Source organism: Triturus cristatus, chromosome 9 (genome assembly GCF_964204655.1).
Source record: "Triturus cristatus chromosome 9, aTriCri1.1, whole genome shotgun sequence".
In the NCBI taxonomy this organism is placed as follows: Eukaryota; Metazoa; Chordata; class Amphibia; order Caudata; family Salamandridae; genus Triturus; species Triturus cristatus.
This window is the reverse complement of record NC_140592.1, coordinates 186,414,877-186,486,965: the sequence shown is the minus strand read 5'-3', so window position 1 is coordinate 186,486,965 and position 72,089 is coordinate 186,414,877.

The following is a 72,089-nucleotide window of genomic DNA, read 5'->3' as shown; positions in this document are numbered from 1 at the left end:
TGGTGGGAGGCAGTCAAGTCACCCAATCCTGGATTCCCCTGGGTGTCTAGTTTTCAAAAATGTATAGGTTTGCTAGGTTTCCCAAGGTGCCCGCGGAGCTAGGGTTCAAAAATTACAGCTAGACATTTTGCCAAAAAAGGGTCATTTTTCACTGCGAAATTGAGGTGTGACCACGTTGCGTTTTGCGCCATTTCCTGCCGCGGGCACTAGGCCGACCCCCACAAGTGAGGTACCGTTTTTCTCGCAAGACTTTGGGAAACGCGAGGTGGGTGGAAATTTGTGGATCCACACAGATTCCGGAACTTTCCACCACAGAAATGTGAAGAAAATAGTTTTTTTTTTACAATTGTTTAGGTTTGCATGGGATTCTGGGTAACAGACCCTGGTGGGAGGCAGTCAAGTACCCCATCCTGGATTCCCCTGGGTGTCTAGTTTTCAAAAATGTATAGGTTTGCTATGTTTCCCAAGGTGCCCGCAGAGCTAGGGTTCAAAAACTACAGCTAGACATTTTGCCAAAAAAGGGTCATTTTTCACAGCGAAATTGATGTGTGACCACGTTGTGTTTTTCACCGTTTCCTGTCGCGGGCACTAGGCCGATCCACACAAGTGAGGTACCGTTTTTCTCGTAAGTCTTTGGGGAACGCGGGGTGGGTGGAAATTTGTGGATCCACGCAGATTCCGGAACATTCCAACACAGAAATGTGGGGAAAATGTGTTTTTTTTTTATAGTTTTTTAGGTTTGCAAGGGATTCTGGGTAACAGAACCTGGTGGGAGGCAGTCAAGTCACCCCATCCTGGATTCCCCTGGGTGTCTAGTTTTCAAAAATGTATAGGTTTGCTAGGTTTCCCAAGGTGCCCGTAGAGCTAGGGTTCAAAAACTAGAGCTAGGCACTTTGCCAAAAAAGGGTCATTTTTCACTGCGATATTGAGGTGTGACCACATTGTGTTTTGTGCCGTTTCCTGTCGCGGGCACTAGACCGACCCACACAAATGAGGTACCATTTTTCTCATAAGACTTTGGGGAATGCGGGGTGGATGGAAATTTGTGGCTCCACGCAGATTCCGGAACTTTCCACCACAGAAATGTGGAGAAAATATGTCTTTTTTGACATTTTGTTAGGTTTGCAAGGAATTCTGGGTAACAGACCCTGGTGGGAGGCAGTCAAGTCACCCCATCCAGGATTCCCCTGGGTGTCTAGTTTTCAAAAATGTATAGGTTTTCCAGGTTTCCCAAGGTGCCCGTAGAGCTAGGGTTCAAAAACTAGAGCTAGGCACTTTGCCAAAAAAGGGTAATTTTTTTCACTGCGATATTGAGGTGTGACCACGTTGCGTTTTGCGCCGTTTCCTGTCGCGGGCACTAGGCCGACCCACACAAATGAGGTACCATTTTTCTCCTAAGACTTTGGGGAACTCGGGGTGGATGGAAATTTGTGGATCCACACATATTCCGGAACTTTCCACCACAGAAATTTGGAGAAAATATGTTTTTTTGGACAATTTTTTAGGTTTGCAAGGGATTCTGGGTAACAGACCCTGGTGGGAGGCAGTCAAGTACCCCCATCCTGGATTCCCCTGGGTGTCTACTTTTAAAAAATGTATAGGGTTGCTAGGTTTCCCAAGGTGCCCGCAGAGCTAGGGTTCAAAAACTACAGCTAGACATTTTGCCAAAAAAGGGTCATTTTTCACTGCGAAATTGAGGTGTGGCCACGTTGCGTTTAACGCCGTTTCCTGTCGCGGGCACTAGGCCGACCCACACAAGTGAGGTACAGTTTTTCTCGTAAGACTTTGGGGAACGAGGGGTGGGTGGAAATTTGTGGATCCACGCAGATTCCGGAACTTTCCACCACAGAAATGTTGGGAAAATGTGTTTTTTTGACAATTTTTAAGGTTTGCAAGAGATTCTGGGTAACAGACCCTGGTGGGAGTTAGTCAAGTCACCCCATCCTGGGTTCCCCTGGGTGTCTAGTTTTTGAAAATGTATAGGTTTGCTAGGTTTCCCAAGGTGCCCACAGAGCTAGGGTTCAAAAACTAGAGCTAGGCACTTCGCCAAAAAAGGGTAATTTTTTACTGCGATATTGGGGTGTGACCACGTTGCATTTTGCGCCATTTCCTGTCGCGGGCACTTGGCCGACCCACACAAGTGAGGTACCGTTTTTCTCGTAAGACTTTGGGGGAAGCGGGGTGGGTGGAAATTTGTGGATCCACGCAGATTCCGGAACTTTCCACCACAGAAATGTGGAGAAAATATAGTTTTTTTGACAATTCTTTAGGTTTGCAAGGGATTCTGGTTAACAGACCCTAGAGGGAGGCAGTCAAGTCACCCCATCCTGGATTTGCCTGGGTGTCTAGTTTCCAAAAATATATAGGTTTGCTAGGTTTCCCAAAGTGCCCGCAGCGCTAGGGTTCAAAAACTAGAGCTAGGCACTTTGCCAAAAAAGGGTCATTTTTCACTGCGATATTGATGTGTGACCACGTTGCGTTTTGTGCCGTTTCCTCTCGCGGGCACTAGGCCGACCCACACAAATGAGGTACCATTTTTCTCGTAAGACTTTGGGGAACGCGGGGTGGATGGAAATTTGTGGCTCCACACAGATTCCGGAACTTTCCACCACAGAAATGTGGACAAAATATGTTTTTTTTGAGAATTTTTTAGGTTTGCAAGGAATTCTGGGTAACAGACCCTGGTGGGAGGCAGTCAAGTCACCCCATCCTGGATTTCCCTGGGTGTCTAGTTTTCAAACATGTATAGGTTTGCTAGGGTTCCCAAGGTGCCCGCAGAGCTAGGGTTCAAAAACTACAGCTAGACAATTTTCCAAAAAAGGGTCATTTTTAACTGCGAAATTGAGGTGTGACCACGTTGCGTTTTGCGCCGTTTCCTGTCACGGGCACTAGGCCGACCCACACAAGTGAGGTACTATTTTTCTCGTAAGACTTTGGGGAACGCGGGGTGGGTGGAAATTTGTGGATCCACGCAGATTCCGGAAATTTCCACCACAGAAATGTGGGGAAAATGTGGTTTTTTTTACAATTTTTTAGGTTTGCAAGGAATTCTGGTTAACAGACCGTGGTGGGAGGCAGTCAAGTCACCCCATCCTGGATTCTCCTGGGTGTCTAGTTTTGAAAAATGTATAGGTTTTCTAGGTTTCCCAAGGTGCCCGCAGAGCAAGGGTTAAAAAACTACAGCTAGACATTTTGCCAAAAAAGGGTAATTTTTCACTGCGAAATTGAGATGTGACCATGTTGCGTTTTGTGCTGTTTCCTGTCGCGGGCACTAGGCCGACCCACACAAGTGAGGTACCTTTTTTCTCGTAAGACTATGGGAAACGCGGGGTGGGTGGAAATTTGTGGATCCACGCAGATTCTGGAACTTTCCACCACAGAAATGTGGGGAAAATGTGTTTTTTGGACAATTTTTTAGGTTTGCAAGGGATTCTGGGTAACAGACCCTGGTAGGAGGCAGTCAAGTCACCCCATCCTGGATTCCGCTGGGTGTCTAGTTTTCAAAAATGTATAGGTTTGCTAGGTTTCCCAAGGTGCCCACAGAGCTAGGGTTCAAAAACTACAGCTAGACATTTTGCCAAAAAAAGGTCAGTTTTTCACTGCGAAATTGAGGTGTGACCACGTTGCGTTTTGTGCCGTTTCCTGCCGCGGGCACTAGACCGACCCACACAAATGAGGTACCATTCTTCTCATAAGACTTAGGGGAATGCAGGGTGGGTGGAAATTTGTTGATCCACTCAGATTCCGGAACTTTCCACCACAAAAATGTTGGGAAAATGTGGTTTTTTTGACAATTGTTTAGGTTTGCAAGGGATTCTGGGTAACAGACCCTGGTGGGAGGCAGTCAAGTCACCCAATCCTGGATTCCCCTGGGTGTCTAGTTTTCAAAAATGTGTAGGTTTGCTAGGTTTCCCAAGGTGCCCGCAGAGCTAGGGTTCAAAAACTACAGCTAGACATTTTGCCAAAAAAGGGTCAGTTTTTCACTGCGAAATTGAGGTGTGACCACGTTGCGTTTTGTGCCGTTTCCTGCCGCGGGCACTAGACCGACCCACACAAATGAGGTACCCTTCTTCTCATAAGACTTAGGGGAATGCGGGGTGGGTGGAAATTTGTGGATCCACGCAGATTCTGGAACTTTCCACCACAGAAATATGGGGAAAATGTGTTTTTTGGACAATGTTTTAGGTTTGCAAGGGATTCTGGGTAACAGACCCTGGTAGGAGGCAGTCAAGTCACCCCATCCTGGATTCCGCTGGGTGTCTAGTTTTCAAAAATGTATAGGTTTGCTAGGTTTCCCAAGGTGCCCACAGAGCTAGGGTTCAAAAACTACAGCTAGACATTTTGCCAAAAAAAGGTCAGTTTTTCACTGCGAAATTGAGGTGTGACCACGTTGCGTTTTGTGCCGTTTCCTGCCGCGGGCACTAGACCGACCCACACAAATGAGGTACCCTTCTTCTCATAAGACTTAGGGGAATGCGGGGTGGGTGGAAATTTGTGGATCCACGGAGATTCCGGAACATTCCACCACAGAAATGTGGGGAAAATGTGTTTTTTTGACAATTTTTAAGGTTTGCAAGGGATTCTGTGTAACAGACCCTGTGGGAAGCAGTCAAGTCACCCAATCCTGGATTCCCCTGGGTCAAAAATGTATAGGTTTGCTAGGTTTCCCAAGGTGCCCGCGGAGCTAGGGTTCAAAAATTACAGCTAGACATTTTGCGAAAAAAGGGTCATTTTTCACTGCAAAATTGAGGTGTGGCCACGTTGCGTTTGTCGCCGTTTCCTGTCGCGGTCACTAGGCCGACCCACACAAGTGAGGTACAGTTTTTCTCGTAAGACTTTGGGAAACGCGGGGTGGGTGGAAATTTGTGGATCCACACAGATTCCGGAACTTTCCACCACAGAAATGTGAAGAAAATAGGTTTTTTTTTACAATTGTTTAGGTTTGCAAGGGATTCTGGGTAACAGACCCTGGTGGGAGGCAGTCAATTCACCCCATCCTGGATTCCCCTGGGTGTCTAGTTTTCAAAAATGTCTAGGTTTGCTAGGTTTCCCAAGGTGCCCGCAGAGCTAGGTTCAAAAACTACAGCTAGAAATTTTGCCAAAAAAGGGTCATTTTTCACTGCGAAATTGATTTGTGACCACGTTGCGTTTTGCACCATTTCCTGTCGCGGGCACTAGGCCGATCCACACAAGTGAGGTACCGTTTTTCTCGTAAGTCTTTTGGGAACACGGGGTGGGTGGAAATTTGTGGATCCACGCAGATTCCGGAACATTCCACCACAGAAATGAGGGAAAATGTGTGTTTTTTTGACAGTTTTTTAGGTTTGCAAGGGATTCTGGGTAACAGAACCTCGTGGGAGGCAGTCAAGTCACCCCATCCTGGATTCCCCTGGGTGTCTAGTTTTCAAAAATGTATAGGTTTGCTAGGTTTCCCAAGGTGCCCGTAGAGCTAGGGTTCAAAAACTAGAGCTAGGCACTTTGCCAAAAAAGGGTCATTTTACACTGCGAAATTGATGTGTGACCATGTTGCGTTTTGCACCATTTCCTGTCGCGGGCACTAGGCCGATCCACACAAGTGAGGTACCGTTTTTCTCGTAAGTCTTTGGGGAACGCGGGGTGGGTATAAATTTGTGGATCCACGCAGATTCCGGAACATTCCACCACAGAAATGTGGGGAAAATGTGTGTTTTTTTGACAGTTTTTTAGGTTTGCAAGGGATTCTGGGTAACAGAACCTGGTGGGAGGCAGTCAAGTCACCCCATCCTGGATTCCCCTGGGTGTCTAGTTTTCAAAAATGTATAGGTTTGCTAGGTTTCCCAAGGTGCCCGTAGAGCTAGGGTCCAAAAACTAGAGCTAGGCACTTTGCCAAAAAAGGGTCATTTTTCACTGCGATATTGAGGTGTGACCACATTGCGTTTTGTGCCGTTTCCTGTCGCGGGCACTAGACCGACCCACACAAATGAGGTACAATTTTTCTCATAAGACGTTGGGGAATGCGGGGTGGATGGAAATTTGTGGCTCCACACAGATTCCGGAACTTTCCACCACAGAAATGTGGAGAAAATATGTCTTTTTTGACAATGTTTTAGGTTTGCAAGGAATTCTGGGTAACAGACCCTGGCGGGAGTCAGTCAAGTCACCCCATCCAGGATTCCCCTGGGTGTCTAGTTTTCAAAAATGTATAGGTTTTCTAGGTTTCCCAAGGTGCCTGTAGAGCTAGGGTTAAAAAACTAGAGCTAGGCACTTTGCCAAAAAAGGGTAATTTTTTTCACTGCTATATTGAGGTGTGACCACGTTGCGTTTTGCGCCGTTTCCTGTCGCGGGCACTAGGCCGACCCACACAAATGAGGTACCATTTTTCTCGTAAGACTTTGGGGAACGCGGGGTGGATGGAAATTTGTGGCTCCACGCAGATTCCGGAACTTTCCACCACAGAAATGTTGGGAAAATGTGTTTTTTTGACAATTTTTAAGGTTTGCAAGAGTCTCTGGGTAACAGACCCTGGTGGGAGTCAGTCAAGTCACCCCGTCCTGGGTTCCCCTGGGTGTCTAGTTTTCAAAAATGTATAGGTTTTCTAGGTTTCCCAAGGTGCCTGTAGAGCTAGGGTTAAAAAACTAGAGCTAGGCACTTTGCCAAAAAAGGGTAATTTTTTTCACTGCTATATTGAGGTGTGACCACGTTGCATTTTGCGCCATTTCCTGTCGCGGGCACTTGGCCGACCCACACAAGTGAGGTACCGTTTTTCTCGTAAGACTTTGGGGGACGCGGGGTGGGTGGAAATTTGTGGATCCACGCAGATTCCGGAACTTTCCACCACAGAAATGTGGAGAAAATATAGTTTTTTTGACAATTCTTTAGGTTTGCAAGGGATTCTGGGTAACAGACCCTAGTGGGAGGCAGTCAAGTCACCCCATCCTGGATTTCCCTGGGTGTCTAGTTTCCAAAAATATATAGGTTTGCTAGGTTTCCCAAAGTGCCCGCAGCGCTAGGGTTTAAAAACTAGAGCTAGGCACTTTGCCAAAAAAGGGTCATTTTTCACTGCGATATTGAGGTGTGACCACGTTGCGTTTTGCGCCGTTTCCTGTCGTGGGCACTAGGCCGACCCACACAAGTGAGGTACTATTTTTCTCGTAAGACTTTGGGGAACGCGGGGTGGGTGGAAATTTGTGGATCCACGCAGATTCCGGAAATTTCCACCACAGAAATGTGGGGAAAATTTGTTTTTTTTGACAATTTTTTAGGTTTGCAAGGGATTCTGGTTCACAGACCCTGGTGGGAGCCAGTCAAGTCACCCCATCCTGGATTCTCCAGGGTGTCTAGTTTTGAAAAATGTATAGGTTTTCTAGGTTTGCCAAGGTGCCCGCAGAGCAAGGGTTCAAAAACTACAGCTAGACATTTTGCCAAAAAAGGGTCATTTTTCACTGCGAAATTGAGGTGTGACCACGTTGTGTTTTGTGCTGTTTCCTGTCGCGGGCACTAGGCCGACCCACACAAGTGAGGTACCGTTTTTCTCGTAAGACTATGGGAAACGCGGGGTGGGTGGAAATTTGTGGATCCACGCAGATTCCGGAACTTTCCACCACAAAAATGTTGGGAAAATGTGGTTTTTTTGACAATTGTTTAGGTTTGCAAGGGATTCTGGGTAACAGACCCTGGTGGGAGGCAGTCAACTCACCCAATCCTGGATTCCCCTGGGTGTCTAGTTTTCAAAAATGTGTAGGTTTGCTAGGTTTCCCAAGGTGCCCGCGGAGCTAGGGTTCAAAAACTACAGCTAGACATTTTGCCAAAAAGGGTCATTTTTCACTGCGAAATTGAGGTGTAACCACGTTGTGTTTTGCGCCGTTTCCTGCCGTGGGCACTATGCCGACCCACATAAGTGAGGTACCGTTTTTCTCTTAAGACTTTGGGGAACGCGGGGTGGGTGGAAATTTGTGGATCCACGCAGATTCTGGAACTTTCCACCACAGAAATGTGGGGAAAATGTGTTTTTTGGACAGTTTTTTAGGTTTGCACGGGATTCTGGGAAACAGACCCTGGTGGGAGGCAGTCAAGTCACCCCATCCTGGATTCCGCTGGGTGTCTAGTTTTCAAAAATGTATAGGTTTGCTAGGTTTCCCAAGGTGACCACAGAGCTAGGGTTCAAAAACTACAGCTAGACATTTTGCCAAAAAAAGGTCAGTTTTTCACTGCGAAATTGAGTTGAGACCACGTTGCGTTTTGCGCCGTTTCCTGCCGCGGGCACTAGGCCGACTCACACAAGTGAGGTACCATTTTTCTCGTAAGACTTAGGGGAATGCGGGGTGGGTGGAAATTTGTGGATCCACAGAGATTCCGGAACTTTCCACCACAGAAATGTGAAGAAAATAGTTTTTTTTTTACAATTGTTTAGGTTTGCAAGGGATTCTGGGTAACAGACCCTGGTGGGAGGCAGTCAAGTACCCCATCCTGGATTCCCCTGGGTGTCTAGTTTTCAAAAATGTATAGGTTTGCTATGTTTCCCAAGGTGCCCGCAGAGCTAGGGTTCAAAAACTACAGCTAGACATTTTGCCAAAAAAGGGTCATTTTTCACAGCGAAATTGATGTGTGACCACGTTGTGTTTTTCACCGTTTCCTGTCGCGGGCACTAGGCCGATCCACACAAGTGAGGTACCGTTTTTCTCGTAAGTCTTTGGGGAACGTGGGGTGGGTGGAAATTTGTGGATCCACGCAGATTCCGGAACATTCCAACACAGAAATGTGGGGAAAATGTGTTTTTTTTTTATAGTTTTTTAGGTTTGCAAGGGATTCTGGGTAACAGAACCTGGTGGGAGGCAGTCAAGTCACCCCATCCTGGATTCCCCTGGGTGTCTAGTTTTCAAAAATGTATAGGTTTGCTAGGTTTCCCAAGGTGCCCGTAGAGCTAGGGTTCAAAAACTAGAGCTAGGCACTTTGCCAAAAAAGGGTCATTTTTCACTGCGATATTGAGGTGTGACCACATTGTGTTTTGTGCCGTTTCCTGTCGCGGGCACTAGACCGACCCACACAAATGAGGTACCATTTTTCTCATAAGACTTTGGGGAATGCGGGGTGGATGGAAATTTGTGGCTCCACGCAGATTCCGGAACTTTCCACCACAGAAATGTGGAGAAAATATGTCTTTTTTGACAATTTTTTAGGTTTGCAAGGAATTCTGGGTAACAGACCCTGGTGGGAGGCAGTCAAGTCACCCCATCCAGGATTCCCCTGGGTGTCTAGTTTTCAAAAATGTATAGGTTTTCCAGGTTTCCCAAGGTGCCCGTAGAGCTAGGGTTCAAAAACTAGAGCTAGGCACTTTGCCAAAAAAGGGTAATTTTTTTCACTGCGATATTGAGGTGTGACCACGTTGCGTTTTGCGCCGTTTCCTGTCGCGGGCACTAGGCCGACCCACACAAATGAGGTACCATTTTTCTCCTAAGACTTTGGGGAACTCGGGGTGGATGGAAATTTGTGGCTCCACGCAGATTCCGGAACTTTCCACCACAGAAATGTGGACAAAATATGTTTTTTTTGAGAATTTTTTACGTTTGCAAGGAATTCTGGGTAACAGACCCTGGTGGGAGGCAGTCAAGTCACCCCATCCTGGATTCCCCTGGGTCTCTAGTTTTCAAAATTGTATAGGTTTGCTAGGTTTCCCAAGGTGCCCGTAGAGCTAGGGTTCAAAAACTAGAGCTAGGCACTTTGCCAAAAAAGGGTAATTTTTTTCACTGCGATATTGAGGTGTGACCACGTTGCGTTTTGCGCCGTTTCCTGTCGCGGGCACTAGGCCGACCCACACAAATGAGGTACCATTTTTCTCATAAGACTTTGGGGAATGCGGGGTGGATGGAAATTTGTGGCTCCACGCAGATTCCGGAACTTTCCACCACAGAAATGTGGAGAAAATATGTCTTTTTTGACAATTTTTTAGGTTTGCAAGGAATTCTGGGTAACAGACCCTGGTGGGAGGCAGTCAAGTCACCCCATCCAGGATTCCCCTGGGTGTCTAGTTTTCAAAAATGTATAGGTTTTCCAGGTTTCCCAAGGTGCCCGTAGAGCTAGGGTTCAAAAACTAGAGCTAGGCACTTTGCCAAAAAAGGGTAATTTTTTTCACTGCGATATTGAGGTGTGACCACGTTGCGTTTTGCGCCGTTTCCTGTCGCGGGCACAAGGCCGACCCACACAAATGAGGTACCATTTTTCTCCTAAGACTTTGGGGAACTCGGGGTGGATGGAAATTTGTGGCTCCACGCAGATTCCGGAACTTTCCACCACAGAAATGTGGACAAAATATGTTTTTTTTGAGAATTTTTTAGGTTTGCAAGGAATTCTGGGTAACAGACCCTGGTGGGAGGCAGTCAAGTCACCCCATCCTGGATTCCCCTGGGTCTCTAGTTTTCAAAATTATATAGGTTTGCTAGGTTTCCCAAGGTGCCCGTAGAGCTAGGGTCAAAAAACTAGAGCTAGGCACTTTGCCAAAAAAGGGTCATTTTTCATTGCGATATTGAGGTGTGACCAAGTTGCGTTTTGTGCCGTTTCCTGTCGCGGGCACTAGACCGACCCACACAAATGAGGTACCATTTTTTTCCTAAGACTTTGGGGAATGCGGGGTGGATGGAAATGTGTGGCTCCAGGCAGATTCCGGAACTTTCCACCACAGAAATGTGGAGAAAATATGTCTTTTTTGACAATTTTTTAGGTTTGCAAGGAATTCTGGCTAACAGACCCTGGTGGGAGGCAGTCAAGTCACCCCATCCTGGATTCCCCTGAGTGTCTAGTTTTCAAAAATGTATAGGTTTGCTGGGTTTCCCAATGTGCCCGCAGAGCTAGGGTTCAAAAACTACAGCTAGGCACTTTTCCAAAAAAGGGCCATGTTTCACTGCGAAATTGAAGTGTGACCACGTTGTGTTTTGCGCCGTTTCCTGCCGTGGGCACTATGCCGACCCACATAAGTGAGGTACCGTTTTTCTCTTAAGACTTTGGGGAACGCGGGGTGGGTGGAAATTTGTGGATCCACGCAGATTCTGGAACTTTCCACCACAGAAATGTGGGGAAAATGTGTTTTTTGGACAGTTTTTTAGGTTTGCACGGGATTCTGGGAAACAGACCCTGGTGGGAGGCAGTCAAGTCACCCCATCCTGGATTCCGCTGGGTGTCTAGTTTTCAAAAATGTATAGGTTTGCTAGGTTTCCCAAGGTGACCACAGAGCTAGGGTTCAAAAACTACAGCTAGACATTTTGCCAAAAAAAGGTCAGTTTTTCACTGCGAAATTGAGTTGAGACCACGTTGCGTTTTGCGCCGTTTCCTGCCGCGGGCACTAGGCCGACTCACACAAGTGAGGTACCATTTTTCTCGTAAGACTTAGGGGAATGCGGGGTGGGTGGAAATTTGTGGATCCACAGAGATTCCGGAACTTTCCACCACAGAAATGTGAAGAAAATAGTTTTTTTTTTACAATTGTTTAGGTTTGCAAGGGATTCTGGGTAACAGACCCTGGTGGGAGGCAGTCAAGTACCCCATCCTGGATTCCCCTGGGTGTCTAGTTTTCAAAAATGTATAGGTTTGCTATGTTTCCCAAGGTGCCCGCAGAGCTAGGGTTCAAAAACTACAGCTAGACATTTTGCCAAAAAAGGGTCATTTTTCACAGCGAAATTGATGTGTGACCACGTTGTGTTTTTCACCGTTTCCTGTCGCGGGCACTAGGCCGATCCACACAAGTGAGGTACCGTTTTTCTCGTAAGTCTTTGGGGAACGTGGGGTGGGTGGAAATTTGTGGATCCACGCAGATTCCGGAACATTCCAACACAGAAATGTGGGGAAAATGTGTTTTTTTTTTATAGTTTTTTAGGTTTGCAAGGGATTCTGGGTAACAGAACCTGGTGGGAGGCAGTCAAGTCACCCCATCCTGGATTCCCCTGGGTGTCTAGTTTTCAAAAATGTATAGGTTTGCTAGGTTTCCCAAGGTGCCCGTAGAGCTAGGGTTCAAAAACTAGAGCTAGGCACTTTGCCAAAAAAGGGTCATTTTTCACTGCGATATTGAGGTGTGACCACATTGTGTTTTGTGCCGTTTCCTGTCGCGGGCACTAGACCGACCCACACAAATGAGGTACCATTTTTCTCATAAGACTTTGGGGAATGCGGGGTGGATGGAAATTTGTGGCTCCACGCAGATTCCGGAACTTTCCACCACAGAAATGTGGAGAAAATATGTCTTTTTTGACAATTTTTTAGGTTTGCAAGGAATTCTGGGTAACAGACCCTGGTGGGAGGCAGTCAAGTCACCCCATCCAGGATTCCCCTGGGTGTCTAGTTTTCAAAAATGTATAGGTTTTCCAGGTTTCCCAAGGTGCCCGTAGAGCTAGGGTTCAAAAACTAGAGCTAGGCACTTTGCCAAAAAAGGGTAATTTTTTTCACTGCGATATTGAGGTGTGACCACGTTGCGTTTTGCGCCGTTTCCTGTCGCGGGCACTAGGCCGACCCACACAAATGAGGTACCATTTTTCTCCTAAGACTTTGGGGAACTCGGGGTGGATGGAAATTTGTGGCTCCACGCAGATTCCGGAACTTTCCACCACAGAAATGTGGACAAAATATGTTTTTTTTGAGAATTTTTTAGGTTTGCAAGGAATTCTGGGTAACAGACCCTGGTGGGAGGCAGTCAAGTCACCCCATCCTGGATTCCCCTGGGTCTCTAGTTTTCAAAATTGTATAGGTTTGCTAGGTTTCCCAAGGTGCCCGTAGAGCTAGGGTTCAAAAACTAGAGCTAGGCACTTTGCCAAAAAAGGGTAATTTTTTTCACTGCGATATTGAGGTGTGACCACGTTGCGTTTTGCGCCGTTTCCTGTCGCGGGCACTAGGCCGACCCACACAAATGAGGTACCATTTTTCTCATAAGACTTTGGGGAATGCGGGGTGGATGGAAATTTGTGGCTCCACGCAGATTCCGGAACTTTCCACCACAGAAATGTGGAGAAAATATGTCTTTTTTGACAATTTTTTAGGTTTGCAAGGAATTCTGGGTAACAGACCCTGGTGGGAGGCAGTCAAGTCACCCCATCCAGGATTCCCCTGGGTGTCTAGTTTTCAAAAATGTATAGGTTTTCCAGGTTTCCCAAGGTGCCCGTAGAGCTAGGGTTCAAAAACTAGAGCTAGGCACTTTGCCAAAAAAGGGTAATTTTTTTCACTGCGATATTGAGGTGTGACCACGTTGCGTTTTGCGCCGTTTCCTGTCGCGGGCACAAGGCCGACCCACACAAATGAGGTACCATTTTTCTCCTAAGACTTTGGGGAACTCGGGGTGGATGGAAATTTGTGGCTCCACGCAGATTCCGGAACTTTCCACCACAGAAATGTGGACAAAATATGTTTTTTTTGAGAATTTTTTAGGTTTGCAAGGAATTCTGGGTAACAGACCCTGGTGGGAGGCAGTCAAGTCACCCCATCCTGGATTCCCCTGGGTCTCTAGTTTTCAAAATTATATAGGTTTGCTAGGTTTCCCAAGGTGCCCGTAGAGCTAGGGTCAAAAAACTAGAGCTAGGCACTTTGCCAAAAAAGGGTCATTTTTCATTGCGATATTGAGGTGTGACCACGTTGCGTTTTGTGCCGTTTCCTGTCGCGGGCACTAGACCGACCCACACAAATGAGGTACCATTTTTTTCCTAAGACTTTGGGGAATGCGGGGTGGATGGAAATGTGTGGCTCCAGGCAGATTCCGGAACTTTCCACCACAGAAATGTGGAGAAAATATGTCTTTTTTGACAATTTTTTAGGTTTGCAAGGAATTCTGGCTAACAGACCCTGGTGGGAGGCAGTCAAGTCACCCCATCCTGGATTCCCCTGAGTGTCTAGTTTTCAAAAATGTATAGGTTTGCTGGGTTTCCCAATGTGCCCGCAGAGCTAGGGTTCAAAAACTACAGCTAGGCACTTTTCCAAAAAAGGGCCATGTTTCACTGCGAAATTGAAGTGTGACCACGTTGTGTTTTGCACCGTTTCCTGTCACAAGCACTAGGCCGAGCCGCACAAATGGGGTACCGTTTTTCTTGTAAGACTTTGGGGGACGCGGGGTCGGTGGAAATTTGTGGATCCACGCAGATTCCGGAACTTTCCACCACAGAAATGTGGAGAAAATATGTTTTTTTTGACAATTTTTAGGTTTGCAAGGGATTCTGGGTAACAGACCCTGGTGGGAGGCAGTCAAGTAACCCCATCCTGGGTTCCCCTGGGTGTTTAGTTTTCACAAATGTATCGGTTTGCTAGGTTTCCCAAGGTGCCCGCAGAGCTAGGGTTAAAAAACTAGAGCTAGGCACTTTGCCAAAAAAGGGTCATTTTTCACTGCGATATTTTTTAGGATTGCAAGGGATTCTGGGTAACAGAACCTGGTGGGAGGCAGTCAAGTCACCCCATCCTGGATTCCCCTGGGTGTCTAGTTTAAAAAAATGTATAGGTTTGCAACATTTCACTAGGTGCCGTCAGAGCTAGTGTTCAAAAACTACAGCTAGACACTTCGCAAAAAAAGGGTACATTTTCATTGTGAACATGTGGTGTGTTCACGTTGGGTTTTGAGCCATTTCCTGTCGTGGGCACTATGCCTACCCACACAAGCGAGTTACCATTTTTATCGGGAGCCTTAGGGTAATTCAGATTTGTAAAGGAACTGTTATTACCTATTGACTTTCGATGCATTTCTGCCTTCCAAATAAAAGATATTGTGTAAAAAAGAGGTCATTCTTAAAAATGACTGATAATTCTCATGCTAGTATGAGTATTCCCAATTTCGGAAATGTGCAAATATCTACTGTTTCTAAACTCTATATTTTGTTTCCATTTCAGAAATACATAGATGTCTTTCATACCGATTTTTCCATGTACACATTTTTACAGAACAATTACTATAGTATATACCCGGTACATAATAAAAAACCATTGCAAGTTGCTGCTCAGTTTTTGGCTCTGGGTTCGTCGGGTTCTTGGTGAACCTACAAGTTCTATATATCCCCACAACCAGAAATGTCCAGCGGATGTAATGGTATATTGCTTTCAAAGAGCTGTCATAATTTGAAGAAGTTACAGGTGAAAACGTTGTCACAAAAGGCTTTTTTTTTCAACTAATTTTCAATTTATCCTATATTTAACTGTTAGTTTCTATAAAGACACCTTGATGGATCTACACAAATGACCCCTTGCTGAATTAAGAATTTTGTCTACTTCTCTAAAATGTATAGCTCTCCAGGATCCATTATTGCTGTTGTACCCATTTCTACCATTAACTGGAAGGAGCTCGAAAGCACAAAAAATAGCAAAAATAGGCTATGTCCCAGAAAAATGCAAAAACTGTGTAAAAAATGTTGGGTTTCTGACAAAAGTCTGGTATCCCCTCAAAGCTGGGAAACTGGTGATTTCAACCCCACAAACCCTTTTTTGATAACATTTGCAGGGAAAACCCCAGATGCTTTCCTTTGCAGCCCGTTTTTCCCATTTTTCCGAAAAAAACAAAATTTTGCTGTATTTTGGCTCATTTCTGTGACCCCTCCAGGGGAATCCACAAACCCTGAGTACCTTTAGAATCCCCATGATGTTGGAAGAAAAGGATGCCTTATGTGGTCAAAAAGTTACAGGGGCCTCATCGCGCACTACCCCAAATAACCAAAAAAAGGCTTGGCACAGGAGGGGGAAAAGGCCTGGCAGCGAAGGGGTTAAGAGACCATTTGCATGATAACGAGGCTTTGTTGCATTTCACCTCTTCTTAGCACCCCTGCAGATCCACTCGGACTATCACTTGAATCGCCCAGCCCACACAGAGCAGAGTCTGTGTTTGCTGACACTGTAAAAAAAAACACCGGTACGATGTCTGCAAGGTCCGCGGGCCGCCAAGAAAGGCTTGCCGGGCCGCTAGCGGCCCGCGGGCCGTACTATGAGTACCCGTGATCTAGTGGCTATCTTTAACAGGCATTGAAAATGCAATAGGTCTCGCCTTTTATTAAGTTAAATTTGCTTTGCTAATGGTATTGTATAGCAAAGCAAATGGCTTTAACTTGATGAAAGGTGAGACCTATTGCATTTGTAATGCTTGTTTTGTTTTTGTTGCAATTTTATTTAGCATAGCGCGAACTCGACCTGTAGGTCTCTTGTGCTGTAAATGAGCACCAGTTACACTACACCTTTTTTTTAGGCGAGGGGAGATTAAGTGATTTGCCAAGGATCACAGGATGTTGAGTAGATGCCGAGACTCGGGCCAGGTTCCCTAGCTCCAGAGCTGGCAGCTCTGGCCCGAACCCCGGGGTGACCGGTGAACAGTGCTTTGCTTCAATCAGCGCACCACTCAGGTTCGGAGCTAGCCTCAAACCCGCGGGAGTCAGTCTGCCCTTTCAGGCATGCTAACTTGTGCGAAATTTTCACCTTTGGAGGAGGGGGCGGGGCTGTGTGCCTATCACAGCCTGGGGCATGTTAAATTCATCACACACCCCACACCACCCCACTTCCTAGGAAGATCTCACACCTCCTGTGAACGTCGGCTGCACCGAGCCTCGAAACAATGAGCTGGAGACCATCTCTCTGCAAGGGTTTGCAGCTCATTGTGTGCACACCCTGTGATAGCGCCTTCTCGCTGCCTGACCCTGTGATAGCACTCCCGGTTCTGTTTTTATTAATCTGCTTGCCACTTTCCTACCCACGGTTTGTGCTTTGACTTGTGGCACTCAGTCAGTGTCCTTCCTTGGGACGCTCCGGAAATAGATAAGTGTACCCCTGCCCCCCCGCCCAGCAGAGCTCCCCACCACACACATCCTGCACCCGACAGCAGAGCACCCGAACTGTCCGGTCTATGGCAGCCACCCCACCCTCCTGCATTACTGAGGCACTCAGGCAAAAGCACAACTTCAAGTACCACAATGCAAAGCAGAAAAATAATAAAAAGTATATTGTGCAAAGCCGGTGCATAAATCCCTCGAACATCGGGTGCAGACATTAAAAGAATATTGCGCACGTGAAGTGTGTGTGATAATCAGGGGTCATATACATAATAAAAATCATGTAATGTCATTTTACCTTTGCTGACAGCGTTCACTGTTCCTGACATTTGCTTCATAGACATGTCTGCGTATGGGTTGGAGTTTTCCATCTAAGACCGGGAAAGTACTTGAGTGGTGTTTGTGCCTGGTATGGGGTCTTGACATGCTCCCATGAAAGGTGCTCCTTCTGTAACATCACCTGCCAAGAGCTGCTTGTTTCACAAGTGTTTCTTGGTCATGTAAAGCACCTACAGACCCCCTTCCTCTGGCGAGGCATTTCGATTTACTGTTGCACAACGGACCGGCTATTCGTATTCTGCACTGTTGGAGAAACATGGAGCTTGGTAACTCTCCCCTAGAAGGTCAGGAGTAAGTCTGCAAGGGAGCTGGAAATGTAGTGGCTGTGCGGCACGGACAGGAATCGGTCACTTAACTTCCTTTTTTATGGACTATTACACAATGTATTACAACCAGTCTTAGTGTTTCCATCCGGGAGTTCGGAGAGGGCACACACACGGTGGCATAGCCAGAGAGCGGATGCTATAGGCAGTGTGAACATAGGAGGCAAAGGCGACCATTATAAGCAAGTGGAGGGGCAGGTAGAGGCACAGGCGGGCATGGGCAAGGGGCAAAGAGAGGCAGGTAGAATTGTATGTAACAGAACAGTGACAGGTTCGGGCAGAGCAGAGACAGTAAGAAGTTCAGGCCAAAAGGAGGGAGTGACCGGTTCGGGCAGACAAGGGACAGTGATAGGTTCGGGGAGAACGGGGGCAATCAGAAGTTCAGGCAGAAATAGGACAGTGACAGGTTCGGGGACAGCGGGGACAATGAGAGGTTCAAACAGAAAGGGGAAAGTGTGAGATTCGGGCAGAACGGGAGCAATGAGAGGTTCGAGCAGAAATAGGACAGTGAGAAATTCGGGCAGAGCGGGGACAGTGAGAGGTTCAAGCAGAAAGGGGAAAGGGATAGATTCAGGCAGAAAAGTGACAGGGTGAGATTCGGGCAGAGCGGGGGGCAAAGAGAGGTTCAGGCAGAAATGGGACAGTGAGAGGTACGGGCAGAACGGAGACTGTGAGAAGGTCAGGCAGAAAGGGGACAGTGAGAGGTTCGGGCAGAATGTTGGCATTGGGAGGTTTAGGCAGAAACGGACTGTGGTCTGGGTGGAGCTGCAAACAGAGGGGTCATGGGGCGCAACCACTGGTGCAAGCAGGGGGAGCATCGGGCAATGACAAATAGAGGGAAAAAGACACTGAGGGGCAATGGGCACATGGGGCTTTCCATAGCGTGTGCACTGTGAGGGGTACAAGCCGTGAGAACAATGGGCATGCAGCCGTGGGAGCTGGGAGAGGGCACACACATGGCTGTATAGCCAGAGAGCGGATGCTATTGGCAGTGTGAACATAAGAGGCAAAGGCAACCATTATAAGCAATTGGAGGGGCAGGGAGAAGCACAGGCGGGCATGGGCGAGGGGGAAAGAGAGGCTCCCAAACACAATGAGGTGAGGCAATGCGAGTTAACAGGTGCACAAATGATGCAGGTAGAATTGTATGTAACAGGACTGTGACAGATTCGGGCAGAGCAGAGACAGGAAGAAGTTTAGGCCAAAAGGAGGGAGTGACAAGTTTGGGCAGACAAGGGACAGTGATAGGTTCAGGCTGAACGGGGGCAATCAGAGGTTCGGGCAGAAATAGGACAGTGACAGGTTAGGGGACAGCGGGGACAATGAGAGGTTCAAACAGAAAGGGAAAAGTGACAGGTTCAGGCAGAAAAGTGACAGTGTGAGATTCGGGCAGAACGGGGGCAATGAGAGGTTCGAGCAGAAATAGGACAGTGAGTGATTCGGGCAGAGCGGGGACAGTGAGAGGTTCAAGCAGAAAGGGGAAGGGACAGGTTCAGGCAGAAAAGTGACAGTGTGACATTCGGGCAGAGTGGGGGCAATGAAAGGTTCAGGCAGAAATGGGACTGTTAGAGGTTCGGGCAGAACGTTGGCATTGGGAGGTTCAGGCAGAAACGGACTGTGGTTTGGGTGGAGCTGCACACAGAGGGGTCATGGGGCACAACCACTGGTGCAAGCAGGGGTAGCAGACAGCAATGGGCACGTGGGCATTCCAGAGCGTGTGAACAGTGAGGGGTACAAGCCGTGAGAACAGTGGGCATGTGCCTGTGGGAATTTGGAGAGGGCACACACACGGCCCGGATAGCTAGAGAGCGGATGCTATAGGCAGTGTGAACATAAGAGGCTAAGGTGACCATTATAAGCAAGTGGAAAGCCAATATCTTCCCGCAGCTTAAAATGAGACAGATCCCTTTTATTCCACAGAGTGCGCAGGAGTTGATAAAGAGGCGCATTCCAAGCCGATGAAATAAATAACCTGAAGCTGGAATGCAGCCAGCCCACCATCTAGCACACTGCGGATGGCTCATCCGGACTGGATCTCGAGGCTTGTTTATATAACAGCCACATAAAGATAAGAAAATGCTTCACGACAGCCGTGAAGCAGGTGATCCAGTCCGGATGGGCCGGACCAAAAGGCCAAAGGGAGGCAACCCAAAAAGCTTATTTCCAATGGCAGGCCACCATTTAGCATAAACGGTGACACCAGCCAATGGAAATGAGGGGCGGGGTTTAAAGCCCTCTTGAGAAAATCCTCATTAGCCATAAATCTCGCTGAGCGTTGCTGCGCATGTGCGCAGCAACGCTAGGCGAGACCTAAAAATGAAGGTGTTTCTAACTAACCCTGGGCGTAGTGGGGCTACGTGGAACTTCGCGTAGTGTGGCCAAATCTACGCACACTCGCGCGCTCCACGTAGCCCCACTACGCCCCGCCCTCATTTTAAAATAAGTTAAATTATTTTAAAAGTAAGAGAAAATGCCTTACCTGCGGTGCGGCGTCCTGGGGCTCCTTCTTCCTGGTTGACGGCAACTTCTTCTCACAAATGCGCATGCGCGGACGCCCGCGAATGCGCATTTCTCGCGAGAAATGCGCATGCGTGGGCTTCCGCGCATGCGCATTTGTGTGAAGAAGTTGCCGTAAACCAGGAAGAGGGAGCCCCGGGACGCCGCACCGCAGGTAAGGCATTTTACTTACTTTAAAATTCTTTAAAATATTTTAAAATGAGGGCGAGCGGGCGGCGGGTGGCGGGCAGCTCTGCTTCGCCGTGGCATGTGCTTAGTGCTGCCTGCTACGCCTACTTCGTAAACCGCGAAGCAGGCAGCGCTACGTACACTCCGTGGGCGGAGCGGAGCACTACGCCCAGGATTATTTCTAACGTTAAGGGCCGAGATACTTCCTTTCCCTACCTGCAATTAACCTTTAAATAAGTGATTACTGTATATTTAACCATGTTAGTGCTGAGTCGAGTAAATAGCAGCCCAGTGCTGCTGCTGCACAGGGGGCCGCATGTAAAGGTCAGGAAGGCTGCATGCGACCCCCGGGCCGTACTTTGAGTATCACTGCTCTAGCAGAAACATTAATCACAAGAGTTATCTTGCCATTTTTATTGCTACATGCAAGCTGGAGCAACAAGGAACTCTTTATCAGGTGCCTTCAAAGCGTAAATTATTTTTAAACACAGTGCCCCCCCCACCCAGGTCCGTATCTCCCCCATCCCACTGCTCCTCCACCTCAGATTCCTGTGCCGCCCCACCGGTCGCATTCCCTAAAGCCAGCCCTGATCAGCACCGATATCTGGCATTCACTTTGTAATCTTAGCGTAGTACTGTAATAATTTGAGGCACTCATTAGTAGTGGTGGTTCTCACGCATGTGTAGTATGCCTGTCACAGGGAAGGCAAGTCAGTCGGTACAAATTTAGCACATGCTAGAATGCGTTATTCTAGCTCTGGTTCATTAGTAGTGCTTAGGTTTTTCTGCACCCTGATTCGCGGGGGGTGTGGAAGAACCCAGCACAATTGGCTGGAAAAATCCCATGAGATTTTGACTGCAGCAAAATCTCATGACTTTTTTTTCGTAACAGAAGGGCCCATACAATACTCCCTTACTTCAAAGTCACCTTCCCTCACCCCCAACCCACCCACCGGCCACAGCATACATGTGACACCTGCTCAGTCAGAGAGAAACAGTAAAATTGAATGCAGTTTTACCATGCAGTAAAATAGCCATGCAACCCGTAAACAGGGCAAATCAGGGCTTTAAGTGGGCACCAGTCTGAGAACTGGCAGGTTTTTTAAAGTGGGCCTCGAAACGGGTCTCTATCGGACTCTGTTTTGTGCCCTGGCACAGGCGGTCCTTTTTTGTCCGGACTGCAGTGACAGCAGGCACATCGATGTGCGCATGCTCACACTGCTCACTTGTCACTAGTGGAGAAGTTAAGGCATGACGTCTTGCCAGATGAGTGTTGTAGGGGAAGGGAAATCCTTTAAAGAGTCATTTTCTCTCTGGATTTCCTTTCTCTTTTTGAAACGCAGGAGCAGCACCAGGGCTTTAAGTGCAAGCTTTTTCAATATTATATACAAGCCATAGTTACTGCTTATTTATCTTATGCATCTAACAACCATTGACAAAGCCATTAGTCTTGATTTGTAGGTATGATGCTACTTGTTGTATCATATATCTGGATGCAATGACAGAAACAGCAAAATACAAGTTGGGCGGCACACTATGCTAGGCACAGATGTTTAGGTTATGTGTTTTAAGCCACGCCCTTAATTACATTGTCCACGCCCTTTTGAGAGACCCCCCCCCCCATTTTTTTCATCCAACTTAAAGCCCTGGGGCGAATGTGGAACATTTGCACCAAAATAAACCATGATCTCTGCGTATGTCATAGGGCATAGATTGGCTGCCATTTCACGACTGCAACTTCACATTAGCATCAAGAGAGTCAATAAAGTATAACAAAATAGACAAGACCGCCAACAAACCGAGCAACAAAATGGATAGCATCGGAAAAGCCAATTGTTCTGGTTTTAACCCCTTCCATGCGGGGCGGATTCCCCCGCGGTGCTGACCGTTGCTTGCGCGGGCGTGGTCATGACGGAACGGTTCCGTCATGAGCACAGCTCAACCGACGCTCATGACGGAACGGTTCCGTCATGAGCACCGAAGGGGTTAATGTGCTACTGCAAGTAATCAGTATGGGGGCTTGCCTTTGTAAGTGTTCTCACATAAAAGCCATTAAAGCCAGAACTATTGGCTTTGTCAATGCTTATTATAGTTTGGTTTTAGGCTCTTTGCACTGTGATTCCATCGATGCTTCGGAATCCATCTTTCACTAATTTTGGTGCAGACATTTCCTACCTGCACGCTCTTCTCTGTGCATGTTGTTTGTGTGCTGAGGAGGGGTAAAGAGAGAGAACAAACATTGGCAGCTTTCCTCCATGCTCTTGGCTTTCCAAAAAACCCTAGCCATATAGTAAGGATTTGCAGATGACAGTAGCTGGTCCCAGAAGATGTTTACAGATAGTGAATTGATACAATCGAGGGCCAACTCTTGTTTAATATGGAAGAGGATGGAAGGGCTTCTCCTCGTTATGCCAAGACGCTGTTCTGACCCACCTCGATTCAACCACCCTGCTTTGGGAGTCGGAGGCTACCGCACCATGGACAATGACATTGATAATATGTGCTAAAAATCAAAAAATAAATCAAAATTGCTCGAAGTGTGCCAATCCAGGACATTCCACGGTCAGCCAGAGCAATTTTCAAATGCTGACGTTATTGTGCACTGATAAATCAGCCGTCACGGAGCATGCTCAGCAAGTGCAGGCATAATGTTTGCAGCAAGGACATTCAATTATTTCCGCTCCAAAGAAGAATCCATCAGTTGTTTGCAATTTTTATTCACAGCTCGAATGTGCTAATAATTCCTTACTAAATAATATCATACAAACACGGTCTCATAAAACATATTTATTAAAGGATTATTTGTCTTACCGGCTCTACACCAGACAAAATGTAATATAGATGAAAGTAGACATCCCAGTAAATAAGATGATCAGTTTCCAGAACAGATTTTCCCTCCACCTTGAAAAGAGACCCCCCTGTTTTTTCTTCATAGAGATTTGTGATGGATCCCCACTTTGCCAAACCCTGGCTCCAGCACCACTTCCCAGGAGAGCCTAGGAAGTCAAGGCACTGAGGGAGGGGACACCCACATGGGGAAGAGGGGTACAACAGCATGGAGTGCTGACGTCCATGCTGCCGGGCTGCCATAGTCCATTTACAGCAGCAGCTTTACGGTACTGACCACCACATGAGCCATAAGCCCACCATGGGTTCCCGCTCCTCCAAGCACGCAGTCAGTCTTAATTCCCTGTTCTACCAGTCTGTGAGCAGCTCTAAATAAACCCGCTTGTGGCAGGCGGTCCCACATATGGTGCTGGTATGAGAGACAGGGTGGACCTGCATTGACTGATGGCCCCTTCGCTGCCAGGCAGTGACTTCTGGGGCAGCAGGACGTTATCAATCTGTGTAATTGGAGATATGTCCTTGTGATAGTTAAGACATGCTCACAAGATGTGCCTTGCCTACCATGAATGTGCATCCAGCCAGCCCCTTACCAGGATTCTGGTAGGTGCATCATTGTTCCTAATGGTTCCATGCTGTGGAACCAGCACCCACTGCTCCAATGCTTAGATAATATTATCTGTATATGTGTCACTCGCCCAGTGTTTGACTAGTTAATATCAGTGTGCATATATGAACACGAGGAACAACTCCAATCAGAGAAACTATTTTTTTACCAATCACAATGAAAACTGTAGTGAGGGAAAATATAAAAATCTGCAAAATGTGATTGACACCTCATTGATGCAATGGCTGAAGAGGGTTCACCCAAAAACACACAAAGGCTGAAGTTAGTTGATCAATTTTTTCTTTCTGTATTGTGTTGTTCCATTGTGATATGTTGTGTTGACATGAGAAAAACCAGCCTGTAAGTAGTACTATAAAGAACAGCTGCTGTGTAATATGACTATGCACAGTTTCAATCATGCAATTGTAATCTTTTCTAAGTGTTTGATTATTGTCCTACTCATAGTTACCAGTTTCCTGATTTCCCATGACTTTGCTAATTTTCACTTGGAAGTGTCTGTTGACAGCAGTAGCTTACCAGCATTTTTGCATGTAAGTGGACTTCTTGTCTCACTAAAAGATGTTTTGAGATAATATTGCTTGGGTAACTCACAGGCAATTTGTTTGGGAGGCCATTCTTTGTTTAACTTTTTCTTGTAAGTTCTCTGAAACTCTTGTGCTGGTAAACAGCAAGAATTCTGTATGCGAGGGCACAACTTCCTCCGATTTTCATCACGAGTGGCTCAACCTAAACATTACTTTCATAACAATGATTGCGACTGGAAAACCAGATTTTATTGCAGAAACACCCCTCGTGCTGAACTACAGGTACTTGGTGCAGTATTGATGATTATGGTGAGAATTATGTTTAGCTCCTGAGGAAAAAAGAATGCGACTTTCTACATCTACTTTCTTTAAGTAGTAGCTGGGAATAGGAACAACATTTCAGATATTCTTCCCACAACCTCAGTGTTTTCTTTAACCCTCTGTAAAATCGGTCCTTCACTACCTTTTAGTAGACTTTAGCTTGTAGACTGGGATGTTCTCTTTTAGCGGAATGCTTATCATTCAAACTTCTTAGGTGATTTTGAAAACGGCAACCCATCCTACTTTTTGAAAGTCAGGCAGGCCAAGCCTGCCACACATTTTTAAACAAAGCACATCATTTATTTAAATGCCTTACCGTGCAGGTCTGTTCCCCCAAAAGAGAGCTTATGGTCTCTATCCCCCGACTTTCCCCTTCCTGTTACATTGCTGTGCCCACTCCACCTACTGCAGTCATCACCTGTATATCTGTGGGCATAGCACATGAATAATTAAAGGGATATTTCTAAAATTGCTGAAAATAATCTCTTACGAATAGCACTCCATGAGTTTACTAGAAAGTCTAATTTTGAATTTTGAGCTCTTTAGATATAATATACTTGTCAACCGGCTCAAATAATCAATTTCTTCTTCCTTCCAGAAGTGAGGTAACCATGGAGAGTAGGGACAGTGCAGATTGGGCAATGTGGCAGTTAGGGGGGGGGTGAATGAACTCCTAATACTTTCCTGTCACCACCATCCTTCATGCTTATAATCCTAGTCAGTGGATCTAGGAATAAATTGTTTATTAAAAGATACCACTGAACTAGTTTTAACCTTCACTGCACTGTTTCTTTTGGTGATCCCAGAATCCATTTCCTATATTTTTCATGTTTGTATTCTCTTACCCTCCTTTTTACTCCACCCCAGGCGTTGGTCTGTGCAGGGGTGTATTCAAGCGAGCCCGATGATGAAGCAGGTCACAATTCTGTGAGTGAGGGCAGTATTTTTTCACCGAGCGCTTTCCACCTTTCTCAAAGAGAACCCTATTATTGGGGAGGCTGGAGTAGTGGTTGTGTTTTGCCTCTCCCCCCTTCTTTTGTGTGAGAAGCCTCAAAGCAATATGCCATTGATATCTCAGTGTACTCTACCATGTACTTCTGCATCTCCAATTAGAAGTGCAGGTCTACTGTAGATGGAAAAGTAAAAACGTAGAGCAGAGCATAATTAGCTATTGTGTGGCCATAGATTAAAGATACCGATAGTCACTGGATTATTCTTTTCAGAAATCAAAATGATGACCTTTATTCTCTTCAGAATTAGATAACGGTTTGCCGGATCCAGCTGCAAGCCAAAGATCATAGTGGGCTACCAATGCGCCTCAACCATGACCCCTATGAGGATGAATCCTTAAATCTAAATGAAGATGATTTTTTCCAGGTCTGGGGAGCAGCTGCCAGTATGCTCTTTCAACAACCATATGAAAATGCCCCAAGTACGGAGATCAATGGTGACATGTGGCCAATTACAATAACTTAAACACCAGTTTGTTCAGCCTTTCTGATTAGTCAGCTGCATACCTTGCCTGTAGGCCAATCTGATTGGCTGCTAATGGCTGACACTTTCCACATAATCCCAGACCAGCTTTGAGTTCCAAAATGACTGGTGAATCACCTCAGCTCAGATGAACTTTACCACATGCAAAATGATTCTTCCATATATTCCCTGCATCCTGACTCTCTCGGTAGAAATGTGTTTTTTGTTCAATTAATAAAAACTTACAATATAGCACATCTTTATCATAAAGTACATAAAATCACTTAATAACCACCTTATAAAAAGCACAAATGTAATACATTTTGAAATTAACTCCAAATGTAAACTATTGATTCGTTATTTAAAACCACTTAAATGTGTAGCACCTCGGTGCAATTACGAGAGGCTCTCTCTGTAGATTTTACTTACTAAACATATGTAGTCACTGATGTGATTTTAGGAATTAGTCACAGAAATAGACTTGAGTGTCATACAGTATAATCTGTGCTTTTCAACTGAGTGAATTTAAAAGAAGTGCAATTTTGATATAGTTACATTAACTGTTATTAATTAGGTGATTTTCAGCAGTGGAACTTCTGGATGTGATTTTTGGATATTATATATATATATATATATATATAATTAGGAGATGTGCAGAATGTAATATGTTCTATCTATCTATCTATCTATCTATCTATCTATCTATCTATCTATCTATCTATCTATCTATCTATCTATCTATCTATCTATCTATCTATCTATCTATCTATCTATCTATCTATCTATCTATCTATCTATCTATCTATCTATCTATCTATCTATCTATCTATCTGTGAGCAATTGCATTTATAGTTGAGGGGGTGTGAACCCTTCTCAAGCAACAACCACAATCCCTGTCAGGGTGAAGCACAAAAGTCACTAAATTAACCTGTGCTTACCCTCTGGTAGCTTGGATAAAAGCAGTCAGGGTTAACTTAGAGGCTGTGTGAAGTATTTATGCAGCACACATACAGCAGCTAAGTGAAACACAACCCAGTGAAAATACCACACTAACTTAGAAAAGTACAGCAAAATGTAATAAACTAAATGAGACCAAATTGTCAAAAATACATTAAGAGGAATTTGAGATAGACAATTTCAAAGATTTGGGTAATTATAGCACCCACAAGCACAAAGCACTACTCACAGTTATCTGGTCATGCTAGACAGGGGAAAATTTCACAATTCAGGTTGACTGCAATGGAGTGTGGGTCAGATACAGGGACAAGGTTACTCCCGCTGAAACAGTTACCTATTCAAAGTCTGGCACGAAGAGTCCAGTTTGTGGAGGAGGAGGAGGCCGTGAGAAGCAGGGAAAGTGTTATGGATGGTCATCACTCTAGCATGAACAGCAAGTTGGGTTTCATAGACGGTCATCCCTGTAGCATGACAATCCATCCCTGTAGCACGACAATCCTGTTGGGAGTCGTGAAAGGTTGTTGGCTATGTGTTGGCGATCACCACAAGCTGTTTATGCTTTAGCACAAAGTGCAGATCTCATGTTGCTGTTAGTCACTGGCAGACACTGTAGCATAAAAAGTCAGGTCCACAAGAGCTTTAAATTGGCAGTCATCAAGGGTGGTGAGATCTTGGTGCAAGCAAGCCTGTTCGTGGTTGCAAAAGGCCCAAAACTTTAGGTTTTCTCCTTCTTCAGAGGAGGAGTGCACTCAAATGCCAACAAATGGCTCAGGACCTGGGAAAGTGCCTCTTGTGGATCAGGGACTCACTCTATCAGAGGCCAGCAGGGGTCAGGCAGGTCTAGTGGCAGGTCCAGTCATGTCCAGTTGTAGCAGGGCAGCTTGACAATTGCAGCATCGCCTCTGGAGCTTTTTGAGTCCCTGTAGCTCAGAACAGGAGGTCAGCCAGATGACCCTTTGTATCACTCTGCCTCTGATGAAAGGAGCAGGTCCAGTCTTCCTTCTCAGAGAGCAGGGCAGGCCTCAAGCAGCAGGGCAGTCCTTCTTCTGTAGTCCCCATTGGTTCAGGAGTGTCTTGCGCAGTGTGTTAGTGTTTTAAACTACAATTTCTCAGACACCAAACATGACCTTCTTACCTGATCCCAATCAAAAGGGAGAGGTAGGCTTCACAGTAGTTGTAAATGTTACACTACCAGGACATGTAAAACTTAAAAGTACATGTCCAGCTTTTTAATAACAATGCACCCTGCCTTATGTGCTGTCTAGGGCCTACTTTAGGCGTGACTTATATGTAATAAAAAGGAACTTTAAGGCTTGGTAGGGGCAGGGCCGTCTTTAGCGCTGGTGGTGACCGGTGCGAGAATCATTTTTTTGGCGCCCCCAAACCCCCTGACCTCCTCCTCGCATTCTCTCACTACCACGGGGCATAAGTGCCCCTTATCTTTCCCATCCTAAGTTATTGCTAAACACTGAGCTCCCCTGAGTTTGGCGCCCCCTCCACAGGTCAGCGTCCAGTGCGGCCGCACCAGTCGCACTGCCCTAAAGCCGGCCCTGGGGAGAGGGGTTACTTCTCCAAAAAATACTAGCATGCTGAAATGGCAGACCTGGGGCATGTTTTAGGGGCTATTAAGTAGTGGCACAATAAGTGCTGCAGAGCCAATAGTAGCATTTAATTTATCAGCCCTTGGTATAAGGTATACAACTTTACTAGGGAACTATATCTAAATTAAATGTGCCAGTCAGGTGAAAGACAATGTTACAATTTTGAGCACATGCACTTTAGCACTGGTTAGCAATGGTAAAATGCAGAGTGCTAAGGCCAGCAAAAACACATTCAGAAGAATAGGAGGGGTGTAAGCTAAACGTTTGGGGGTGACCCTGTAGAGAGGCTCAAGTCCTACACCTAGACTTTAAGCAATCTAATATGTAAATGATTTTCAATTAAATTTGCAACATGGGCACACCCTCACCTTTGACAGCACTATGAATTTAGTCTTGGACTATACCACCATATAAAAAAGGTTGGTGTGGGCAACAGGACTTGAGCCACAATTGAAAACAAACCTGCAAAATGGATGATGTTTTACTACCCTCATGGCACTTTGTATCGGGGAAATCAATCATAAATATAGCAGGAAAACCTGCTTATACCATGCACTGTCCAATGGGTTTTATCCAAAATCACAAAAGATAGAAAAGCATCAACAGAACTGAATCAATGAGTAAACAAAAATTGAATATTTTCATTAATCGATCACATGATAATATGCAGAATCTAAAAACAATAGGTCTGTGCTTAATTCAGCAATCCAGTAAATGTTTTTGTGGATGTAGGAAACATAAAATTCAATAGTATCACAATTCTTCATTGCATTATCCAAATTTCACTCGAAGCAAATTTCAATTGAAGCCCGATGCATTTCGAGACCAGAGTGTCCCTTCCTCAGGGGAAACCTATAACAAATATGCTCGAATTACTACTGGTGTTATTTTACAAAACGGTGAATTCTTTTAGCTCAACAATGCAGAGGGAATAAAAACCATGTTGTACGAAAGACATGCAAATTACTAGGAGGCTAATCAGTTTAACCCCTTCGGCGCTCATGACGGAACGGTTCCGTCATGAGCGTCGGTTGAGCTGTGCTCATGACGGAACCGTTCCGTCATGACCACGCCCGCGCAAAAAACGGTCAGCGCTCAGCGGGAATCGGCGCTGCATGGAAGGGGTTAAAAAGGTAGATTAGAAGATCACCAGAGAAGTGATTGTGATAGATAGTGTATAGAAGAATAAACCACGTGGATAACCAAAAAACAATGCATGTTGTGTGCTAGACATTAGGTGCTGACCACGTTAGTAAAGTCAAAAGTAAAGTATAAGGGTAATCACTATTAAAAACGGCTCACCATGTCACAGGCTGTAGGTATATATGGTGGAATACATGGACAGCGTGTCTGGCTGTAAGGAGACCAAATCATGTAAGGAACTAACTAGAAAAAAAGTCCAGAAAGACATGGAGCATCGAACATGCTCTAAAGGCTTACCTCTGGTTTGCTGAAAATGGCGCGTAATATCTACAAGACTTGAACACGATAATTTGTAAAGAATAAAAACCGGAACCTGTAAATAAAACAAACCTAGTGTAAAAGAGAAGAGCCTTCAAATAATATATATGTAAAACTCAACAAAAGGTGGTGAAAAGCTCACCGTGATAGATCTTCCAGTTGACTCCTAGGTAGTTACTTCTGAATATGAGTAGTTCAAGGATCCGTAATGATAGCGTGAACCGAAAAAGCGAAGTGTTTAAACCGTGTACTGACGGAACACGGAAGTTGTCAAAGTCACGTGTCGAGAAGGAAAAACTGTAAAAGCACTGTGAATAGTTTCACAGGTTCCAGGGAACTACCCAGTGGAATGTAAATACAAATGGAAATAAGGGCAAAATGCCATGATAAAGGATGAAACACTGGAAAAATTTACAACAGATGGAAACGTGAGGGTAGCAAAAACGCGAAGAGTGTAAACCGTGTATGAGCGAAACACGGAAGTTCTCAAAATCACGTGTCGAGGAGTAAAAACAGAAAATGCACTGTGAGTAGTTTCACAACTGCCCAGTGGAATGTAAATACAAATGAAAATAGGGGCGAAATGCCATGATAAAGGATAAAACACTAGAAAGAGGAACAGCAGATGGGAACGTGATTGTAGTGAGTTAGAAACCAATGAATCACAAGCGCAAAAGACGGCACCAGAATTGTCTAATACTTTCTCATGGTCTAATGAAAGGAGAACTGTTCATATGAAAACAGGAGTAATGTAGTCTAGTTATACCTTAACGGGGCTAAAGATAATAAAGTGTACGTCTACACGAACAGTAAATGCTAAGATGCAGAAAAGTGGGATATATGTATGTGACAGAAATTGCTGAAAGGAAATAATATAGAATGTAGAATGTGAGATCAGAAAGCCATCACCATAGATGCCTCAAAAATACAAATAATTATATCAACAATATTTGACAACACAAATCATAGTTACTGTGATATTTTAACACAATCACTCATAGCAAAAACAATGACAATGTTGCAAATTAACATGGTTAGAATAACATGAAGAAACATGCTGATATGCGTTCAATAAACATGTTGATTATAAAAAACAAGAAATATCTAATCTGTCATTAAGCCCAGAGGGGGTCAAAGTATTCAGATTTTTGATCCAATATATTTCTCTTTGTAGGAGTTTTTTAGTGATGTCAGCCCCAGGGTATACAGTCAAGGGTTCAATGATTTGAAATCTTAATTGGGAAATGGTATGATGTTTAAATTCATCCCAATGTGTTGCTAATGGTGTTAGAGAACTGCGGGTCCTGATTTTACTTTTATGCTCAGTAATCCTTACTTTTAGTTTTCTCTCGGTCTTACCCACATAAGCTTTGCCACAAGGGCATTTGATACAGTATACAACATTTTTAGAGTTACAATCACTTGTGTGTTTAAGAAGGACCTTCTGCCAGTTGACGGATGAAAAAGAACATTGCCTACAATGACATTGTTGCAATGAATCCAATTATTACACTTGATAGTACCTTTGTGGTCAACAGAGGATTCTAGTTTGGAAGGATATGACAATAAGGTACGTAAATTATGAGCTCTTGTGTAAGCATAAAGCGGTTTCTTTGAAAAAAGGCCATTAAAATCATGTTCATTTTCTAACATCTCCCATCTTGAATTAATGATTTTTTGTACTGTTTTGGAGACAGTTGAAAACTTAGATACAAAGACCACTCTCTCCTCCTTTTGTTTGTGTTGTGGTAATAGTAGATCGCGATGATTTTTCATTTGTGCACGTTTCAAGCAATCTTTTAGAATTTCTGTTGGATAACCTCGAGCTAGAAATCGTTGTACATATTCCTGTTCTTTTTCTGCTGTAGTGTTGGGATTTGTACAAATTCTCCTTATTCTAATAAATTGTGAGAATGGGAGATTCTTGAGTAGACTTTTGGGATGAAAACTCGAATGGGCAAGTGTGCTATTGCGGTCCGTTGGTTTTTGGTAAACCGATGTTTCGAATTTCTGTTGATCCACGGATTTAATGATGTGTACATCAAGAAAATGTATGCTTTGATCCTGAATATTATGAGTAAATTGAATCCTAGGGTCAATGGTGTTAAGAGTGTCAATCATAGTTATGAGTTTAGTTTTATTGCCAATCCAGAGAATAAAAATGTCATCAATATATCGACAATACAATCAAATACGTTGCCACCAGTTTTGATTTGTCATGATATTCTCGAATTCGAAGAGGGCCATAAAGATGTTGGCATATGCCGGGGCTCCAGAAAATCCCATAGAAGTGCCTGTCAGTTGGGCATAACAATGTCCTTGCCATTCAAAGTAACTATTATGAAGGCAAAATTTCAGTAATTTTAATGATGAATAATTTTTCCATGGTAATATCCTCTGAACGTAATAATGCCCATTCAACAGCTTCAAGGCCAGCTTGGTGTGGTATAGATGTATATAGTGCGGTGACATCAATTGTGCATAGCACAATGTCTGCGATATCAGTGATATCAATCGAATCAAGTTTTTGAAGAAAATGTGTGGTGTCCTTAATATATGATCCCCACTTTTGAACAAATAGTTGCATGTAGTAGTCAAGAAATTTTCCTAGAGGATCAAACATTGATCCACACCCTGAAACAATTGGCCTGAATGGAGGGTCTAATGCGTTTTTGTGTATCTTTGGGATCTTATATAATTTAGGCCTGCGCTGATTTTTTGTTATCAGATAAGCTTTAGTTTGTTCAGAAATCCAATCATATTCCGTAGCTTCATTCAGTATGTCATTTAGCATGTTTTGTAACTGCACGGTTGGATCATTCATGAGAAGCATGTATGTGTTTACATCAGATACATGTGCATTCACTTTTGAGGTGTAATAAGAGGTGTCCATTACTACTATGGCACCCCCTTTATCTGCTGGTTGCATGGTGATGTCAGAGTTGTTTGATAAAGACTTGATGAGTAATCTGTCCTGCTTGGTGAGGATATTAGATCGCATGGATTGAAAATTGAAACGAGGCAAATCTTTTTGTACCAGAGTTTCGAAAGAATCCAGAATTTTATGTGACACTGGTGGAATGAAGGTACTGCGTGGTTTAAATGGATTTACAACCGATGCAATTGAATTTTGTGCAGGAGGAACAACATTCGTAAAGAAATTACGTAACCTGAGTAGTCTCATAAATCTAAAGAAAGCAGCTTCAACCTGCAGAGGGGTTGTTCTAGTTGTAGGAACAAATGACATGCCACATGCTAAAATAGATTTCTGTTGAGGGGTTAATACATGAGATGAGATGTTTATAACTAAGTCACTTTTTTGCCACTTCGAAGACTTTTGCCTCCTTTTTCCTTGTCCTCTCCTTGTTTTGCAAGTGTTAATGTATCGCGACTGTCTAGGATTGGTGGAGAACGGTATTGATCCGGAGCTTGTGATAAAAAAGAAGAAGGGGAAGAAGAAATGTGAACCGGTCTTTGTGATGGTTTTGACAATTCAGTCGATGATCCGGCTGCTTGTATAGAGGAAGTTAATGCCGTAGGAGGTGTTCTCTTTACAGTCATTTCTTGGTCTGAGACTGTACTCTCATCAGCTGATGTAGTGACTTTTTTGTTATCAAATCTTCTTCTGGAATAGATCTCAGCCCATGTGTAAACTTCGTTCAGTTTATAGTCAATAGTATCCCTTTTGTATTTACGTAACTTGCCTTCCTGCAATTCTTTCTCATACTCATCTAGTTTTTGGTTGAGAACTTCAAGTTGTAATTTCCAGGTGTTGACATCCATGCTTTGTTGTAGTTCGCCTTTTAGATTGACTATCTCTTCTTCAAGGTCTCTTATAGTTTTGGAAAGTTCTTCAATAATAAGTAAAATCAAGTCGAGAGAGCATTTATTTAATATAGCATACCACTTGTCCATAAACGCCGGGTTGAGATGGAACCGAAATAACATAGGTTTAATTGCCAAACGGAGACCTCGGGGTATTCTTTTAGATTTATGATATTGTACAACTGTTGATGCATGTAATTTTTGATTAAGTTGCCTTCTGGTAATATATTCTAGTTGTCTAAGTTGTTGAGTTATAGAACCACCGTGAGCGTCAGAAATTTTTACTTCTTGAGTTACTGAATAGATTTCAGAAGCTTCATCAGAGGTATACGCTTTAGTGACCGCCCTGTTGTCTGTCAGGTTGGTAATAGAATCAAAAGACATTATGTTTTTGTGGGGTGCTACCTATTTGTGACAGAAATAAGTATTGATATAAGAGATTTGAAGGTGCACACCTTTTTAACTCAATATAATGTTCAGTCAAATATGTGAAAAAATAGGTGCCACGGTACTACATCCTCTGTCAAACAAGATGAACGGGGAAATCAATCATACATATAGCAGGAAAACCTGCTAGTACCATGCACTGTTCAATGGGTTTTATCCGAAACCACAAAAGATTGAAAAGCATCAACAGAACTGAATCAATGAGTAAATTTGTATTGGGGGCCACAATGGGGGCAATGAAGTTTGCAGTTGTTGAATAGGCACCCCGGCCTCCCCCTAAAGATAACATCAGATTTCAACTTCTATAGTCATTCTAACAATTTAAATGCATTCAAGTTTTGTTATCTGTCCAAATAGTTGAACCTATCTACAGATAATGGCAGACCTATGATGCCACTGAAAGGAGTGGCTCTTGAACTGAAAGAAGCAAAAGAAGCCTTGTCAAATTAATAGAATCTGAAAGTCCTCTGTATTCCTTTGATTTGATCGACCTTGCATATAAGGAAGAGCTGAAAGAAACTTTAGTCTGTGTGACTATCATTAAGTTCCCACGTAATTCCCTTGGGTAGAGGATTAACCTGTCTTCAAACAGGGCTGGCCACCTTCCTCCTTGTCATTAGGGTTACTGTTTCCAATCCTGGACCTTTGCATGATAGCCTAATGGATTCTTTGTGTTTTAGTCCTGATTGCTTCCATTAAATTAATTAGATTACCACACCTGAATCAATGAAATCTTGAACATTGCTCCATTCATAAACCTTTGATAACTGAACTAAATCAATGTTGTGGTTTGGAGATGTTAGCTGAAAAAATCTGTCAAAACTTGATTGCGAGAACTGAGTAAGCATGGCCCTATTGAGCTATGTATCAGGCATTATTATCTACAATGTTATGTCAAGTGAGGAAATAATACATGTTTTATGTATAAATCAAAGTTTACATGCTTTGTACCACCCACCCTGCGATGAGGTGTCAGTGATAGACACTCAGTCCTGGGCACTTTAGGGCTTAAACTGAAGCGCCCAGGTACGAGACTATCACTGACACCCCCCCTCATCACAAAGAGGAGAGCCTCCAGGGCCCTTGCCGAGATGAGGAGGCCATGCCCACAGGAGCTGTGACATCCTCAGCCCAGCAAAGTTCAGCTCAGGCAGCCAGGAGCCTGCACATTTAGCACATGTCTAGCTCTTGGCTGCCTGACCTGAAAATAAAGAGTGTCTGTCGGGCTGATCTTTGCTTAGCCTGATAGACACTCTTTATGTCCAAAAGGTGCAAGGCATTGCCCCTGCCCCTTAAGGACAGGCCGCGACTGCTCTGTTTCTAAGTTGTGCCCTTGAGGTGTCATTCAAAAATATTTTTCTGAATGTTAGATAAAATTCATAGGCATTTCACATATACCTGCTTCCTTGTTTTAAGGAGGCACATGTTTAATGTGCTAGTTGCCTGAGCTAACCAATATCATTCCACAAATAATTGTGATGCAAGGCAATGAAGGAGTTATTATACCGATGATAAAACAATTTCAATCATGATGAAAATGTAGGCATAGAATTCCAAAGTCTGTTGAACTTGTGAATTTAGACATCCAACTTTTTATGTCAGACTTTCAAGTCAGGCTATCAAGGATAACATTCGAAGAGGTAATTGGATGGCTATGTGTACAGTGGAGGTGAACATACTGACAAATTAAAGTGTGCGGTTTGTGTACCTTAAATGCAGATTTGGGTCACAAACCAGGTAGTCTCTTAGGGCAGAGGTCAGACAGAATACACATCGAGGAAGAAGTCAAAAGGCCAGGTGGGAGGTATCAGGTGTGCCAAAGGATACAGAGTATGGAGATAAAGTTAACTATTCCCACTGAGGATGGAAAAATATAACATCCTGAACAGTGCTAAAAGGAAGATAGCAGATATTGACATCTGAATTGAGCTAGGAAATGCTTGAGGAGGGCTAGGGCTTTACGTTGATAGAGGGGAGCAGCAGATCTTTATGTAAGGGGCAACATACATATTTTGGATCATATATTGTGCAAATTGATGCCTCTGTAATGCATATTTTTGTCTTATTGCATGTATTATTTTCTGTAAAGGGTGAAATTAAAAAGGACTAATGAAAGTGGTTTTTCTGCTAAGATGTTTTCATTTTGTCACAACATGGAGAATTGCACCCAGCAGGAAAGATGTTGTATACCACACTGCGGTATGCACATTTATAAAAAAAAATATATACATACTTATGCATGGGACAAGATGATAGAAATGTGTCTATTTTGTTAAGCAATCTACTAGTCCCATTTGGTGTCATGCATCAGGTAATGCATAATGGCAATGTTCTTAACATATCGGAGCTCTTAAAATTCCAGGCTCTGATTATGTCATGGCTCATGTTGTGCTAGAGGTTGGATTGTGTTAAGAGCCCCAATATGCAGCCTTTCTGATTATACCAGACTCTGAATACGAAAGGGCTCTATTTATATGGCTGTGTAGTCTCTTAAGGGATTCTGTATATGGGAGCCAGCCTTTACACCAAGGTTTTTACCACGTTGTGCCTTTAGCACACATTTTTTAACACGCATGTTTTTATCAAGTATATGCCTTTACTGTGCATTTAAGGTAAGTTGGGAAGTTTGGGGGTCTCCCCCTACAAATACATTTTTTAATATATATACCTTTCTATAAACAATGTGAGGTAATGGCATGCGTTGTAAAAGCATATGCATTCTAATAAATGTGGGGTAAAAAATGCGTTGTAAAGGCATGCAAAGTATTTCCCTTCATTGCTCCGTCATACAACCCTGTGTATGCTTGGGATCTGCTTAGTCTACCATTTTGATCACAGTAATACTCCAAATACGCCAGCATTCTTGGCGTGCCAGAGTTCTGATCACAGCAGCCTTCTGGATATGTCTTGGTCCTCTTTTTATCTTAGCTTCTGAGGAAAATTGTTCTGAACTGCTCTGACTGGTGGAAAACATTTACACTAAACCATTCAGGCGATTTTTCAAAATTCTACTGTAAGTATATGGTGATTAAACTTGGGATGAAGGAGATTGCTCACAGTCTTTCCAGTTGATGACATTGTGATCTATAGTTTGAAAAATATGCGATCATTTATTAAGTGCTATATCAGTAAATGGGTATCGCACTTTATAAGTCTCTCTATATATATATATAGTCTACATACAAGAACTCCATAAAGTCTTGTCAGAATCGGAATAATATGATTTCTACAAGTTAATCTCCAATATTGAATCATTAAACATATAGACATGCATCCCACATGTTTGATTGAGTGATGCTTTAAAGAACTTTTATTTAAATCTGTCTTGGGAAATTCTCTGACAGTTTAGGAAATCTTCTGCAGACTTTGTTTTTTTCAAATTGCAATATCTTTTTAGGAACATTTCATTTCAAAATCAAACACTCATCGTGCTTGTTTGCATTCCCTTTGGCAATGTTGCTTGTAGGAAAAGTCTGTTCTTCTCAATATTATATTTGAGGTTTCGAGTGAAAGGGGTGGCATCCTATGGCTTTCAGATATTAGCGTAGATAGATAGATAATAGTAAAGAAGTACTCTTGGCAGTGACAACACTTTGGAGGATTCGGGAGGAACTGATCACACTAAAACGACTTTGTTAATGAAAGATGCAGAAGAAAGCAGACCTCAGTTTTCATCTCTGCACAACTGACCATGATAACACATACAAGCCTGATGTAATCTCTGTATAGCCTGACGGTGTCTGTCTTCTGTTTGCAAAGCAGACAGAGAGGTAGACACAATTTAATTTTCAGGGTTTGATTTGGGAGGTGATAGATTACTCATAAGGCTCAAGAAACCAAACATATAACTGCATATAATGAAGGAGCCTTTACATTTTGTGAATTTAAAACACGTTTACTTTGGAACCACTGTGTCAGTAATGCAAGTTGAGATCTCATCTAACTCTGTTCCAGTGTCGTAGCTGGGGGGGAGGGCGCGTTCTGTTTTCGGGGGCGGCGGAGGTGAGCCAGTCGTGTCTGTTGACTACCACCACCCCCCGCTGACAAGTCGTCCTTCGGCCGTCAGACCACCCCCCATCCCGATCCTCCCCCTCTTAGCAAGTCGTCCATCACATGCCGTCCCCAGAACAAGTCGTCCGACTCCCCCAAACGCCCCCTCCGATACCCCTCTCTGCTCTTACTTGCAATGGTCGGCAAACTTTGGGTCCGCTCGGGTGTTAGTAAGTCTAGATACGCCACTGCTCTGTTCTCTTACAGCATTCACCGTAAATTTAAAAGCCTTTGCCAGAAATGTGTCCAGTTTGCTAGAGAAAAGTGTGAATTAATATCTGTTCCCGTGATTGGTCATGCAGAGGCTGCTGTCGGCCATTTTGTGTATTTCCTAACAGAATATTCCATCGGGTATCTCGAACTTGCACATCTGTATGTGGATGCTGTGGTGCATGAGTGTTGAACTGTAGATGGGAGTGCACGTAGATGCTCTATTAATGGGTGAGTGAGAGGAAAAAATTATGTGGTTGGATTTTCCACATGTATGTTTATCGATGAATGGAACGAAAATGGGTGATTCAAAGGCAGTACCATGGGAGAAGGCACTCCCAATGCGGTGAACACCGACATAGTGGTACCTTCTTTCTGGCCATTCAAAAACAATGCTAACGTCTTTATCCTGGACCCACTAAACTTTACACTGAAGTAAAGTTGTGTAAAAAAGTTTTCCATCTGAAAAAAACAAATCAAAAAGTTAATTGTCTTATTGCATGTTTTTTGTTAATTCTATGCCTGTAAATGGATAGCACATATACACCAGGGAAAATAGGAAAGTCATAATTGAGCGGAATTATACCTGAAACTTCTGTGAATAATAAAAAAGGTATACATTTTTGTACTTTATTGTCATCTGCCTAGGTATGCCTGAGCAGGCTCAGTTTAGCAAATTAGTCCTTATGTCCCTCATTTTGTTGTCATATATCCTTGGGTAGGTATACTTCACTGGTACGCGAGTACTGCAGTAATGATGTTATGATTTCAAGCCCGAAACACTACTGTTTAGTCCTTTGTGCCTATTACTGGGGAAAACATAATCATGGAGATATGGTTATAAAGAAAAAAAAATGTTAGGAAATTGCTGTGATCCTTTGAGTGTATTAGTAAGGAAACACATCCTTTAACATTATTATGGCACCTCTTTTACTTTTTCATCAGTAGCTCGCTCTCCAGAGGCTTGTTGTGCAAATATTTAATCAAATGCTAGAATATCTAGCATAAAAAAAAACAATTCAATTTACAAAATGCCTTTGGAGATTGAAGTAAAGGATGATAACCGCCATACCAAGTATAATAGATACCAATTTCACACAATTCGCAGACCATACCACACCCCCTGAGGGTCATTTCCGTCCTGAATTGAAATGCCTTCAAGGTGACCAGAAATAAGAGATGGATAGTATGTCATTAGATGGGCCCACACTGAAAGGAGAATTGGTGCACCGTTTGTTCAAAAACTATTTAGTGCATTTATTTCTTCATTAGGTAGTTTTTATAAATCAGTGGTCACCTCAAAGTCCCATACTGTTTGCCAAATATCGTGAACCGGATGGCAAGTGGGAGCCTGAGTCCACAAAGTTGCAGATGGGTCACCCGTGCTGGTAATTTGAGGCCCATGTGCTGGATGGAGTTAAATACTGAATTTCAACATGGACAGTTTTCAAGCATTTCCTGAAACACATTTAGTTTGGTTACATTCTCAGACCTGGATTCAGGTAGTTCTATAGTTTGGGTTCCTTACTCAAAGGGATCTGAATACCTGCTTTTGCACTTGAAAGTTTATTGTGAGATCAGTTGCAGGTCCCATTCAGTGCACAAAGTGGTGTCTGGCACTTTTTCTCAGTAGACCTGTATAATGCTATGAGCACAGGGAGCTTGAAAAGCATGTTTTCATTTTCTGCTTGTGGATTCTAGGGCTTTGTACTGCACCAGTCTCAACAATGCATGCAATGCGCCTTTATATTTCCCTTGGTGAAATCCTTGTGACCCCTTTAACCATCGACACATCGATACTTTTGAACTGGTAGCAGAGCGATTTTGCTGTTGTCCTTAGTGCAACATTCAATTTCAGCCAATGTAAATAGGGCCTCATTTACAACAAAATGACGCAGTGCGGTGCCGCGAGCCATTTTGCGGCGCCGTGCTGCATCATTTTAAAAGCATAGGGATGCGTCATATTTACAACAATATGATGCATCCTTGTGCTTTTCCCTGCTCTGACGCACATTTGGCTGCCACGAGCCAATGTAGGCACCCTTGCACTGTGGTGCAAGGGTACCTGCATTGCGGTGATGATTGTTTTTGTGCAGGAAGGGACACCTTCCTTCTCAAAAACAATTGCGATTCTCCTATTAACATGACTAGAGAATCTGGATTTCATTAAAGACACGGAGGCTATCATTATGCATTAATCCTTTTAATGCGTCACAGACAGCCGCACTACATCACAAAGAAAGGAAACAGTTCTAGAATGTAGTGCCCAGGATACAGATGACATGAGACACAAACAGACTGCCTCTTTTAAATGCAAATAACAGAAATAAGTTCATAAGTTCAGAAGAATGGTCCAACTTGGTCTTGAAATAGAAGGTAAAAACGAATCCAAATGGAGGCTGGAGGATAGAAGATTATGAAGAAACATCTGAAAGAAAAAGAGAGATCGGATGTAGAAGAGGTAAAATAATATGAAGACACAATTGATAATTGACAATTGATAATTGAAAAAACATCAAAAGCAAACATAGTTTCATATCATCATGAAAAAAGCATAGACTAAAAAATATATAGTACACCAAAATACCAACAAAGGGAGTGGAGTAGAAGGGAGGGATAATCATAGCCTCCGTGTCTTTAATGAAATCCAGATTCTCTAGTCATGTTAATAGGAGAATCGCAATTTCATTACAAGACCGGAGGCTTCATTATGCATGTTGGTAGCCATGAAGTACTACATCCGACATATGTTCGATAGGCTTACAGTAATGATGAGCGAAGGTTGAGGCATTAGACCAGTCCGCTGCTTTAAGAATATCATCCAACTTAGCTCCGGACCAGAAGGATTTGCTTGCCATAGCACCTCTGAGAGAATGAGCTTGGAACTTAGAAAGGTCAATTCCAGCTAGATTCATTACACATTTGACCCATCTAGAGATAGAGGAGGAGGCAACTGGCTTAAAGGGTTTAACAAAAGAGATAAGGAGTTGATTGGCATCTGGAGGACGAAGGTCTTTCGTTCTCAAGTCATATTCTCTCATACAGTGTAAGACGCACAATTTCTTGCAAAGGTCAAAACGAGGGTAAAAAATTGAATCTGACATGGTCTTAGTTCTTCTAAATATGTCAAATTTAACACCAAACATATCATAAGATCTATGGGAAATATCCAGAGACTTAACATCTGAAACTCTACGACAAGAGATTAAACATAAAAGAGTAGCGAGTTTAAAAGAAAGGTATTTCCTGTTAAGGTATGCGTTATCTGGCCAGGAACAGAAAAGGTCTAGGATAGCTTTAACATCCCACATAGAGTTGTATTTAGGCCTGGGAGGTCTTTTAAGCCTTATGCTTTTCATTACTCTACAAATAATATTGTTCTTACCTACCGTTTTACCGTTGACCAAAGAGTGTCCTGCGGAAATTGCAGATCTATAACAATTAATAGATCTATAGGATAAGCCCCTGTCAAATTGCTCTACTAGGAAGTTAACTATATTGACGATAGGAGCCTCCAAGGGATCCAAGTCCCTCTCCACGCACCAACAAACCCATTTTTTCCAGATGTTATTGTATCTATAATGGGTACCGGGTGCCCAGGACTCTCCGAGGAGGGACAGAGCTGATGACGAAAGGCCAGACAGTTCGTTGGATTGCCTGACACTTTCCAAGCAAGAAGGTTCAAATTCCCTGAAGAGATTAGGTGGTGATCTTCTCCGTCTGCGTTGGTGACCAGACCCCTCTCCGCTGGAATGAGGAAGGGGACGTCGCAAGAAAGTTCGAGTGTGGTGGGGAACCAGGGCTGGGAGGGCCAGAATGGGGTTATCAGGATCAAGCGACATTGGTCTATTCTGACCTTCTGTAGGACTCTTTGAATCATTGCAAAGGGAGGGAATGCATAAGCTCGGAGGCTTGACCAGGATTGAAGAAAGGCATTCACCGCAAGGGCTCCCGGGTCCGGCATCCAGCTGAAATATTTCGGGAGTTGGAAGGTTAATCTGCTGGCAAATAAATCCACATCTAGAGGACCCCAAAAGAGAGAAAGGCTGTTGAAGACGTTCACATTGAGCTTCCAATCTGTACGATCTGAGAGGAATCTTGAGTTCCAATCTGCAGCAAGATTCGACTTCCCTGGAAGATATTCCGCCTTCAGGGAAATCTTGTGTTCTAGACAGAACATCCAAAGTTTCTTCGCTAAGGCAGATAAATCTGCAGATTTGGTTCCGCCAAGGCGGTTGATATAGGAAACTGCAGAAATGTTGTCCATCTTGAGGAGGACAGATCTGCCCTGAAGAGAATGTTTGAAGCTCATTAGAGCATATAAACCAGCTGTCAGTTCCAAGAAATTTATATGGTGGGAGGATTCCGAAGAGGACCATGCACCACCGGTGTTCTGATCGAGGAAACGAGCGCCCCAACCATGGAGGCTCGCATCCGACTCCAGGACAAATTCCGGGGCAGAGCCGAAAATTGCTTTGCCATTCCATGCATCCAGGTTTTCTAGCCACCAAGAGAGTTCTAATCTCCATTCCTGGTCGAGAGTCACAGAGTCTTCGTACCACAGCCCAGAATTCAGAGCTTTCCTCTTTATTCTCTGAAGGGCACGGTAGTTCAAAGGCCCAGGAAAGATAGCTTGGATGCTGGAAGAGAGGAGGCCAAGAAGACGGGCTAACTCTCGAAGAGTTAAATAATCTTTTCTTAGGACATACCTGATTTCTTTGCGGATCTTGGCGATCTTCTTGGGAGGGAGAAGAAGGAGACAGTTCGAGGTATCTACGGTGAAGCCGAGAAATTCTAGGGATTTTGAAGGTGTAAGGATGGATTTCTCTCTGTTTATAATGAAGCCAAGGCTTTCGATAAGGTGGATGGAGGTAACGAGATCTTTCTGAATTTGGGAGAAAACTTGGGACATAATAAGCATGTCGTCTAGGTAAATAATGAGCCGGATACCCCTCTCTCTTAGAATAGAGACAATGGTCCTCATTATTTTGGTAAAGCACCAAGGTGCGGAAGAGAGACCGAAAGGAAGGGCTTTGAACTGGTAAAGACGCTCCTTCCAAGTGAACTGAAGGAAGGGCTGGTGTTCTGCTGACATTGAAATCGTAAAGTAGGCGTCCTTGAGGTCTAGCTTGACCAACCAGTCTCCTTTCAGGAGAAGGTCCCTTAGAAGATGAATACCCTCCATCTTGAAATGTCTGTAAACTAAGTATTTGTTCACCTCTCGAAGGTCTATAACTGGTCTCCAACCTTTGTCTTTTTTCTGAACCAAGAAAAGGGTACTGATAAAGGTTTTTAATGACCAAGGAACCTCTATGATAGCTCCCTTTTTTAGCATTGAAGAGATTTCCTCTTCGACGATCTTCTGGTGATCGACAGAAAGGACTAGAGGATTCGGGGAATAACGTTGAAAAGGAATTTCTAAGAAATCTATTTTGAAACCCTGGACGGTCTCTAGAACCCAAGGGTCTTGAGTTAGGGATTCCCAAACGTGGTAAAATAGTTTTAGCCTGCCCCCTACTTGGGAAGAAGGAAAAGGCGGAGGAAGACTTACTTGCAGAATTTGAGAAGTTTTTATTTCCACGGGATCTGTAGCCTCTATTACGAGGTCCTCCTCTGGTACGGCGGGTGTAGAATTGTTGGTTTGAAGGGTAGAAGCCTCTACCGGAACCTCTGAATGAGGAAAAGGGCCGCTGTTAGTTGCGGCCGAAAGAACGGCCCCTTCTTCCGGCCTGACCAAAAAGACTTGTGTTGAATACACGTTTCATATTAGATTGAGCCCTGTCAAGGGCGGTAAAGGTGGCAACGTACTTGCCGATGGACTTGATCATGTCCTCCCCGAAGAGAAGACCTTTAGGGTTTTCTGAAGGCTCTTTTTCAGCCAGATCGCTGAGTTTAGGGTTAATCTTGGACAAAATGGTTCTCCTCCTTTCGATATTCAGGCTGGAGTTGGCGTTGCCGAGGAGAACGATAGCTCTTTGGCTCCAACCCCGAATAAGATTGGTATCAAGAGGAGTATTAGAGATATGAGATTCCTCAGCCAGATCCAAGATCCGAGTAAGGGGCCCGAGGACGTCAAGAAGGTGGTCTTGGCAGTTTTTGAGGGCTCTCTCCAGACCCTTTCTAGGGTCTTTCCCTAACTTAAATAAAAATTTGATTAGGTCGGGGTCGAGGTTAGGGGTTTGGGACACCCTGTCGTGGATGGTGGGTCTTGGACACTCAGATTTGAGGGTATTTCTGGTTTCTCTTTCCAGAGAGTTCCTCAGCCATCTCCTAATGAATTTGGTGACATGTTCTTGGGGAAACCATTTAGAGCTGTTAGGGTGAGAAATGGTTAGGGGGGAGAACATTTCCTCTCCTAAGGGGTTTAAGATAATATTATCAGAAGTGGAAGGTGATTCTCCTTCGCCAGGGTTGAGATCTAGGTCTTGATTAGGGACGTCAAGGTCTAAGACGAATTCATCGTAGGGGTTATTGAAGTCTTCTTCCTCTGAATCAGAGTTGGCAACATCCTTCCCGTCATAACGGGATGTACCGTGAGGGGTACCAGTCAAGGTTGTGCCGCTAAGGACACCAATCAAATTTGAGCCGTGAACGGCGATGTTCTCATTTGAGGCGCTAGGGCCTCCCAATAGATAAGGGGAGTTATGACCAGGGAGGTCAGATGAGGTACTACGACCTCTTATAGTAGAGTCAAGAGGATGTGCACAATGTTTAAGTTTTTTATTCTTTTTCCCATGAAGGGTAGGGTCATCATGAACAGAGGGTAGAGGCCTTTTTGAAGAGAGAACTTCTTTGAAGGTTGATAACATGCAGGAGCGCATTTCCTTCTGTAGGAAATCTTTGAAAGAGTCATTGTCATGGAGGGGAGAGCTAGCGGTAGCATCATCCTAGTCAGGATCTGACATAGTGAATATATGTAAAAAATAGAGCAAACTATTATTAGGCTCTCTCCCTTTTAATCTCCCCTCTTTTTTTTTTTTTTTTGAGTGGCAAAGGAAGAATTAGTTCTCTCCCCCTTTTTTTTTTTTTTTTTATCTGGGAAAAACGATTTATGGCAAAAAATCAGATAATTTCAATAGATCTTTGCTAGATCCTTAGAAAGATGGGCTTGAAGGGTTATCGTTTGTTTGAAAAGGCAACAAGACGGTTGAGACACGATCCGTGGAAGCAACAGCTGATCGAAGCTCTCGGGCGAGATCAGCTGTTGCCAGGGAAGCGTCATGGTTAAAGGAAAGGACACGGGGAAAGGGACCGCAAACGTGCACCGTTGCCAAGGTGCATTCCTCGAAAGTATGACGCGCTCGCTCGATTGATGCGAGCGCGTCAGTAAGCCCAAAATACGAAATTAGACTGGATCAGCGCGAGCGCGAAGGGGAGCCAAAGACACTGAGAGATCGTGTTTTGAATGAAATAGGTAAGCGCGTTAAAGAAGAAGTATGGAAAATGTGTGTTAAGGCCCGTTAGAACCGGAAAAGTATGGTAAATGGGAAATAATTAGACACGTGAATATTAAGGGGATCGACAACCTTAATAGGAAGTCGATCTGGGTAATGGGGAAGGGGGGGTGAGCCCAGAATCGTTAGAGGAGCGAGGGAAGTGCTGAAGGAAAAACGATAGTTATAAGTTAATGTATCTCTTTGAAAAGACACCAGTCAAAGCAGGTTTAAGCACAAGGAAACAGTAAATCAATGAAAATGTTAACAGTAAATCCCCATTATAAATATTAAATAAATAACAAGCAATAGTACGCGAGAAGAGTAAATGCTACTTATCTGCCTGTGAGCCGCATTTAAAAGAGGCAGTCTGTTTGTGTCTCATGTCATCTGTATCCTGGGCACTACATTCTAGAACTGTTTCCTTTCTTTGTGATGTAGTGCGGCTGTCTGTGACGCATTAAAAGGATTAATGCATAATGATAGCCTCCGTGTCTTGTAATGAAATCACTGATGGTGTTTTACTCTTTCCATGTGTGCTGCAGAAGGCAGCACGCATAGAAAGAGAAAAAACGAGGAGAAATAAAAGTATTTCTCCTCGTAACTCCTCCAAAGCTTCCCCTGGGGAGGCGCGGGATTCTGACGCATTCCCAGGTTCACGAAATATTGTAAATCTGGAAATGCGGCAGAATCCATGGGCGTTAAATGGGAACAATAACTTGGGAAAAAGGGGGTTCTTCTTCTAAAAGTGAAAGTGCCTAAGGCAGGGCAAAGATCAACAAAAGTTCAAAAAAATCTTAGGCAACTATTCAATAACAAAATAAGACTGGGGGCACAATCAATGAGAAGCAAAAGATCATGTATGTTGATATAAAAGTTTAACAAATATTTTATGTTGTTGTTATTTATCATTATAGTATTTAATTGTATTTTATATATAAATAAATATTTCAAAAAATATACAAAGATTCAATACAATTCATCCACATAACATTCTACCACTCACAAATACCCGTAAGTATGCCCACTTCAAACACCCATTGTCGGAGTATTTAGAAGGCCACGCAGGGTGGCTTTGAGTGGCCTTCTAAATATGGACCAACACACTGCGCCGCTGGTGCGTCAAACAAAGTGACGCACATGTGGCGCAAGGGGCTTGTCAATAAGCCCCTTAGTTCTTTTGAGAGTAGTTCACTGAAATGTAATTTTTTACAGGTCAATCAATTCAAAAATGGCTTAATGAAAGTTGTATAATCAATACATTAGCAATGCATAGCATACCAATGCTTAACTTTGATTTTTGTTTTAAAGTAGCCCATTCGCCTTTGGTCACCTCCTTCAAAGGTTGTTTCTTCTTCACTTCATCCAAGGATCCGCTTGGATCCTTGGATGACGCTGAAGTGGGTTATGACCGGTTTTGTCAATGGCTGACCAGGGCGCTTGACTCGTTGATTCCGATCACTACAAGTAAACTGAGCCCTAGAAGGTCGAATCCCTGGTATGACAGCGCCTTACGTGCTTTGAAGGGGAATTGCCGGCGGGCTGAGAGGGAATGGCGGAAGTCTTATGACACGGCTAAGAAGGCGGTGTATTTGGCCTCCGTGAAGATCTACCATCGTGCCATCTGCAGAGCCCGTGCGGCGTTCTACTCTTTGGAATTCCGCAACAGTAAGAATCCATCTAAAACCATATTCAAGGCTCTTAAAGATCTTCTGTCAAAACAAATTTCTTCCCCGGTTATAGCTTCTATTTCTCACTGCGAGGCTTTGGCATCCTTTTTCTTGGAAAAACTGCAGGGCATTTATCAGGCCTTTCGCTGCACGGAGTCTCCCCCGGAGTCGTTGGGCACTACTCCCGCCTCTCATTTGTTGGATTCTTTTCCTCTGCTCCTCCCTGAGGTTTTTGATAAACTGGCCCAGAGGGTTAAATCTGGATCTCCCCTGGACCCGGCAAGTTCTGCCCTTTTTAGGGATCAGTCTTTTGTGGGTCGGTCCTCTATTTGCGCTCTGATTAACATCTCGCTGGCTACGGGTATCGTTCCTGCTAAATGGAAGCATGCAGTAGTCTCTCCTATCCTAAAGAAACCTTCTTTGGATCCGTTAAGGCTGGAGAGCTACCGGCCCATTTCTTTGCTTCCTTGGCCGGCAAAACTGGTGGAGGCCCATGTCAACCAGGTTCTGGTAGACCATCTCACCCGTGCCAATATTCTGGATGCCACCCAGAATGGGTTCCGAGCTGGGCACAGCACGGAGACAGCCCTCCTTGCCATGGTTGAACATCTGCGTTCAGTACTGGATGGGGGACAGACGGCGGCGCTAATATTATTAGATCTGAGCGCCGCCTTCGATACTGTCTCTCACCGTATCCTTTTACATCGCCTGAAGGAGATTGGCATTGGTGGGTTAGCCCTTCAGTGGTTCCGTTCCTTTCTTGCCGACCGGTCCTTCTGCGTTGCTATACCTCCATATCAGTCCAAATTCCATCCTCTGGACCTAGGGGTGCCGCAGGGTTCCTCGCTGAGTCCCACGTTATTCAATCTTTACGTGGGACCGCTGGCTGATGTCGCCAAGCAGTGGGGCATGTATATGGTTTCCTATGCGGACGACACTCAGCTGGCGGTTACTATCAGCGGGAATGCGGATGCGGACGCCCCTCGGTTCCAGAATGGTCTGAGAGCGGTGGCAAGCTGGTTGAATGCCAACTCCCTCCAGCTCAACGCGAAGAAGACTGAGGTTATGGTGGTAGGGAGGGATAAGGAACTCTGGGGGGAGAGATGGTGGCCTCCGGAACTTGGGCCGTCTCCAACTCCGGTTACGGAGTTGCGAAATTTGGGAGTGTGGTTGGACTCCTCTTTGAGCTTCGCTGGGCATACCAAGAAAACTGCAGCCTGTTGCTTCGGGGTCCTTCGGGGTTTAAGACCTATCCTGAAGTTTTTTGACCCCCCTACCAGGCAGCTGGTGGTTCAGGCAACAGTCATATCTCGTCTGGACTATGCCACCGCGCTCCTGATTGGGACAAACCAGGCAGAAATCATCCGCCTTCAGCGAGTTCAAAATGCCGCAGCAAGAGCCGTAGTTGGCTTGCCTAGATCCTGCTCGGTCTCAAGCACTCTTCGATCGCTACACTGGTTGCCGGTCAAATCTAGAATCCAATTTAAAGTCTTATGCCTTGCATTTAAGATTATGAGGGGATTAGCCCCCCAGATCCTCTCGAGTCTTTTAACCTGTTATACTCCGACCCGTTCTTTAAGATCAATGGGCCAAGCGCTGGCTGCAGTTCCAAGATTTAAGCTCAGTCGAGTTGGTGGTCGAGCCTTTAGGGTAAAAGCAGCGGTGCTCTGGAACTCGCTTCCGCTTGAGATTCGTATGTTGGATGATCTCTTTCTGTTTCGGAAAGCTATAAAAACGCTCTTGTTTTAAATACCCCTTTTTTCGGCTCTATCTCTACTTTCTGTTCAGTGTTGGTTGTGTTTTGCCGGTCATGCGCCAGGACGCCCCTTAGCTGGGGCAGCTGTGCGCAATATAAAAGCTCCTAACATATGTCAATGATCCCAATTCAGGAGGTGCCAGAAAGATCTTGTGTCAGGATTACCAGATCTGGCCAGGTCCAGCTTGGAGACCAGCAAAGTAGAAGCATACCAGTCATTAATGGAAGGAGGTGAAGAATCCTTCCATTTTCTGCATATCTCCCTCCTGGCTAGCAAGATAGCATAAAAAATAAGCTTTTTTGCCAAGGAGGGGACCCCTTGGTAGCAACCAAAAATTACTGATGTTAAATCTAGGGTAATGCTTACTCCAACAGAAAGTGAAAGAGTCTTACTAATGGCATCCCAGAATGAGGACAAATGTGGGCAATCAAAGAACATATGAATGTCGGAAGCAGCCACCAAACCACATCTCGCACAGGCCACACTACTCCCCTCAGAGAATTTAGAAAGACGAAGGGGTGAGTAGTATGCTCGATGAATGGTGAAAAGATGGTTCCTGCGTAACCATGCAGGCTTGACAATATCCCACAACATCTTACAAGACGAATTCCAAAGATGTTGCAAATCGGAATTGATAACATGTTGAGACCAAAGATCCTCCGGCAGTGAAAAAGTTCCGTCCATTTCCTCCAAGATTAGATTATACCACAGTGAAATTTCCTTTTTGGCAGGTGGCTTATCTGCCAAAAGTGTTATAAGGTAACTATATACGCCCAAGGAATATTTAACACCATGTGGAGGCTGAGCAGAGTATGCACGAGACCAGCTCAACATCTGAAGATATTTAAGCCTGGAGAAGTGTGGACCAATTTTTGTACAAAGATAATCCCAGGGTAACAGGTCCCCGTCAACAAATAAGTTACCCCACTCCTCCAACCCTGCCTCTCTCATAGGTGTAGCTAGTGCATCCCTTAACCATGCTGGACCATCAGGAAGTCCCCACAAAGGTGTCCTGCTTCCATAATAACCAACTTTAATTGCTTTAGACACCTGGGCCCACATTCTTGCCATACCCCTTAAAATTTTCAATTTAATTTTTTTGAAAAACTTGGGGTTTCCAAATTTAAAAAGAAACCCTGACTGACTTACACCTTCTACGTCCAATAACATTGAAAAGAGGGAACCCACTCCAACCCCTACTGGTCTTTTTAATAGAATCCTAGCATGTGAAAGCTGGAAAGCCCAGGCATAGGCCTGGAAATCAGGAGCAGCAAGCCCTCCTTTTTCCCTACGTCTCCTAATTTTTTTCCAAGAGATTCTTGGCAGATGTTTATCCCAAATAAAGGTGCTAATATCCGACTGTAATTTCCTGATGGAGGCGGGATCAAAACATAGAGGTATCGCATTAAACAAAAAAGAAACCTTAGGCAGGATGGACATTTTGACAAGGCTGACCCTGCCCAGTAGGGAGAGTGGAAGATGGGCCCAGGACTGGAGCAACCTACGACAATCCTTTGCAATTTTAAAAAAATTAATAATAGTAATCTGATCGAGATCAGATACAATGTCCAAACCTAAGTATCTCATCCGACTCGCCGGCTGGATTTCAGAATCGAAGGAACTTTGATCGATGTTCCAGGTCATCATCTCAGTCTTTAGAGCATTAATCTCATAGCCAGAGACCATCCCAAACTCCGATGCCAGCCTGAATATTACTGGGAGGGCCTCATGCGGGTCAGAGGTGAAAATGAGAATATCATCGGCGTAAAGTGCCACCTTTCTCTCCCAACCCCTGTACGCAAATGCCTTGATGTTAACACTATCCCTCAAAATCTGGGCAAAGGGTTCAGCATATAAGTCGAACAGGAGTGGGGAGAGAGGACATCCCTGCCTAGTACCCCTCGAGATGTCAAATGAGTCAGAGAGTATACCATTAACCAAGATACGGGCACTAGGGTTACTATAAAGAAGACTAATCGCCTGCCGAAATCTACCCCCCACGCCAAACTTTGCCAAGGCCTCCGACAGGTACAACCAATTAACTCTGTCGAAGGCCTTGGTGGCGTCCAGCGTGAGCACCGCCAAGGGCAAAGACTTCAAACATGCCATATCTATTGAACCAATCAAATCAAAAGTTAGTTCAAAAAGCTGTCGCCCCTTAATAAATCCCTTCTGATCGACATGTAAAATGGAAGGAGCAACCAAGGCCAATCTATTTGCAAGAATGGAGGCAAAGATCTTATAGTCTCCATTCAAAACAGAGATCGGCCTGTAGGAGCCACAGGCGGTTGGAGACTTCCCTGGTTTCAAAATAACAGTTATGGATGCGTTATCCCATGACACAGGTGGTTGTACTCCATCTAGCAGTATCTGATTGAACAATATAACTAGGAAAGGAACAAGCTCCTGCTCCAAAGATTTATATATTTCAGCAGGCAGCCCGTCAGGCCCAGAGGCCTTGCCTTTCCTGGCACCCCGAATGGCTTCCCTTACCTCCTCTTCCGAGATTTCACTATCTAGCATTGCTGATTGATCAACAGAGAGTTTTGGTAGATCTATTTTCCCAAGCCATTCATTAATCATATCAGTATCCAATATCTTATCTTCATGATAAATATCTTGGTAGAAATCTTTAAATGCTGCTCTAATGTCTGCATCAGAAGAAAGAGGGACATTATTGACATAGATCAGGTTGATGTTGTTACGAACCTGATCAGTTTTAACTTTCCATGCCAATAATTTACCAGCACACTCCCCATACTGAAAATGAGCAATTTTGCTGGCCTCCCATCTTTCCTGAAGCCGCCGGTTAAGGATCGAGGTCAGTTGGCCTCTTAGGGTCAATAGTTTAACCCGCAAAGGCGCCAAAACAGCTTCCGTGGAAGCTAAGTTGGCATCAATGTCGGCCTGTACACTAGTCAGGTCCGCCTCAACTGAGGCAATAGCCTCTCTATATTCCCTCCTTCTATATGACATCTTACTTGTAATAAGACCTCTCAAAGAGGCTTTAAGTGAGTCCCAGACCAGGTCCAGCAGAACCCACATTAATCTCTAAAAAAAGACCTCACTTCAGATTTTAAAAAAGAGACATCATCAGGGTGAGAAAGTAGAGAACGGTCAAAAGACCAAGTCCTAACTATGTCAGAGGTAGGTACCATAAGTTCCAGAAAAACTGCAGAGTGGTCAGATAGATGTGACGGGAAATAACAAATGTCCCTAACTGCATCGGATAAACTATGGTTGATTAATATAAAATCTATCCTGGACTGGTGATTATATTTATAATTTCTGAAAGAAACACCCTGCTGCTGCCCGGCTCTTAACCTCCAAATATCGATATATCCGTATTGTTTCATCTCATTCAACAAGAAAGATCTTGATTTTGAAGGGACACGGGATCTACTGTTATGAGATTTATCCAAGACTGGATCTAAAACAATATTAAAGTCGCCGGCTAATATAACTGGTTCCGGGAAGGACAGAAGGTGAGAAAAAATCACTCCCAAAGATGTAGGGTCATCAAGATTGGGACCATAGTACCCAACAATAGTAAAACAGGCACCCATAATTACCACAGAAGCAATAACCCATCTTCCCGCAGGGTCGACTTTAGACTCTAATACCCTGGCCCTAAGCTGTTTTCTGAAAATCAATGACACTCCTCGGGAGGTCATAGATTGTGAAGTTGATATCATAAAATCAATCCATTTATTCTTTTTAGCCAAAGTGTCAATTTCAGACTGGATCAAATGTGTCTCTTGAAGGATGATGACCTGGGCATCAGAGTCCCGGAGATACTGCATCAATCTTCTAGCCCTAGGATTAGTACGGAGCCCATTGACATTCCAGGACATAATCTTTAAACTAGGCATCACTACTGAACCAGAGCACAGCCAGTCTTGCCTTTATAATGCGACCAGATATAAACCAGATATATACCGACCCACCTCCAAAAGAAGACTCGCAGGACAACATGAGAGACTTTAACAAAACCTACAGAAAATAGAAAAGACGGCTGATGAGGAATTTTTGAATTTTGCCCGTGAACCCCCCCCCACCCACCCATCACCCTCCCCGTGGAGAACCCGTGGTGTATCTGACCGGATCAAGTCCAGTAGATGGCACCCCTACCTCAGGCTCCCGTTACACGCCCCCCCAAACTCACAGCTAAAAAGTAAAGAAAAAAGAGGTGATCCCACTTAAGATAGTGTACTTTTTTTTTAGTATTATCATATATATATATGTATTTTTATATATTTTTTTTTTCTCTCTCTCTCCCCTCTTCTTCTTCTTTCTTTCCCCCCATCCACTTTCCTTCTCATTCTTTTTTTTCCCTTATTTTTCCTTTTTTTTTTTTCCTTTCCTTTCTCTTTTCTTTTTTTTTTTTTAAATGCTTTAATCCCTGTGTGCAACGATAAGGCAATAAAAGGACCTAAACCAAAGCCCAAAGAAAACGAGTTAGGTACTATTACCGGATGACTTATTGCCTATATCCGCCAGGAATTCATCGGCAGCTTCAATTGACCTGATGTTTACCATTTTATTATTATACATGACCTTCAGAGAGGCTGGGAACACCAATTGAGCAGAAGCGCCCAACTTCCTAAAAGACTCGAGCCGCCTTCCAAACTCCCATTGCTTCTCAAGTGTGACCCTAGAAAGATCAGATCTGATAAGAAAGGTAAACCCCTTACCAAGTAGGGACTTCTGTTTAAGAGCTGCACTCAGAATCTGCTCTTTGAGAGTATATGTAAGGAAATTAACAAGGATTTTACGCGGCTTTTGCCTTTGTGGGTTCTGTTTGAATGGTTCCCGATGGACCCTCTGAATGTCGGTTGCTAGCTGCTCCAGGGATTGACCCAAACATAGACCTTCCTTCAAAAGGCAAACAATAAACTGCTTAATATCTGCCCCCTCAGACCCCTCCGGAACATTAAGAATACGAATGTTACATCTTCTTGCGTTATTTTCTAAAACCTCCATCCTGTCCAGCAAGGCCTGATCGTCTCTTTTAAGTTTAGTAATGTCCTCTTCTGTCTTAACTAGATGTGCCGACACTGTATTCATGAGGAAGGATGGAGACGCTACGGTGGAGTTCCACGCCTCCACGTAGCACCTGAGAGCCCCGCTGTCGCCCCTCCCCTCCGTGAGCTCGTGGCTGATGGCGGCTGCTCCGCGTTTGCTGCTCTGCACCGAAAAGTATGCTGTTTTTCCTCACCTTGGTATGGCGCCTCTTTTTGGAGTCTGATCGCCGAGATTGCCGAGATTAGCAGCGGAACAGCAGCGGGATACCGATACCGGTACCGGGACTGGGACAGCAGTACAGCAATACCGGGACAACGATCGGTGGAAGCCGTATGACTCTCTGACCGTTTGAATCACCTGAAGCACTTGAATTATCTGAACCACAGCAGTGCTATATGTTTACAGTTCTCAGCACGGTGAGCCGTCGTCACTAATTAACATCGAGGTCCTCATTGTTGGGAGCTAAGCTACTGTTGCAGCAATTTTTCATTATTTATTACTTTCAGTAAAAGACTTCCGCTATCTCCGCTGCTGCCAGTCCTTGGCTACATTGTAACGCCAGCGATAGCAGTTAAAGTGTTTGAGCTATGCAAGTTCTCAAGCTCCAGTTCTAGTTTACATTTTTTCCTTTCCTTTTTTTTTTTTGGGATTTGGCGATGCAAGTGTGGAGTTTCTTGCAGCAGTAATCCGATTGGTTGACTATTAACTCTTTACATAGTTGTACATAGTTGTACAGACAGAGGTGTTAGTCCACGCTGCTAGAGTTGTCTTCCCCGCTGCTGCACTTCTATATTTGGTATTGCAGCCGCTGTGTGGGCTAGATTCTCGGTTTTCAGTACTTTTTTTTTTTTTTTTTTTTGATGGACTGAATTTCACCTCTAATACAACTGTCGCACTGCTGCTACCGCTGCTATCGTTGGTACTCATATTCACTGGTGTTAAGTTATTTCACAATCACCAGTCTTAATAATGGGCAAGCAATTGACGGCGAAGGCCAAGGCCAAAATACGACGTCAGCAGTTAAAAGAGAATTCCGTAAGAGCCAAGCGGGCTGGGTCAGCCGCTGAGAGAGAAATCTCTTCTCTTGAAAATTCTGAGAGCTCTGGAGAAGGTGAGGATGGTCTCTCAGGTGGCAGCCCGACCCAGGTTATTCATCCGAGTCCTTCCGAATCTACTGTTAGTGCGGCAAAGGAGATAATTGCGTCACCAGTGGGGAGAACAGTCGTAGCTCCACTAGGTTCAGAAGCTAAACTACCTGAGATAAATCAGAACCTTAATCCTGTGGACCCACTCGAGTCACAGTCTTCATCTAAAGAGGCCACACCACTCCATGCTTCTAAGGCTTCCAAGGCTTCTAAACAATTCCCGTTGTTTGAGCGAAAAGCAGCAAGATACGACCTTAATAATACAGTTGGTGCTGGGGCAGCATCTTCAAGTGTTTCAACTTCCTTAAACCTTGCTTCTTCAACAGTTATTCCTCCTCCCATTGAAAGTTTTGTTTCAGTGGCCGGTTCCAGTACCTCTTCTACTATTCCCAGTGAGGTGATTTTGTCTCAGAGTCCGATTATGGGGATGGATACTGAAACTGTTGGGGACTTTCAGATCTCAGTTAAGGATATGCTGAATTTAATCCTGCAGGAAATTAGAGAGATGAAGCAAATACAAAAGATGGAAACGGAGGCGATTTGTAAGCGCCTGGACAAAATTGAAGATTCTATGGCTTCATTTTCTAATCGTCTGCAAGAGTCTGAGACTAGAATTTCTAGGGTGGAGGACAATCTTATTATTGCACAAAAAGAGATCATCATTGGTTCTAAATTGTCAAAGGCCTTCGAATCTAAACTGGATGAGTTAGAGAATTATAATAGAAGGTCAAACCTTCGAATAGTAGGGGTACCCGAAAATATCGAGGGATCGGACATGACAAAATGGATTACTTCTTTTTTTTCTCAAGAGGTCATCCCTGAGTTTAGGGGAGATTTAACAATTACCAGGGCGCATCGAGTACCAGCTCGCCCATTCCCCAACTCTCCGTTTCCTCGGACTATCATTGTTAACTTTGCTGATGTTCGGGTTAAAGAAACAATCCTATCTCAGGCCTTTAAGCAAAGACAATTTCAGGTTAATCCCACCACCAAGTGTCGGATTTTTTCCGATATGTCGGCTGCTGCTGCCAGACGGATAAAGGACTTTGTAAAGATTCTTCAGTTATTTAAGGACAAAGGAGCCCAAGCCTCGATTGCACAACAATCAAAGTTAAAAGTTTTGATCAAGGGCAAATTTTATTTGTTTACAGATGTTGATGAGGCTCGGGAGATGCTTGACAAGTTGGCTTAAGGTTAGGCTAAGGTTGGAATATGGCTTGATTTGTTTAGATGGGTTTTCGCATACTTTGGTTAGGGGGTGGGGGGCGTAGGTGGGAACTCGGGGTCTTGGGTCTCGGGGCGCACTTCCAAGGCGCTCTTATGACAGGGGTTGGTGCCATGTGGCCAGCGTGGGAGGGAGATACAGAGGGAGTACAGGGCCACGGGACCAGGGTTAGGGGGGGGTGCACTTGGGTAGAGGGAAGCGCACTTGGGTGGATAGGAAAGCAGGGAAAAAATGAAACTCTTGTGGTTCACTATGCAAAATTTTGTTGGCAAGAAGTATTTCTTAATAATTAATGTCCATTGGAGGGGTTAGAGTTGTGTCTTTTAATGTTAATGGATTGAATAACAAAAAAAAAATGCGTACTATTGAGCTCTGGATTAAAACAGAGCGCCCTGCAGTTGTGATGCTGCAAGAAACTCATATTTCTGTGGAGAAAATTAATTCTTTTTCAATGTTTAAAAATTGGTCTTTATATCGTGGGTTTTCATGCGCTCAACAATCTCAAAGGGGAGTCGCGCTTTTTATTAATCGTAATTTAGATGCAGAAATTATCCAGTTTGAAGATGGAGGAGCTGGGCGGTGGTGCTGGGCTACTTGTGTAATTAAAAATAGGAATAGGCCAATTACTTTTGTTAGTTATTATGCCCCTGTAGACGATTGTGCCGCCATTTATGAGGAGTTATTCCAATCATTACTATTGGTCAGAGGAGATATAGTTATAGGCGGGGATTTTAATATCCTCATCGATATAAAACTTGATTCCACGGGTACTTCGAAGAAACAATCTAAACCAAAGTCATTGAGGTCTGTTATGAAATACTCCGCAGTACTTGATTTGTGTGACCCATGGCGACTGAAATTTCCTCATAAACAAGAATTTAGTTACTGGTCGGGAAGACATAGATCCTCCTCTCGTATTGATTTCTTTTTGGCCTCCAATTCATTAGAATTTTCATATCAGAAATTTTTGCATAATGGCTTTTCAGACCACGCGATGTTGGTTATTGAGTTTACAGTAGGCGAAGAAATTAAGTCCCCTAAGAGATGGATATTTAATAAAATGTACCTACAAGATAGCATCTGGGTATCCTTTTTAAAATCCGAAATTGCTCACTTTATTGCTCGTAATCTATATACGGCCCCATTACATATTATTTGGGATTCACTAAAGGCCTTTGTTCGCGGTATTATTATCGCTAAAGACGCAGAAGAATGGCGTACTATTAAACAGACTAGGACCTTACTTTATCAAAGAATTTCCTCTCTGACTCAGCTTCGACAATCAAATTTCTCTAGTCTTGCGCAAAAAAAATTAAACGAGGCCAAACGTGAATTAAGTACGCTGTTTGCTACACAGAGTGAACAGCAATTCCTTATACAATCTCAAAGGAGTTATGAGGAGAGTAATTTTTCTGGCAAACTGCTTGCTTGGCAGGCTAAGGAGCAAGCCGCTGCAAATTCAATTCGTACTTTGAGATCTCCTACCACTCTGTTAGACACATCACAGCTTGATCTGATTGGTACTATAATGCTTTCTCACTATAAACAGATATACAGTCATCATCAGGAAATAGACCATTCCAGGCTGTTAAATTTTTTAGCAAGATATGATATGCCTTCTTTATCTTAGGCTGATAGTGGTGCAATGATGAGTCTATTCTCAAAGTCAGAGCTGGAATTAGTGGTCAAGAACCTCCCAATCGGTAAGGCCTGTGGCCCAGATGGCCTTCCCGCTGAATTTTTTAAGGTTTTCCTCTGCGCCTTTCCGGATTTGCTACTACAATTAGTTAATTATATGTTAATGGGTGGGCAAGTTCCAGACTCTTTTGGGGAGGGCACAGTTGTGAGTTTTCCAAAAAAAGGCAAAGATCCCAAAGATCCCAATTCATATAGGCCCATTACATTACTTAACACGGATTATAAGATCCTTACTAAATTATTATCAATACGTTTTAATCATATTGCTAAGGATCTTATTCACCCGGATCAGAACGGCTTTGTGGCAGGTCGACAATTAGCCACAAATACACATTTTCTCGTTGAGGCTTTAGATTATTTTCAGACCAATCAAATTCCCGCTCTAATTTTATTATTAGACGCGGAAAAAGCTTTTGACTTAGTGGTATGGACAACTTTATTTGTTATTTTAAACCACTTTGGAATTCCTCCACAGATTATTAGTTTAATTAAAAATTTGTACACGGGTGCCAAAGCAAATATCATCATTAACTCAGTCATGGTCGGTAAAGTATCGGTTCAGCGGGGCACCAGGCAAGGTTGCCCCTTGTCCCCTATTCTTTTTGCTTTTTTTATTGAACCATTAGCCATAGCCATCAGGGAATCCGATAATATCTCTCCTCCTATTTCCTCTATGGCTAAAATCAAACTATACGCCGACGATATTTTATTACTGATTAAGTCAGATATTCAATCTCAAACTGCCGTTCTTCAACTTTTTGAGGAATTCGAACACCTGGGTGGTTATCGCATTAATAAAAATAAAACTGAAATACTAGTCTGTGGGGGGGGCGAGGTTGAGCTACATACTGATTTATCCGGCTGTATTAATCCTAGACCGAAGAGGTATCTAGGAATTATGTACTCGGTTTTTGTCTCCGAGTTAGTTATGTTAAACTTTGATCCTCTACTACGCAAGGTCAAATCTTTATTTAATAGATGGGAATCGCTGCCATTCTCCATCCTAGGGAGAGTGGCACTTATAAAAATGTCTATTCTGCCGCTATTTAACTTTCTATTTTCTGCCATTCCTTGCTTTTTGCCCAGTAGTTTCTTTTCAAAAGTACAATCACTCTTCACAGGGTTCATATGGGCAAAAAAAAGTCCCAGGATCGCAATGCGGATCCTTTACGCCGATACAGATCTGGGAGGTTTAGCGGTACCCAATATTAAAGATTACTATAGCGCATATTTTGCTCAATATTTAGAGCGGTTTAAATCCGGAATGCAGACCCCAACCGTGTTTATTAATTTCTTTATTAATAGAATTTGTCATGAGGTTCAGATTCCTTCTCCGTTACATATCCCTAAATTACCGAAACTCACTCGCTATAAGACGATGCTCTGGCTTTTTAAGCGTCAGGCTGTCTTTCTTAAAAGATACTCTCTCCCGCAATTTAATCTTAGAACTCCCTTAAGGAATGCTCTTCATTATTTAGGAATAAAAATTGGAGCTGATACTGTATCACAATGGGCACTTTTGGGATTTCACTCTTTGTCAGACTTTTTGAGGGAAGGGACATGGTTGTTACCTGGAGAGATGCAGCTCCTAATTCCTGGGAACTTTATGTTACTTGGTTCATATGCTTTTATTTTCAAAACGTTGGTACAAGTTGAGCCAGTCAGTATTGGTCCCTCTAATCAACTATGGGACGATTTGTTCACGACTTGTAGGACGAGGAAGCCAGGGGTATGGAAACGTGTCCTTGCAGAATATACGGCGGATGACCTTAGTCAAAAAGCAATGAAAAAATGGCAAGAACAGGAGAATCATATACTCACTATTAATACTTGGAAAATGATAAATAAGCTGAATTTCAGTGTCCTTCGAGGATCCAACTGGAGAAGAATGCTGTTTTTCAGTAAATGGCTCCTGTACCGTACCCCTGCTGCCATTGCTAAAATGTTTCCCAATACTACGGCCACTTGTTTTAGATGCCAGCAACATACTCCCGCAAACTGGTCCCACATTATAGCTAACTGTGTTAAAATAATCCCGTTTTGGAATGAGATATTCGAATATATGCAAAAGTATTGTGGGATTCGGATTACTTATAATGTTAATTTAATATTGTATGGCTACGACTCCGATTTAGGTTTGACAGAACAGTGGGTTAAATTATTATTTATTGCAATGGCAGTTGCAAGGTCATTAATCCTGCAGAACTGGAAGTCAATCTTTGTCCCTCTCTTTACTGTCTGGTTGCAAAAGATAAAGAATGTTAGAAAATCTGAAATGCGATATGCACAGCGAATAGGTGGGATTACGAAGTTTGATAGAATTTGGAATCTTCACTTTGTGTAATGGTTGATTTCCGTATTGTCTAAATTATTTTATTCATGTGATTCTGTAATGTTTTTTCTTCTGCTTGCCAATTTATATTCTTTGTATCAATTGTATTTCTGACACAAGAGTTTCAATAATAAAAAAAAAAAAAAAAAAAAAAAAGATCTTTGTAATTCTTTTTCCAGTCTTTTCTTTTGTTTTGTTTTATTTATTACTTAGATAAAAGTGAAACAATTGTGTTTCCTCTTATAAAACGTATTCTTCACTGGTAGCTTGTATGCTTTTCATTTTAGGATATTCCATGATTTTTTTTTATGCATCTTGCTGTTTAATTTTGATCTCTTTCTTTTTATTTTCTCACAGGTTTAGCAACAGTCTCTTTTATATACAAATTAATAAACGCTGATCGTCAACTAAGAATTGGAATATCTTCAGATTGATATTTTTCTAATTAAGATTTAAGTTTCAATACAGTAGATTACCTACCAAGACACAACTCTAAAAGGGTATTAGTAATTAGCATTGGAGGAAACAAAAACCTGTTGAAAAGAAGATTTCCTATTTTGGAGCCGGATTTCATTGGCTATTCTGAAACTGTTCCCATGATTTAGACTGGCAGAAATAAACTCAAACAAAAGCCAGGAGGTAAACTGCAAGCCTTAGTTTAGATGTCTTGTAATGTCTGCGTAAAAAAACAAAAAAGTTATATATTCGATGGACCTGGTATCTCCTTTTATCGGGCCATCAACATTTAAAGGACTGCTCGTAACGAGGATCAAAGACTTTAAGCACTTTAAGCTTGTGGAATTTACAATCTAGCAGCAAGTGCTCTGAAGATGACAGTAATCAATATGTCAGCAGTGTATAGAACCCCTGCACTATGTGAACGGATAAACACCAGCATTGTGGAGCTGGATGAGCTGGATAATGTCAGAACACAGGCTATAACAGTAGAAAAGCATGAGGTAAACAAAATTGCTCCTCCTTTGATAAATTATTTCATGCGGTTTTGCAAAATATTTTGTCCTCTTAGGTACCATTCAAGGCTTTGGTACTGTATAACGAGCAGTTTTGCTGACTCACAACAGGGATATTTTTGTTAAGTACTTTTTATTGATAGGTAATATATGGTGAACAGTACAGCAGTTAAGCAAAGTATAACAGGTTGAACAGAGTACAACGTTAATACATGTGTTTGAACAAGGAATCTCACACATAAATATGAAATACAAATCTAGTGCTAAGAAACACAAAATGAACCAATAATAATAATTTATGTTTTAGGAGGTTTTTTTACAAAAAGGAAGCAAGAGGAAAGAAGAGACTAGAAAGAAAAAACAGAAAAGAGAAGGCGAAAGAGAGGAAATAGAAGGAGAAGCCATGATTTTTAGGAATATTACGAGTGTGAAGATAAAAAAGTGGTAAAAGGTAATCAAAGTAAATCAGATTTAATTTTTTTTGAGATAACGAAGAAGATGAGACAGTCGATATTCTATGTTCATCGCAAATATGGTTCCATCAAAATACATAAGTTATAGTTATCTTTCCAACAAGGTAGTATAACTTTGAAAGCAAGAGCAATAAAAAGGTCAAATAAAACAGGTTTAGAAGAAAAATGAATCCTATTTTCAAGCAATTGCTGTATACATATAACTCGAATTTCTCCGATTTAATACATGAACTGCATACAGCACAAGTTGAAAACAGTGAGCACTGATTTATGCAAAACATACCGTAACCTAAAGAAATTCCCAGTTAAATATATATGTTTTAAACACTGCAGAAGCCTAAAAGGTGTTGGCTGTGCTGTGAGCCAGCACATCCAGTCCTGACATGGCTCCCTGGAATGCTGATGCCGGACAAAAAAGAAATGCACTTTGCTGAATGAATTATTTGATATTTTCTAAATGAGCATAAACATTGCTTAATTAGTTCTATTAGAGCAGGACCCAGGCTGATGCACATATCTTTGGTCCCTGTCTGTAGAGTGAATAAGAATTATACACAAATTACTGACGAGATGTCAACCAAAAGTATTTACCTGTGGTTTCGATTAATGCAAGCCACCCAAACATCATTAGACTGCAAGGTATACCCAAACGTTGGTTAGGTTGTTCACTGTACTTAAGGTGCATGTCACTGATGAGGCCTAATAGGATTGAATATGGCAAGCCTTGGGTTACTTGTGTTCTGTTTCACAGAAAAAATGACCTAGCAGTTTAGTATATGGCAGGGGTTTCCATCCTTTTCTGTAATAAGAGCTACTTATGTTCAATGAAAATCATCCTGATCTACTAATATTATTAGTTTAGTAATAGTGATCACATCAGACAAGATTACGTTAGCAGTCAACCCATGCAATTTTACCAGCTGTGAAAACGTCAGAGAATCCGGCCGTGTTGCCAGCAATAATATAAAAAACGCTTTGCCAATTTGGAATGCCTTTAAATAGGCAGTACCTGGCAGCCATGACTGTAATGGTCCTTGCACCAATATCAGATTTAAGCAGATTTTTCTGAATTCAACCATTTTTCGCCAAACATCAATTTATAAGTTCTTAATATACACACATTTTTTAAATACACTCTTTTCAGTCTTGGTATACATTTGTTAATTCAGTCAAGCAAAAACCTCTAATGTATTTAGACTGGACTGCACACAGGAGAACTACTTACATGTATCTGGTGAGCTATCAGTAGCTGGTGAACTACTTGTCCGAAAAGCCTGGTATATAGTATTTGGTATGGGGGCAGGACCTAGGCTGATTTGTTTACGATTGGTGACTGTTTATGGTGTAACATTGAATATCGAACTCTTAAGCATAACAGAGCAACTAAGGATGGCTGCGGTTAAGTCAAGCAATACACTCATCAATTGTTTTTACCGTGTGACACCTAGAATTGTTGTTTGCCATCATTATTGACAAATGCGATCTGTGGGCAAAAGGGGGGCATACATTGAGCAAGGAAGACAGCCTTTACATAGCAGTCTTTACCATTCAATGCCTTTATCACGCAGACTTTACCACACAGATAAGTACCACGTAGGTAAATTTTAACATGCATTTAAGGATTTTCTTAAAATAACAATTATTATGTTATTAAAAAAAAAAAGATGTAGGTGCAGGAAGTGGTAAAGGGAGGAAAAGGTAATTTTATGGTTTGGAGTTGGGTAGTGGTAAAGAGGGGTAAGCCACATTTTATGGTTTAGGGGTGAGTAATGGTAAAGGGGACTAAGGGTAATTTTAGGGTTTATGCGCAGGTAGTGGTCAAGAGAGATAAGGATAATTTTAGGATTTAAGGATTGGCAGTGGTAAATGAAGGGAAGTGTTATTGTAGGGTTTATAGGGTTTCAGGGCAGTGATAGAGGGATGTAAGGAATTTTAGGGTTTATGGTGGGTAACATTTGGCTTTAGTGGTAGGTAGAGGTAAAGGGAGGTTAGAAACAAATTAAAAGCATAGTGGGATTTGGAAGATTTCCCATAAATTAATCAGAAAAAATAAAAATGATATACCTCACCTTACATATACTTACCATGCATGGTAAAGTCATCTGCCTGGTAAAGACTATATGGAAAAGGCATTCGTGATAATTTCATGTGTTGTAAAATCATACACTCCAGAGCACAAATGCTACCTTGGCATACTCACCCAGACAGTCATACATTACACATGGATAATGCACAACAGCGTATAGGTATACAATGTTCACATTTTTATCATATCATAACATGGGACTGCCACAGTGGAAGGTGAGATGGGTTTGGCAAAAACACATCACATCAATCTGTGAATTTGTGTACTGGACTCTGGGGCATACTAAGGAGAACAAGCTTTGCGTGTAGGACAAATGCATGAGCACACAAGACGATGCATGCACTGAGAACACTTCAGCGCATGTAAACGTGGCTTTTAAATGTGTTGCTCAGCTTCCACAACACACAAAGAATGTCACTGCTTTCAACCACCTGGCATTAACTTCATTTTAATTCCCCTTAATTGACATCTTTCACCTATAACAAGTTACAAAGTAACTAGTGCTCCTCTCCCTTTCCTATTTAGCCTCAGAACTTGTTAAATCAAGATTCTAAGAGCTTGTGTGATGGCACACAGCAAGTGTTGCCTAAATAGCCACACTCTGGGTACTCAATACGAGTATATTTTTCCTCCTAATGAGGTACTTCCTGGCACTGACAGCAGACAAAAAAGACAATGTCCCAAAGAAGATGCAGGCGTCTTCATAATCCATGATCTGAAATAGACAGCCAGGATGAGATACCCAATTATATTTCCTTCTTTGCTAGTAGCTGCCCAAATGGGTTGCTTGGGTCTCAAAGCATATGTGTCTGCGATCTGTCCCGCCCATTATAAGAGGAAATTAATCCAGTGCAAAAAAATATATGTTCTGCTTTGTGCTCGACAGTGTATTTTGAAAACCTGCCACATCAGGAAATAGGACTGGTGGGTGTCGTGATGTCAGAAGGTTTTTGCAAAACCTGGGTCAACAAACTCCATTGAGGCATTATCAGGACAAGGGTCTGTCCCAATGTTTAAAAAAATGCCCTGCCGGGAAAGCATCTTTCGCCATCTAGTGGTTATGGTTGTGTTAGCTGCCTCGTAATTTGTTTTAAATGGCCACTTGTGCTTTGAAATATACAAATAAGCGATGCAGCAAACAGCCCAAAACATGGGGAGTAATGACTGCTCTGTCGTTCCCCGGGCCTTTGTTGATGACAGCAACAGCTTGGACCACCTAACATCTGCTCACGAAGAAAAACACACTGCAACTTCTGCTGTTTTAGATTATGTGTGTCTGGGCCAATACAGTAACTCAGTATCCATTGTCTGTCGCACATAGTGCATAAACACTACTGTTTTTTCTTGGTTTTGTTTTACAAATTTGCTATACCTTTAATTTGAAAAGAGCCTAACAAATAAAATGACATAAACAATATCTCATCTATGCCTTGGAAACTGGCAACAATGTGTAAAAAGAGCAAAACATTTGTCATATGACAAAAAATAATGATTCTCTCTCTCCTGAACATGCAAATCGATCGAACTGCAAAGCCCCTTCGCAGCCCAATTCGACGAAGTGAAAGCATTGCTACAACAAGCATTTGTAATGCTATAGGTCTCGCATTTGCAAGAGTTTGAACTATTGGCATTGTAAATGACAATGCCTTTTATTTATGCATTTTGAAAACCTGCACGTGGTGAATAAACACGCACTTTCTACTTCTGGTAGTTGCTTATAAGGAGCAAGGCCGGCAGTAGCTGCGCCTCTTTTACTGCCAGACTTGCTTCTCGTAAGCAACGACTAAGTACAAAGGGGCTTATTTATGAGCCCTTACGACAGTTTTGCGCTTCCGTTGCGTCACTTTTTTGAAGCATCAGCGGCGTAAAACATGTCCCCTGCTGGGCCCTATTTACAAAGTGACGCATCTGAGCAGATGTGTCACTTTGTAAACCCCTGTGCGACATTATACTTGCGTCAGGTATAATGTATGCAGGGTGGGCGTTCCCACGTAAGTAAGCCTCATAGAAGTGACGAAGTGAAATCTTCGAGATTTCACTGCGCCACTTCTAGGGTGCAAATGCATCAATATCTTATGCCTGCCTTACAGCAGGCGTAAGACTGACGCAGGCCCTTTCAAATGGGGCTTGCCCCATGTGAAAGGACACATTGCTGGAGTTGCGTCACTCAAGAAATGCGTCACTTTTACGCCTACAGATACGTCAGAAATACTGACGTACCTGTAATTCCTTGCGACATGATGCGTCATACAGTAAATATGATGCATCCATTATGTCGCAAGGAGGGCGCACTGAGAAGTGAGGTATCGCTGCTTTCACGCAGCAATGCGTCACTTCTCATAAATGAGGCCAAAGTGCGTATGTACGCACCACTTGCAGGTTTTAAAAATAGATCAATAAAAGGCATTGTCATTTACAATGCAAACAGCTCAAACTGTTGCAGATGCGAGATATATTGCAATGCAAATGCTTGTCTGAAACTGTGGTTACAGCTGGTTAAAATGTATTGTCACAGCGGCATTGGTTTCTGCCAAATAGTGTTTTGATCTGAACTTATACTCTGTGCAAGCAAAGAATAGAAAAACATATGCTCAAACTTAGTGAAATCTTTCAAAGGTTTGTTCTTGATTTCTCACCAGTAACTGGGAAATCCATCAATTTACAATTAAACACACACCTTGTTAGAATCCGGGTTCTCTGGTTGGCACAGGTAGGTACCTGGGACAAGCAGGGAACCTTTCCTCCAGTCAGGGTAAGGGGTTACACTCCTAAAATAACCCCTGCTCACCCTCTAGGTAGCTTGGCGCAAGCAGACAAGGCTTATCTCAGAGCGGTATAGGTTAAGCATTTGTGAACACATACAGTAACCAAGTGACAACACTACAAATGGACACCACACAGGTTTTTATATTAAAAATAAGGATTCTTTATATAGAGTTACCACAAGACCATTAAACGACAAAAATACACAATACTGTTACTTTAGATGGTAGAAGTTTGCTTAGTTCTCTTAAGTTCTTAAATGCGACACTTTAAGTCAATGTACCTTAGATGCGACACCCAGGGCAACGAAAGTGTTGCAACGATGCTGATACGATGACGTTTTTGGTGCAAAGAAATAAAGACGTGAAGATCTTCCAGATGCGTTACGCTTCTCCGATGTTGCGAGAAGACTCGACTCGATGCGTCAGCTACAGCGGCGTCACCCCTTTACAGTGGCCTTTGCAGCGGCACTCTTCTCCGACGTTTGCGAGACACTTCCGCTCGATGCGATGCTGCAGCGGCGTCACCCCTTTACGCGATGCGACAACAGCAGATCCGACGGCGGCACGCTTCTCCGTGGATGCGAGCGCTTTTCTTCATGCGGTGCAATGCGACAACTACGATGGCTATGATGGCGACACGCTTCTTCCTTGATGCGAGACTCTTCACTTGATGCGGTGCAATGCGTCAGCTCCGATGGCTGCGATGGTGACACGCTTCTTCGGCGTTGCGAGACACTTCTCGGATGATGCGAGACACTTCCGCTCGATGCGATGCTGCAGCGGCGACACCCTTTACGCGATGCGACGACAGCAGTTCCGACGGCGGCACGCTTCTCCTTCCTGAGTCGCGCTTCCAGCTCCTTGCGACATGCAGTCCCTCAGAAGGCCCAACTACAGCAGCAGGCACTTCCAAAGAACTTTGGGGAGCTGGGGGGTGAAGTCCACTGGTCCTGGAACTTCGTTCAAGGGCAAGCAAGCTCAGCACAAGCCCTTGGAGATCTTTTAAGCACAAGTTGAAATAAAGTCTTGGTAGTCTTTCTCCTCTCCTTCCAGCAGCAAGGCAACCACTGCAGGCCAATCCCCCAGGTCAGGGACAGTACTCCTCCTTACAGCTTTCCCAGTTCCTTCTCCTCAGGCAGAGGTTCTTCTTGTCAAGCAGGATCTAATTTCTTGGGAGCAGGGTCCCAATACTTATACCCCTAATTCCTTTGTTCCTCTGGGTAGAGGGGCCTTTGCCCAGTCCAAACCAGTTTTTGAGCACTTTGTTGACATGACTCTGCCTTTCTATTCAGGATGCAGGGCAGAGACATCAGCCGCTCCACAGGAGGTGGAGCCAGCATTGTGGTGGCAGAGCACAGCCCTATTCAGAGTCCAGGTGCAGTCCTCCCACCCATCTGGATGTCAATCTCTCCATTCACCACCAGGCTACCTAGCCCTGCCCCTCTGGGTCTCCCCAGCCCTGTCACTCACACAAACCAGACAGGCAGATACACATCATAGCAGAGGCGTGCTGCAATGGTTAGGCAAGCAAATGCCAACTTTCTAAAAGTGGTATTTGAAAACACAGAATATTAAAATAAACTTTACTAAAAGATGTGTTTTATTATTCTGAGTTCAGGCATACTAAACTCGATTTTCTACCATGTTCCCTGGGTCTGTTAGGATCATAGGATGTAACAATTCTAACAGCCCATTCTGGCCTATGGGAACAGGTAGCCTTGCAATAGTGAAAAACGACAATGGCTGTAATTCACTATTAGGACATGCCACACACATCAGGGTTTGTCCTACTTTAGGCTTACAATGCACCCTGCCCCTGGGCCTACCATAGGGGTGACTAATATGAAGTTAAGGGAAGGTTTGCCCAGGATCACTACACATATGTTATCATCTCATCGAATCCCACATGAACTTTTCCGAATCGTGATCCATGCACATTTAGTCTTTGACCTCTCCGCAGAGACTGCAGTCAGAACTGTCGTTAGACTTAGTGCAGCCCACAGACAGCTTAGAGGTGGAAACACTTTATGTTCTGCTTGTGAAATAAGATGGCCACATGCACACATCCAGGATTACTGTGTACACACGGATGAAAGACATAAGCTCCCGCGAGGGCGAGCCTTAGCACAACATCCTCTAGGTTTGCCTGCTCGCCCTGGGTATCTTGCCTAGCCTCAGGTGTTTTACATAGCCCCTCTCATGCAGTTTGTCCCCTGCACACTTCTTACCCAGATGTAGAACCTGTACAGATTTCCGTAAGGCCAACCCTGAGCCTGATGCAGGTCTGTGCCACAGCCCAGCTCTGGGAGTAAGGCAGTTTTCCTCAAGCCTCCAGCCTCCTCCACAGCCACTGGTGTCCTGCTTGTCAACCTGCCTGCCAGTAGCGTAGCCAAAGGGTCAAAAGCCCTAGTGCACGGAATGGAATTACCCCTCGCTGCTGTTTGAATTATAATTTACAACAATATTCATGGCTCAATGGGTCACTCATTTCTCTGGGCCCGGCGCACTGCACCTGCTGCACCAATTGAGGTGTGCCCCTGTTGCCCGACCTGGGTCTCCTACTTAGGCACGTGACGCAGGTAGCGAATGGTACAGCGGGTGGAATGGCACTGGGTCTGGAGATGTGTGTTTGGGGGGGTCACTGTACATCAATTAGAACAGTCACATATATAAGTAACATCATACCAATAACAAGTCAGGACTATTGGCTTTGTCAATGGTTGTCAGTTGCATAAGATAAATAAGCAGCAACCATGATTTGTTATATAGACTATTGAAAAAGCTCCCACTTAAGTCCTAGTGACACCAGAACGATGTTGTTGCTCCTGCGTTTCAAAAAGAGAAGGGAAATCCAGAGAGAAAATGACTCTCTCTAAAGGATTTCCATTCCCCTACAACGCTCATCTGGCATGACATCATGCCGTACCTTTTCCACTAGTGATAAGTAAGTAGTGTGAGCAGGCACACATACTGCAGTCCGGTAAAAAATGGGCCGCCTGTGCCAGGGCACAAAGCAGAGCCCGATGGAGACCCGTTTCGAGGTCCCCTTTTAAAAAACTGCCAGTGCTTAGCACCAATGAGTCCCAGCCCACTTAAAGCCCTGCTTGCTCTCACAGCACACAGCCCCTCCCTTCGACCCTTGCGCTCCTACAGGTCTATTATCCAGCTGTGGGTGTGCAGAAGGTCTCCTCCCAACCGCAAGTCTACGGCAGGTCTCCTGCCCAGCACTGCGTATGTCTCAGACCTCGCGTCAAGCCATGGGGATCATGCGAATGACCCCTAACTCTGTGCTTCCTGCTGGTCATGGGCGGGTGTACAGCCAGCCTCTGTGTCTCCAGTCCTCATTTGTGCACATCCTGGCCTTCAAAGTCACCCCTGCATCTCCAGCTGCAGCCCCTGGCCAGCTTTGGGTGTAGATGGTACCTCTCTCCCATTCACAGCTTGGCCCCTCTCCCTGTGCCTGACTTTGCTTTCCAGGGCAGCAGCTGCTAGAAACCCCCATCAGTGCAGGATGGCGCTATGGAACCGGGCCAAGGGCACACACAATATCGAATACTGTACTACTTCGAGGAGGTGTCAGGGTGGAGGCGAGCCCAGGCGAGAGACTCAAACACTTACCTGCATAGGATCAAAAAAACAAGGTCAACACTATTTCAACCGCACGCCCTACATGGAGCAACGTGCTGCCCGAGCAGGCAGGCCTTTGAGCATCTTGAATAGGGATAGCAAGCGATATAAACAAGCTATTGCCATTGCGCAAAGGCAGCCGCTTGTTTAGATTTGCATCTCGCTTTCACTTTACAATAGCTGTCGCCCCACACAGCACTCGCGGGGTGGGGCGGCAGCTTTGTAAAAGTGAAAGCGCAATGCAAAAAAAAACACGCGGCCGGCCAAAATAGTGCTTACCGACTAATGAAGGAGACAGTGTAACACCACAAGTAAAAGATCCAGTCCTGATGGGCGGGCACAAAAGGAGACAGGGCGGTAACAGGGGGGAACTAAGCAGCCGCATTATCAATTGGAAGCCAGCATTTACCATGGACCATGACACCACACAATGAAAAATATGCGCAGGACTTCCACTCCACTTCCACAACATACCCTACTACAGCATGCCTCACATAGCGAGCAGCTCATGCGCTGCAATGCTATGCTTGATCTATAAAGGCTTCAAAAAAGCTTATATTGGGACAGAGAGTCTAATCCCCACCAAGCAAGTTCATTGAAAAGCCCTTTGCCAGACCCTGGTGATTAAACAACCACAGTTTTTTGTGCATAATAAGGCAACGATGGCTACTTGCTACACTAGGGCCCCAACTTTGAGTTGTGCTAGCGGATTTCCCATAAGGCGCTCCACACATGGGAATGCATAGCAACAATACAAAATAATGAGCAGGCCAGTGTTCCCACAAACAGATTTTCCTGGTGTGAGAACTCTGACCCAGATTTTTCTGGGCTTAATTGTCTGCTCGCAAAATCCCTTTCGGAAAAGGCTGCTGCTCAGCCTTTCTTCAGCGCCCAACTTTGTCCGACCTTCCAACAAGGAAGAGGAGAGCATGTAATGCTGCGCCTGCCAGGATACATTTCTCCCTTATGCCCAGCCACCAACCACCCTTTCCCCACTCTACATCCGCACCATGGAATTGGGAGCACAATAAAGAATTCAGCCCAGTATAGGTGGGTCTGCATTATCATTGCCCATCCCGTAAGGTTTCATTTCTAATACGAGAAATTATGTCCGGAGCTTTGGCCAGATATGAAAATTCCTCCTGCCTAGAATTTCTACTCAAAATTCCTCCTCATTGAAAATTCTAGTAAGTGTATCACGATGCTGGTAAGATAAAACAAAGTTGGTAATAGAAAACATGGTTTTACAGTACTGGAACGAAGACAGTTTAAGGTTCCTGTCGTACTGAAATAAAACACTGGTACATAAGGACCGTCCGTCACTGTGTTGACAAATATAGAAACCTCAAGCCCCATTGACTGCTCCTCAGATTGTTCCATAGAATAAAAGGCTACAATAATACACTGATATGGCCTTTTGTACAGCACCATCCCCAAACATTTTGCTTTCACTCC